The sequence below is a fragment of the Opisthocomus hoazin genome, chromosome 12, assembly GCF_030867145.1.
Source record: "Opisthocomus hoazin isolate bOpiHoa1 chromosome 12, bOpiHoa1.hap1, whole genome shotgun sequence".
In the NCBI taxonomy this organism is placed as follows: domain Eukaryota; kingdom Metazoa; phylum Chordata; class Aves; order Opisthocomiformes; family Opisthocomidae; genus Opisthocomus; species Opisthocomus hoazin.
In genome coordinates this window covers 529,551-601,639 of record NC_134425.1, presented here as the reverse complement: position 1 = coordinate 601,639, position 72,089 = coordinate 529,551, and positions in this window count along the sequence as shown.

Genomic DNA, 72,089 nt, shown 5'->3' with positions numbered 1-72,089 from the left:
AAGTGATTTAAATTGAAAATCAATAGCCTTTTGCAATTTAATCTCTCCCTCTTGATTTTTCATTTTTAATGTAATACTTGCAGTCTGTTTAGCAGTGAACGTCAATGTTCCAACAAATATTAACATGGGGCTTTCAACTAATGTTAACACTCCTCTCAGCAAGTCAAAGGAATGCTTTTCTCAGTTTCTGTGGTGATATATTTTGGTGACTCTCATGTAATCAGAATTTCAAGAAGTTGTGTCATCCTCCATCCTAATATTTTACCTGTTATATGATTTATCTTAATTAAACCTCCATAATCAATCCCTGTATTACCACTCAGTAAATCACATCTTTTATGCACAGAGAGCACGGGTGAGAAAATTTCCCACACAAAAGCTGCAGACATGTTGCTTGGGAAGGATTTCTTTGCTGTCTGCTGATAATAGCCACTGGAAGCTAGCGGAGGGGATGAGAGATGATATTAGCAAAACACAAACAGATAAGGAAAGAAAAATGGGATATGTTTATCATACCTGGCAGGGATTCAGTGTTCTGTTCTGTATGAGATGGTTCGGATTCCAGAAAAACTACTGCATAGGTGTAGATTGCCCTGAAAAAACAGACTTGACGTCTTTCATTTTGGTTTGCAAGTGTATCTAAAATATCAACTCCTTTTTCTTGCTACAGGTGAACTATCCAACAGGTGGTCCTGAAGCCAGTCGAGGCTTTGGTACTCACTATTCAAATTATAATTGCAAGCCTACGGGCACAGAAAAAAGACCTGCACACATCCACAATTAAATCAAGACGGAAAATTACTTTCATTCTATTATTCAGCTATTTTTATGTACCTATTTCATGTTGCTTAACTCTTGTGATCCTACTCATGGATTGGGAATTAGCCACTAGAAATGGTGCTAACACACAGCAGAAAAAGGTGACCCCCCAAGGAATTTTCTGAAGCTGCTGGTATGAAAAGAAGGGGTAAACATACCCATTTCTTCTGCTTACAAACTTGAAAGAGGCTTAAGCTACCACTGGCTTTCAGTAAAGAACTACTGTGCACTGAGATGTATTGGTCAGCTTTTCCTCAGTTGGAAGATTTAGAAGAAATTAAAATGGGATAATTGCTTTAGAAAATAGCTAGCACTCTTTATTTACAAATATTGCGTCAGGAATAAGGTTGATTTGATGGTGAATATACAGGGTAAGCTCCAATTCCCAATCATGTCAAGGACAAAAATAGTTACTTCAATGCAATGACAATTTCATGTCTGTGCAACTTGATTTTTTGGTATAAATTAGCCAGGAAAGTCTTTTGCTTAAATATCAGTTTGCTTTTGGCACAAATACCACCTGACTCGGGATTTCAGATTGTCTGCAAAAATGAAAGTGAAACTCAGCTGGGTGCACATGATTTCCTGTGATTTAGTGATCCAGGTCCAGTCTTCGGCACGCCTAGGACAGTTTGTTGGAAACTCAAAAATCTTTCTCATGAACCTTGGTTGACTTTTCTGTTTCAAAAAAAGCCCAAATCAGGGCAATTTTTACCTGGTTTCTAGTTTCATAGGTACAGCTGGTTGAAGTTTTTCAAATCAAAGATATCATAAACACTTGGCTTTTCTCCAAACATTCATATTTTTTAACACACAAAAAAATCATTTTTTGACTTCACTACTTTCTTTGGAAAAAATTCAAAAAAAATCTTCAAGATCAAAAGGGGAGAAAAATAAAGGCCTTCTCAGCGGCCTACAAAATACATCTTTTGTTTACTTCTTGGCATTTTTTGGTTTTATTTGGACAGCCACAGCAAGTGTTTTGACTGGTTACCTCAGATTGTTGTGTGCTTTAAATTTCCTTCCATTCATAGCTGAAACACTTTGGGTCTGATTTTCCAATGACAAAGCCAAAAATATTCTACTTCTGGTCATCATCTCTCAGGTTTTCTGGGGCAATAAAAAATGATTTATCATGAAACAAAACAGGCTGAAAAACATTATCACACTTGTAAATGTCCCAGTAAATCTTTAAAGCCTGATTTTCACCCTCTGCTTTTAAATAAAGTTTTTCTAAATATCAGTCAGGAAGGTCACAGCGTATCATTGTATGTAGCTTAGGCAAAGATTAGCTTCCATTTCTTGAAGAATTCACTTTAGATTATGTAACAGATTCTGCTGAAAATCCAAAATGTGCAATAAATCCCTCAGTCTGACCTCAAGAGAAAATAAGTTGAGTGACCGCAGATGGTGGAGTGACAGGTCCCCATGTTGCACTGCTCACCGACTCAAGCCTCACAGTGACTGCACATTGTCAGGAACAACCTTTCCTCCCATGAAGCTCTTCCTCCTCCTGCTACGAAGACTGCAATCTGCACATTTTACGAGCAAGTGCCTGGACCCCCCAGCATGGGACTTGATCTGTCCTTCAGCGTCTAGAAGGACTATTATTCAATTAATGGGTGCTTCGTAGATGGTTGACACCTTGGCAAGCGTGTTTGCTTGAGCTTCTTTCAGCCAGAGACACACAGCTTAAGCTTTTCAACAGCTGCTTTATCTCTACTTCTCACCCCTACCCCCACCCCAATTTTAGTTTAAGAGGAGCCTCCACCCCTGAAGCCCATGATATCTCACTCCAAAGTCCTGTCAGAGGTACAACCAAGGCTATAAATTTCCCAGCTGGGTCACAGTACTCCCTATTCATTTGCTGAAACATTATAAATGTGTCCAGGCTCCAAGCGAAACTTAATCCTGGCATTCCCCGCATGGTGATTCCTGCAACTGATGGCAGGGTCATCTGGAATTACCATCGCCTTATCTGATTGGAAACTCATCACCTGCGTTTCAACACTAAGGGCTCAGTAACGCCTCGTAAAATCGAGCCCTCTGCTATTTGGGGTCATCTGCTTTGGTACAGAGGAGGCATCGGCCATTCGAAGTTACACAGAGTGGTTGGTCCTGCCTGGCCAGGGAGAAACAGAGATGAGCTGGCAAAGAGTGATGCTCTCAAACACATCCAAGGATGGGTCATAAGAGGGAAAGGATGGGAAATATCCTCCCAAGACAAAGGACTGTTGCAGTTCAAATCTTGGCAAAGCCAGAGCTATCGAGGAACAAGACAATGTGTAGCTGTTGTGAAGCAGTATCATTTCACTGAGACAAATAATTTATGTCCTATTTTAGTTCGTATGGGACCCTCACCATGTCGTATCTGAACATCTTCTGGTAGTGGTTACATGACATCACGCAACATGTGGCTTTCCTTTCTCTCATCCAGTCCTTGAGGGAAATTGAATCTGAAGTGCAGTGGGTTTTTTTAGTTTGGCAGAAGAAAGGTTCAGATACAGTGTTTTTTAGGGTTTTACTTCCGTTTCTGCCAGGGAAAACAAAAAAGCCATCAGTAATCACACCTCAGACTTCACGGTCTAAGTACAAAGACCTGCAGGGCAGCCACATTTTGAACTGTTCAACATAAATCCAGATTTAAACACTTTAAATGTTTTAAACACCACCCTAGGCCCTGTGCAGGTGCAGAAATTAGCTCCAGGTAACAGCAGATTGAGCCGCATCCCTTTCGTCTTCCAGTGCAATGCTATCTGCGTTACTTCCATTCCTAGATATGAAACAGCAAGTGCCTCTGAGCTATATGCTAAATAAACACAGCCCAGGAAAAGCTCAAAGCAAAAAGCTTCACTTCCAGCCAACATTCCTTCCCCCATGCCAGCCATTCATTCCTGTAATATTTACTGGATTGCAAAGAGATTTTGGATTTCCTGTCAGGTTTCTGTCCTTCAGGGAGTTAATTATGACTTGGGATGTAAGGAATGGTCTCTGCTGTGGTGCCGCACTCATGCACGTGTTGCTGCTCTGATTTATCATTGTGCTCTTGCTTCTTGAAAGGGTCCTGTTCAAGTCTCTGAAGAAAAGCAGTGAATTTGCTGAGCTTGACTGATTGATTAGCGGACAGGAGGTTTGATAACTTGGTCTGGACCAAAGGACAATTCTTACACAGATACAGGGAAAAAGGAGGAGAGAATGCAAAAACGAGAGCTTTCAGTGCCCTTCAGTGCCTCCACCTCATATCCAGCTCCCATCACATAATTTGATGTTCTTGACCAGGGAGCAGGCAGGAGCAGGATGCAGCCACCACCAACCCCAGGGACACAAATCAGCTCCTGGGTCTGCCCCAGGCCCCCTGCATCGCCTTGCAAGAGTCATTCAAACCATTTCTACCCTGCAGGGAGTGCAAGTAGATGCACTTAAGCCTGTTTTCAATGAATTAACGTGGGTACTCCTGGCATTGACTGCCGAGCTACTTGCCCAAGTATTTACCCAGCTTCTCAGGTGGGTTTTACAGCCATGCTGAATTCCGTTCTACTCAGTGACTGCCATGAATACATACACTTAAGTCTCTCTGTGAGTAACTTCCCCAGCTGTAAAATAGGGACAGTGTATCTCTACGTTGCAGGAGTGAAAGGAAAATAAATACACTAAAGCTTCTAAGCGGCTTAGGTATTAAGAAAATGAGAGACATCTGTGGCTAAAATTTGTAGATAGACCGTTTGAATACTATCTGATTAGAGTTATCCCCTAGTAAAGCACTGTAATTTCTGAAAGTTCAAGAATGTCACTTCTGTCCCAGAGAAGCAAAAAATCCCTGCCAGTTCCTAGGCTTAGGCTGCGTCAGCTCCTGGGGAAACAGCCGAATGAAGCAGCTGATCCAGGGAGCCGCACACGCTCGTTTCCACCCACTCTCCTCCCCGTCCTCAGCCACCGGAGCCATTTCCCACACGCCAGGGTGGCAGCTCGCTGACGGCTTGCTGTGGGCAGGCAATAGATACTGGCTGTGGGTCGGGCATGGATTCACTGCAGCATTCCTGTCTCATTTCCCAGTTTATGCTGGATGAGTTCTTTGCAGGGTAGGACTGGCTTTTTAGATCTGGTACAGAAGAAAAGACAAAAAAACTTGTCTTTTGCTGTGTTGGTGAACCTAAGCTGCCATTGTACGGCCTGCAAAAAAATGTGGCATTTGTAACAGAGGCTAACACCACTGGGACAGGGTTATTCCAGCACCCAGAGGGCACCTGAGGGAGGCAGCCCTTTAGATAAAATTTATTGTCGATCAATCTTTCTGAAAATACCACTATTCACAACAGAAATGCCCTGTTCCCAAAGTTAGATTTTTCCTGGGTTCACTGCACAGTTAACCAAAGTCACATCCCAGACTAAATGAATACTCATCAGCCAGAATGATGGTGGACCTTTTCTTCTCCCTCTGACTTGCCATGGTCTCGCACTGTGGTGGCATCACTGATTCCCTGCTCCCACCTTCAATTTGATGTTTATTTAAGCTTCACATTTGAAAAATAAAAAATAAAAGAACAGCACTGAGGAAACCCTAACCACTTCCTCACTTGTCCACTCCAGATAGACCCCAATGGCTCCTTGCCAGTCTCTGCACCTCCCAAATTTCTACTCCACTTCTCAGCACATGCAGAGCCACCTCTGTCATCTTCTCTGCTGTAGTACCTGATATTAACCATGCCAAGATTTTGGGCTGTTTAATTGCCTTGTGCAACTCACTAGGGCAGTCAATCTGTGGAACCCCTGTAGGAGACATCAGCCAGGTACATAATGAATCTGTCTGCAGCTGGGGAGGTATTTCGTGCAAAACATGGCAGTTCGACTGAATCCTTTGGCCGTCTCCAGCATGCTGCTGTTTCCTTACACATAATCATTGTTATTAGCACTCAAACAGCACTTCCTAAAGCACTTCTGTCATCTAAAGGCTTTGACCTAGTTGAAAAGTTTATTGTGAATATTATTTTCAGGCCATTAACAAAGGAGTCTTGGTCTGTTTGGGGAAAACACGATGCATTAAAACAAGAAACTTAGCCAGGGCCACGAAGACACTCATTGTCAACACTGAGATTAAACTTCCAAAGTAGAAGACCACATCTTTTTCCATGAGGCCATGTAAAAACGACAGAAATGGTCTTTAGTTGGAAGTGGGTTTGTAAGCAGAGGCTGTACCTTTTTTTAGACAAGTTGTGTGTCCTTGGATCATTACAAGTACAGTAAAAGACCTCTGGAGAGGTAGACTTCAACAGCAGTAGCAGGAGGTTTGAGCTGTCTGTGACTAATCAACCTGAACTCCAAAAATAGTACAGTTCACAGGATTAGTCCTGAATTGCTTTGCCCTCAGACAAAAGTCAAAAGAATGCTGTTGTCTCAGTCAAAGTCTCAGGCTAATTGATTAACTTCATCAAGTTAAACTTGAAATTATTACTTTTGCCCAGAAATTAGCTTGAAATGTCTTGCTTAAGACCCAGAGATCTGGCCTGTCTGATGTATGCCTTTTCCAGCTACATCAGCCTGACTAAAAAGAATATATTGCCTCTTGCTAAAACTTTGTCTTGCTTTCATCTTTCTCCCACCACAGCAACAACAAAATGTTGAAAATTGGTGCATCACAAGATAAGCTCGTAATCCAGCTCCTTTGACACACTCCGCTTGAGAAGGTGTTTGAGCAGGTATAACAAGGGTCTGCTGATCTTCAGGTGTCCCTGATACACCCAGGCAGCGTGCAGCTACCTGCAAAAAGCAGCAGAAATTGCCATTTTACATGAAACTTCACAGGTAGAGAGATTTTCACAGTTCATTTTTTTATTTCCCTGCACTGTAACTCCTCCACAGCAAGGCCAGACAAGTGTCTCGGCCTGCCACTGTCCTTAGGAGCATCACAAGCACCTCTGCCATTGTGTTACCTGTGTTTGGACACATTTAATTCATTTGGGGGACAGCAGGGAAAGCTTTTCCCTGGAGAAGTCCAAAGGACTCAATTGGGTTTTCTCAGCACCAAAGGCTTCACCGAACTCCCACAGAGCTGAGCACGCCGTAAAGAAAGAATTTTTAGCAACGCTACATATAAAAATGGAGCAGGTGCTCTCAATAAAGAAAATTCTTAACCCTCCTCATATTTATTTCAGTTCCTCTCTGTCTGGGCATAAAGCCACCTTTTCAGTTTCAGGCTTTCCTGGCTCGCTGGAAAGGGTGAAGGATAAATTTTCCCCCCACAAGAAAATGTGGAAACAGATTTTAACATCAGCCTTGGAAGAAGGTTAGGTGATTTGCCAGCAATACTTCTGAAATGAACTACTAGGCCACCTAATTAAACAAACTCTTCCAATATTTTTTAAGCTTCTTTCACCCAGAGTGCACAAAAGACCAATTTTGTCCCTTTGGAGGGTGGCACGAAGAAGAGAACTCAAATAGCCTGATGCTGGTTGTATCCCAGATAGGGATTTATTTCAGAGATGAATACCACCTGCAGAAATTACCCCTGGATCCAGACTCCGACCGCAGAATCCAGACACTACATGTTTGAGCATACCCGTAAGTGGAGTTGGAGCCACTGGTGATGGAGAGAGCTTTCGCATTTGGGTTATACTGGGAAATGGCCATTTAATTTTGGGCAATTATTTTTCCTCTTTAAGCATGGGAGGTGGCCAGAGCCATGTGTCTAGGAATAAAAGCAGTTCCTTGTCCTCTACCTTTTCCCAAAGAAGAAATTTTGCAGTGAAGAAAAAACAAAAACCAATAAAGCGCCAGCACGCAGGGCACAAGTCAATGGAGCCACATTCACATTTTCATAATTCATGTGAGCTGCCATATCTGCTAAACTGCTCTGGGCCACTGGACAAGCGCAGGGTGAAAGAGGAAGGGAAAAATAAAATAAAGAAAAAAATGGGCTGCCAGGGGAGAGGGAGACAAACAGGCCATTCATAAAGGCATCACTGCAGTGCTTTATGGCATTTCACGCTTGAGGAGAGGAATCACCGGGAACACTGGAAGGAGGCTCCATGTTAACCACAGCATGGATATTGAACTCTCCTGCTGTTTAAAAATAGATGTCTGCCCCCTCCCCAAAGCCAGTCTCTTAGGGTGGACCTTGCTGAGAGGTGGGCATCGAAGAGGAAAGTTTTGCTTTACCCACTTTGCAGAAGTGCCCGGAGCATTTCTGGAGTCAAATAATGATGCTATTTTTATTATTTCTAACTCAATAGATAGAAAGATAAGGGCAAAAATAAAATAATTTCTATTGATTTGAGGCACTGCGTGTGAACACTGAACTTTCCTAGTGTATATTTTCTTACAGTTTCCACAGTCACTAGGTTGGGTGACTTGAAGGAAAATATTTCTTGCTTGAAATTATTATTTGAAAGATTTTGCAGGAATCTTTCTTTTCTCCCCCAGAATGGATGGGCAAGTGACCAAAGCAATACTATCAGCTGGGAAAGAGATGAATGTCATTTTAGACAAATTATTTAGTACAAGACATACTGTAAAATCTGCCAAAAGCATTGTCCTATGAATTTATTCAACAGACTCCCATCACTGGTGGATCTGATGGCAGTAAAAACACTGCAATGCTTTTTTCTGCCAGTGAAACAGATTTTAAGCAGTTGGTTATATGCTACTGAAAAATCAGAAATTGCTTGTCTGCATATATGAAACCTATGATTTGTAGCAGAACTAACTTATTGCTTAAAGAACCCCCCAAAAAACATTAAATATTGCTTAAAAAATTTGACAGAAGAAAGAATTAAGTACTGCCTCCTGAAAAAAGATGACAACCTGACACAATTAGATTCAAGTTTAAAGCAGAATTAGGAGTACAGCCTGTGTCTCTGAACTCCATCTTATATTCTTCTCATTGCATCATTCAGGCTTATAGAAGAGGTTTCTTTTCAGTAGTGGTACATGAATTAAATATAAAAAGTCCTTACTTATTAGGAAACTAAAGGGAACATTAAGTAAAGATACAGAAGTTTGGATAACAGTTGACTAACTCTAGAATTGTGAGGAGATCATTATTCAGAGAAGCAGAAAGGAAAGCAAATACTCTGAATTCAGATTTTAGTCACAAACATCCCATTAATTGCACTGATTACACAAGTGAACCTAGATTTTTTTTTCCCTTTTTTTTGTTAATCAGAAAGTGATGAACTACCAGCTAGAGAATCTATTTTACCTTTTCCATTCATTTATTGTTTTTTATCCTCAAATTCAGCCTCAGTAAGACTGCACTTTATTAAAATGATATTTAATAGTTATTTCATGCAAAGATTAGCTTGAAGGCCTACCCATAGTATCCAACATACAAACCACACTTTCAAGACAACAAATATTTTGCCCTTGATTTCTCCAGAGAAAAAAAACAAAACCCACTAAATCCATAAACATACAACTACCCCAACTACACCAATTTAAGAAAAAAAATTACCTCCCTAGATAGAACTACCAGCTTCTCAGTATTTGTCCTCCTAGTTAGGCTTCTTCACCTTCCTCATTAGCCAAAAATCTATGAAATTATGTCTTTTTGAATAGAAGCTACAATTCTGTGCTTGAGGAAAAATATGCCTCATTTTTTTACCCATATTACTGAAAACTCACTATACCCTTTGAATTTCACAGCCTAGCTCTTGATAACAACTGAAACCCCATTGCTACTAAGTGCTAGAGGACTTGCCTGCTTCCCTGGTGGGGGCAGCCTGGTCATCTATTTATAGCATCAAGATGAACATTTGCTGACATACACATGGAAACAATTGGGAATGCAAAGTGGCTCATGCTGGGTCACAGACTGACACACATTTGTTAATCCCCAGTTTTGCCTTCACCTGAAATTGGAAAGAAATGGTGATCACACTTGAAGCTAAACATCTCCAGCGAGCTTTTCAATTAGAGCTGATAAGACACTTGGCTTGTTTCAGTTAATTAGCAAAGGCACTGTAAAAAAACCTAATTAAGGTTAATTGTTGTGCAATGGTTTAATCAATGTGGTTGGTAATTAAGTGCAAATTATGCACATAATATATTACAGATGTGGAGCCTTACTTTTGAAACACAGATACTATTATGGGATGACAGGAGAAGTTGTAAGAAGGGGAAGAAATTTGTTGCTAAAGGTACAGTAGAGACCTTGGTTACCCAAGAGTGAAGTTATATATCTCTATATGTCATAGTAGCTTTAACATTAGAGCTTGTTCTATCAAGAACCTTCTTCGTTGTTAGGCTTTAAACCAGCAGAAAATGTAGAAAACTCAGGCCCTGAAATATGGGATGTTGGTAAGATTTGTGATGGTTACTAGTTTCCTCAGAACTTGAGTAATACTGTAAACACAATAAACTGAAGTTGGAAGAGTTGTTCCATTCTAACCCACTGTTTTTGTATTTTCCCATATAACTTTCTCAAAAAAAATTTCTGGCTGCAATATCTTATGTTTAGTTTGAACTTAGAGGTGACTTCTGTTTCTTTCAAAGCTGAAATAAAATTAGGTTGGCTACTACAAGGTTGAAGACATGAGGAATATAGTTGGAATGGACTATCTTGCTCTGTATGTGCTGCCGCCATCATATAAACAGCATTTTAAAAAAGGGGTAATGAATTTTTCCTTTATAATTCAGCCTGGAAAGAGCAAAAAACTATTTGGCATTCAGTATGCTACAGTGAGGAAAAAGGTTTTAGAAGCTCTGAAGAAGTTTGGTTAAAATCAAATTATTTCAGAGATCTGTTTTTGACTCTGCATCAAACATAACTCTGAAGAGAAGCATAGGACTGTGTGAGCATGCACAGAGCTCGCTCGTTTTGAATCAGTTACCTCTGGTTTATTTTCAGTGTTTCTGAATGTAGCATCATCCGTTGCATTGTAAGGAAAGGACTCTGAGTAGCAATGCAGTAGTACAATAAAAAGATAATCCTTTTTAGCAAAATGGATTGATATTCAATTTATTTGAAGAAAAATACAATTTTCTCTCTTACATTTGATCACCTGAAGCTTACCACTGACTACATGTTCACAACTCTTTGAGAAAGGGAAGTCTGATAAATCCCATTTTACAGGTGGGGAAACTGAGGCACAGGTGGAATAATTTTTCGGGGAGTGTATGACGGTCAGCCTGACTCACCAAACTTCTGCTGTCTGTTTACCCTCGAAATCTTTTTTCTTCTTGTATTATTTTCTCCTCTTTTTTACCTGAGCTAAGCCAACCGAAAAGCATACGTACAAAATACTAATTGCGTCATTGGGCATACTTGTGATTTTAAGCCTTCTGTCAAGCTCTATATGATTTTTTAGCTAGAATATGAGGTGAGAATAAAAAGACCTGTTAAAACAATTGGGGTCAGAACCTGCTCACTGGATACAAGAACTCCTGTGGACTTTAATGGGATTATTTGCATGAATAAAAAGAGCAGGGATACCCCATGGCTTCCTCATTTATTTCCAGCAAATGGAAACCTGGGGTTATATGACCAGAAGAAAATGAAAAAGAGGTGGCTGGAGTGTGGTGGTTCTCCAGTGATTTTTCTAAGCAACTAAAAAACCCTGAATTTCCACAGAAACATTTTTGTTTACTGACAAAAACCCCAGACTGACACTTTTTCAATTTTTAACAACTGTTCCTTAGTTATTTCTGGTTTCTGAAAATTAAAGCATGTTCAGATATATTCATGTTTTTTCCCTCTTTTGGTTTTCAACCACTCTTTCCTTACAGAATCCAGTAACTAAATCATCTTAGCAGAAATAGAAATTTTAGCCAAAAAATTCAGTTAGAAAAAAAGGCTCTTTTTTGTTCCAAAGAAATGCTGGAAGGCAGTTCGACTTGTGATAATGATTGTAATATCAGACAAAGGTTCAGGACGAAATGTCGCTGCAGCCCAACCCAGGTAGAACTGTGCACAGGTTGTCAGTAATGTACCCCAGCCTGGGTAGAGAAAGGTCAATGTGAAAGGTATCCCCATGCCCTTCTCGCTCTTTAGGACAATGAGGTCCATATGTTGCGTGCACTCCCAAGACCATTGCGGCTGGAAGGTCAGCAATGCAGAAATATGGGGAGGAAAGTGAAAAAGTGAGAAGAGGTTTACAAAGGCCAAAAAGCAAGGCTTTCATTTTATATTCAATTTATCTTTTCGCCTCTGAAAAGGGCACAGAGGTTGGAAATTATGATGGAGTTTTTTAATTTTATTAATGGCAGGCTTTGTGGTTGCTAGGGGAATTTGACCCAGCCAGGGAAAAAAAATGGCCCAATGCAGTATTATCAGGATTAATCTGCTGCCTTGAAATAGTTGGATCTCTCTCCATTGGCCTCACGAGTCCTTCCTGCTCTGCCTGTGTCTCCATGACCACCTTGTTGACATGAGCCTACCGCTTAATCCTTGGAAGGAAACCTAACCCTTGGCCTTGGAGAGATGTCCCCGAGAGAGGGTAACCAGAGTGCAGCCGTGCAGGAGGTGAACCCCACCGGAGCCAATGTTCAAACCTCCAGGCGGTTGCTCCCATCAGATAATAAAGCAGTGAGCACAAGCGAGATGCTAATTTAATGGGAGCCTTGATTACATTGCGATAGGGCGCTGCTGGTTGTTTACAACAGAGCTCTTCATAGTATTAGTATTTATTACACCCCATATTATAAGGCATGGGGATTTGCTTCTGTAGGTCAGTTTGGTTGAGCAATGAAACATAATGTTTCTTTTATTGCTCAATAAACACTGTTCTCTTTTTCACTGTCCAGCTTTTTCAAGCCTGTTAAGCCTCTGATACAATAATCTTGCAGCCCAGCCATGAGAGATCGCAGCTTCTAACCATTTTTAGTTCCTTCTGAGGCCTCCTAGAGCCAAGATTATTTTTTTTTGGAAAGGCTTTGGTCTGCTGGATGGAGAGGTTCAATGGGTTTTCCTCATTCCCCAGAAACGGAAAGGAAACCTAGTGATGATCTGAAGGACATGGCTGTAGAGCATCTGGTATTTTGTTTTCCTGTCCATGTATATCCACGTGTGGGTTTGTGTCCCATGATTTAACGTGCCTGGGCTGGGCTGGGCGAAGCGCTGACAACCAACCTACAGGCATCTTCCACACTTCTCTGCCAACAAACCTAAATCTTTTCCTGTGACTTGCCCACCTCCCAGCTGTTCCTGACCTGGCCTTCTCCTCTGAGGAGACCAGTGTTTGTAGCATATTAATTGCTAGTGTTATGAAGTGTTCGCCTGTCCCGCCACGGTCAAGAACATGATTTTCCAGTGTCAACTTTCCTTCTGCATTAGTTAATGTTTGGAAACTCGGTACATCAACACGCCTGCACCGGCCTCTCATCACCTTGTACGGCTCCTAATGTGCCAGTCGGTTATCCCTCGTACTGAAATGGGATACAGCGATCACAAATACACCTCCTTGCAATAATATTGCAAATGGGTAGCATTTACAGCAGTGAAACTGAGCCATTTTAGATACTTGTTGTGTAGGGCAAACAATTAAGGACTTAAAACCCACTATGTAACCTTTGAGGGCAAGACAAGGATGATAGTGATTACTGAAAACTTTTACAGGTTGCTTAGCTTAGAATTATGTTTCTAATTTCAATTTCACATTTTACTTTCAAAGTAGCATTCGGCTCCTTTTTTATTTTTTTTTCCTTTTTAAAGAACCACAGATCCTTGAGTTAGGTTGTGCTAAAATCTTGCATGAGGTTTGTGCTTACTATGATTTATCATGAATGGTGACAGGAGTGTGTGCCACTGGAAAATGGCTCTGTCTCTCAAGTTCGTCTTGAAACATTGTTTTTTCCTTCACATTGGGCAATTCTAATTCCCGCTGTCTCTATTTATTTTTTTCACCTTAAATAATTACTCTTAATCACTCTCACGTATTTGTAGATCACTTCAATGTCCCTATAGGTCAATGTCAAGTATGACTACAGTTAGTGGTTTTAATCTTTTATCTTGTTTCAGTCCACGCAGCTATCCCAGCAGGAATCTTATCCATATGATTATGTTTTATGATGCTGTCCAACTCTTCTGCTGAGTGACAGGCATTTTGTTTTAATTAAATACTGAAAATATAATGACAGAATTATTGTGCCATCTTCAATGAACATCATGGCATTTTTTTATACCTGCTATGATGCTGGCAGCTTGTTCTTTCCTGGAGATTATCAGAGTACTGGATTTCTCTTGAAACACACATACACACATATTTATCTAAAATACTACTGCCATGATTTGCTCTTTAAAATGATTTCTATAGTTTTATATATTTTAAGAAAGTTATATTGGAGGAAAACGTATACAATCAATGTGAGTGTAATTCAGGAAGAAGAGAGAAGGCTTAAGTTTCCAGTAATATGTTTTATGGCAAAAGTAACATGGTTTTAATTTTTAAATTTTTATTATAAATTAAGAAATATTAGTTGCTGTAGCAGCAGCTTCTCTGCTCGCTTCTAAAATGATTTAGTTCTGCATAGAAAATTTTGCCTTCATACTGTGCAGGTGGCCTCGCTCCTTTGCTAAATATTCCAGTGCCTCTTTAGGGGACGTTGTTCATTTACTCCTCTCTGTAATTAGAAATAGGGGTTAGAAACTCTTGATGGGTCTGATTCAAAACCCACAGAGGTCAGCTGGAAGATGTGCATTGATTTCCCTGGGTTCAGGTGGGTCCAGATTACCCTCTAGTTCTTCTTTTAGTTGAGGCAAGTGTAATGTGTTTAGTGCAAACCCCCAACCACTTTTATACATAAATGCAACCTCCTGGACCCAAGAGCAGCAGTGTCGCAAACACTCCTGCTCAGAGCGCTTCCCCCTTCAAAGAATCACACATCTCTATAAAACAATTTGTCCTGCTGGCAAGGGGTTAAAAAATATGCATTTTGAAAATAATCCCTTTGAATCATGGCATGAGAGGGAGCTCAAATATTCTCTCAATTGCGAGTTAGTGGAATTTTCTATAGATCTGGGGTGAAAGAAAAGTCTTCAGACAGTCTCAGAAGAAAGATCCTTTGAAATGGCCCGACTTCTGTTATGATAAGCAGTTCGATAAGCCCACCCATGGTAAAGTTATTAGGAATTCATATCATATGGATCCCATTAACCTAAAAGTTTGCTTTTAAAGTAAACTTCTCGGTACATGACTACCACTAAGTTCAAGCACTTCAGGTTTGAAGATTGTGTTTTTACAAATGAATTGAGGGTTATCCAATCAATTAGCTGAATTCCCTGTGTAATTGTGCCTTAAATTAATCAACTGGTACTAATGAGACTGTTTACCCATCAAAAAAAAAGAACAAAATACATCACTGCCTTTAAGGGAAACACGTTAAAATCTATGGAAAAAATATCACATTGTATATAGTTAATCTTTGGCACTCACTGCCTTGGGGTATAACCAAAGCAGGTAGATTTGAAAGATTAGGCAGAAGGATTTATGTCATATGGAAGTCAAAAATACCACTCGAGCTGTTTTTAATTAATTATTACAAGACCATCTGAAATCGTTATTGAGATTCAGGCCACATTATTTGGGTGAGAATAAAATAGGCTAAGAAAAAGTTGCAGCTTATTCTTCACAGGCAGGAAGCAGAGCAGTGCCGTTGAGATGACAGACAGAAGAGGAGGAAGGAACTGAGGCTTGCCGAGGCTGAACGACTAGTGCCAGTTACGCAGAAATGCAGTTTTCGAGCTTGGAAGAGAACCCAGTTATTTTAATCATCCAGCCTGCTACACTCTGTTGCACTTTGGAAGCGTTTAATACATAAACTTTTGCCATGAAATAATTTATCTCTGTGCTATACTATTGCAGAATTTAGACATATTATAGGCCTTATAGAAACACAAAGTATTCCAGGCTAAATGGGCTATTTGTCTGTCCCAGTCAGGCAACACTTAACTATCAGTGGTTTAGTGAAGGATTTTACCATTAACTGATATTGTGTTTCTAAATTAATTCAGCTGAGCAAAAAGAAAAAGAGAAAAAAAGCAATTAAGGCCATGCTATATATGGTGGAGTCCTCAGGCAGGAGGCTGCAGCAAATTATACGGAGCATACTTCTCCCAACCGCAACTTAATTGAAACAATTTACTGGATGTGTGCATTGAATGACAGTGGATCTGAATGACTGATGGGGGAGCAAGATCAGCCCTGCTTCCTCCCGCCCAGCAAACGCTTGATTCTCCTGTTGCGAAAGGGCAACGCTTTTTCCTGCTCTGCTTTGTAGTGGTGCAAACTGATCTCCTGCATCGGATCCAAAGGTGCCTCCAAATCACATATAAGTATATTGTTGAAGCTGTTGCTTGGGCTATCTTCTATATATTTGGAAGTCAGTGCCCTTCTGTGAACATGGAATTATTAGATATTCCCCTGGACAAAGAAAGAGACAATTACTCAGCAAAGTAAAAGAGGACACTTAGAAGTTGGCAAACCAGAGAATACTTTTGTTCTAATTTAGAGAAAGTTCTGATGCATGTAGCCAGGATTTCTGCCATGTGAAAAGAGTCTGATTGAATGTCTGCCTAACTGTTTTCAAGTGAAGTGGGAAAAAATGAGAAACATGCAAGAAGTACCTACTTTTGATCACCAAGGTGTTTTGATCTCATAAATTATGTCTGAAATTAGGCATGGACTGGAAAATGTGAGTGTATTTTCTCTCGGTCTGGGAGCTTCTGGTTTTGAGAGAAGGAGCACTGTTCATCTACCTTCAGAAAATACCTTTTTTTTTTCCACCTCTCTTTCTAACAAGTAGGTTTCTCTTGCCATTTATCAGAGGTGTCATGGGTATAGGACGGAGAAGCACCACATACCTCCCTCTCTTTCTCCTCTGGGACTTCCTTGGTCTAAAACTCAAGCTTAGATCCAAAGAGACCTGAAAATGTTCCAGTCTAAGGAGCAGGTTGACCTGCAGCCTAACCTCATCCCAACTGTCATAACACTGTGTTAGTCATGCACAGCTAATAAATCATAATAATGCTAGCTTAATGGACCGGGCTTTGACAGTGCCAGGATTAGAAGGGCATACAATAAACAAAGAGTTTCTGAGTAGAGAGGTACAGTAGAGCAGTGAAAAATCACCAAACTATTCAACAAATCTTCTGCTGGTATTTCCATGGGCCTCTGCTATAGGCGGTACTGGGGGAGCCCAGCTCCATCCCACTGTCCCTCTTCTCCTGCTTTTCTGCCAGACACAAAGACAAGGCATGAGAAGAAAAGGTTTGGTGTAGGAGCTCAGCCTGGTGTAACATGCAGCTGAAGAGACAGGACGGGCTGTCTGGAAGGGTGTGAGAGGAGGCTGGTGAATTGTCTTGCCTCAAGCAGAGATTTCCTCCTCTAGCAGCAGGGTTGCTCACCGGCAAGGCTGGCAGTTCGTGGCTTCATAAGGGAAGTGCAGTCCATCTAGCTGAGACAAAGCACTGCCCTAAGCATGCTGCCAGGTTCAATTCAAATAAAGATAACGAGGGAGGGAAAATCAGATCAGAAAAAGATGTCCCTTTGTTATAGGTTTCAGAATGTCTTACTGAATAGACCTGTGCCCAAAGAATTTTCCATGTAACTTCTACAACTTCTGAAGCAAATGCATGCATATGCAGAAAAGCTATGGAGAAACTTCTCTTTTTACTAGAACGCTTTTGGCACTGAATTGTGCATCTTGGATCCTGAAATACATTTTAACATTGTTTTCTTAACCTTGTCATGGGAAAAAGGGTGGATTTTTCAACCTTTATTAATGATGGACGAGCCTGAAGACTTCTGATAATTTACTTTACAATGGGTAAATACCCAAAGTAACCTTATCTGAACTAGCCAGGATCATTTGGTCTGAATAAAGAAGCTGAAAGTCTCACGAGAATGGGACTTCTTAGAAGATTTCTATTATTTCCTCTTTCCAGTAGGAAAAGTGACACAAAGAGGATATCCTATCTTTCTGTATTTCAGCACCCCTGCTTCTTCTAGGAGCTGGAACCAAGAAACTGCAGTCATGTGAAACCAGAGATTGGGAATCATTTAACTGACCATTTCGAAAACATTAGATGTGGCTGTAGGTTTATCTGCATAACCACATAGTGACAGAGAAATAACATTTCTTTGATGCATTTCTTCTGTTAAGTCTATTAATATCAGTGGTGTTATTTCTTCACTTACATATTTTGTTATCAGGTGAATCAGATTCCTCTTTATAACTTATTCTTTAACAATATTTTTGATGGTAGAACAGGGGCTTTTTAGCAGAGGAGAAATCTTAATTCATCTTGGAGTCACCCAGGGAGGTGAAAGAAAGATTTTAGGTTACAAGTTGAAAGACTAAATTGTCATCTCAGAGGAACGAATCTTAAGCCCTAGTGAGCAAAGTGTGGTTTATCTTTCAAATATGAACTTTTAGAATTGCTAGAAACATCCCTTTCCTGCAAATCCCTGGATTTCCAAGACAAAAACTAAAACAGTACGAGAGTTATTACTAATATGGGAACACACCGTTTGTAAGAGGTCTGAGCTAAAAGAATAGAGAACCTGACATTAATAAAAGTGTGCACCTCCATATAATAATGGGACCTTATGCTTTAAATTATGTGTATTCAGAAAGAAAAGAAGGAAAGCAAGAAAAAAAGAAAAGGAAAAGGAGGGCCGTGGTCAATGCTGATGCCTGCATTTTTGTTATTATTAGTGGCCCTGTCCCAGCCAGGAACATATCACATGCAGAAATCAAAACTAACTGTTGAGCAATACATTGGGGGCTGGAGGTTGAAATCTCCATCTTTGGGTTTGCTCCAAGACGAGCAGAATAGTGTGATTTGGATCCACCCACCATTCAGTGGCTCCAAAAAAGTCTGGTCACTGGGCTTTTGCTTAAGGCACAAGCCTGTGTGACCCAAAGCCCTTTGAAATGAGTAACTTTAAGTGACTTCCTTGGTCTTTGGCTCTTGCTCTTGAAAATATCTTTGACCTGTTCGTGCAAGGAGTCATGGTCAATGCAATGACTGCAAATATTTATTGGTTAAGGCAAATTGGTAAATGTCTTTTCTTAACTGATTCTTCAATTATTTTATAATGTGTGGAACTGCTAGAGGTTGAAGCCTTGAATTGCCTCAGAATGGGTGAGCTCTGGTAGCATCTACCTCTTCCTAGGTTGGAACAGATGTACAAATCGACTCTTAAACATCTGTGGGTGCTCTGTTTTCTTGCATACTAATTTCAGTGTGGGTGAAGAAAAACCTGAGTTAGCTCCATGCAGATCCAGACAGACTCCAGTTGGGCTTACTGCCCAGTACAGCTCTGCCTCCACCTAGAGACAACCAAGGCTCAGGCTGAACCCCAACTAATAAATCCCAAAGGCTTGTGCCCCTGCAGGTGAGGACCTGCCCATCTCCTGGTGGTGCCCTCTCTCATCCATCCGATGCTTGAGCACCTGTTGAGTTCAATGCCCATTTTATGAGCTATTGAGTGGACTGAACATGTGACTTACTGTAATTGAGTTTCAACTGCCAGAAAAATATCTCATTTCTATTTTGGTATTGAATTTCTTGGTTTCTCAAATTTTTATCAGTTTCTTTGTGCGTATATACTTTATAGATCTGATGACAAAGAAATGGGAGCGAATACTGTGAATTAGAAAGCATAAAAAGGAGGAAATGTAAAGCAGTGACTTTCTTTCCTTCTGTAAATAAATATTTATGACTCCATTAATAGGTTATCCTGCTTCAACCTTGTACAAACACTGTCTTCAGCAGAGATAATCTTCATTTTAAGCAATGTGCCCTCAGATGCAAATTCCTGATTCTCATTCCCCAGAATGTGAGCCAGTGCAACTCAGCTTCTCACTGTTTTAAGATTCTTTGATAGTTGAAATCTATGTGGTTGCTGTCACTGAAAATTTATCCAAGCTATTAAATGAATTGCTGCAATGTCTTTCAAATTCCTGGACTCTTGTTCCCTCAACACAGGTCTTTAAGAGGTCCTGTCCCTTCAGTCTCTTCCTCTCCCTTCCTTATGATGTTTCAGTGAAATGAAGACTATCCTCCTGACATTCTGACTTTTGTTGCAAAGAAAGATGTGTTTTCTGCGAGAGATGGAGTTTCCACAGGCAGCTAGCTGAGCTTGTTTATTCCCCAAGTGTTTAAAAACCCGCACTGTCCTGTTGGTCCATGTCACTAGGGTAGCTTTAGTGCCTGACAAAAGTGCAGAGGAAAACCCCCTTGAGCGCTGGATGTTACAACCTTCTGCAGAGGAGTGGCCAACCTCCTCAGCCTCCCAATGCTTGCCTGCCAGACCACGCAGCGCTAAGATGCTAAAATATGTTCTTTCCTGGCAGCACTCAAGAACGGTCAATTTAGTGGGAGAAGGAAGTTGGCAGAGCTCTGTCCGTAGAAGGCTTTGAAATATTATGATTTTTATCAGAAATGACAACAACAAAAAGAGTGTAAGCCAAGTGTGCTCCAAAAGCTACGCTTGTCTGCTGCCTCCCTCTACTCTCACCCACGTCATGGAGAGAATTTCCTTAGGTTTTCTCCAGGAGAAAAGTGAGACTGTATGTAAGAGTTTGACTCAGTTACTGCAAACTTTTTGGGTCTTTATGTTTCTAATGGGCAATGCGTGTTTTGAGTAAATTATTGACAAAGCAAAAGCGTGATGCTTCTGAGGTCATTTAAGTGCATGAGGCTACATTCTTTCTTGCAGAGCTGGTGAAAGTAAACAACATTATTATAGATTTTGGTCATGCCCTGGCATCAGTAAGTATAGTTTCTGTGTTTGCCATATGCTCGCATTGAACTGGAACAGCAATGCGTACACAGGGAAATTGTTTAAAAAGCCAGTTCAACCTCAGTACTCGCTGTCAAAATTATGATGTACACGATTCATTCTGCTAACCACAGAAGAGTTTTTGTTTGTCAAGTGAAATAATGTGTAATTTGGTATATCATTTAGGAACACTTTTTTTTTTTTTTCAATATCCCACCGCAGGCCTGGAGGCTGCAGCATCGGATTAGTGGCTAGCATCCTGCAGCTCCCTGGGAAGACAGCGCCTCGACGTGAGATAGGAGACAGAGGAGCCATAAGCCAAGACTTTAAAGTGTGATTGCAGAAGGCGGCTTGCTGAGCCAAATAAAGAGAAGAGGGAAAATTGACACCCCACAAGACATGGACAATTGTTGCCACCGGCTGGGAGGCCTTAAATTACAAACCCATTTTGTATTTCCAAAAGCTTACACTTTCTATTTATATATTGCACTTCTTCTGTGCACCAAAAGTTGGATTTGGCAAATGCAGCTATTCCCTGCAGGCACATGGGTGAGGTTTTCTGCAGAAAAAATAAACTTAATTGTTGAAAACCTGTGTTTGCAATTACTCTGAGTTTCAATATTCTGAGGTCAAAATAGATCCTTTAAAAAATCATAATGCTTTGAAACAGATTCATTTTCTTTCTGAAACAGTTACTAGATTAAAATGAAATATTGAAACACTTTTGGTAAGCAAGCCATAGCAAAACCTTTCAATAGAAATAATGAAAAGAAGAAGGAAGGAAGGAAGGAAGGAAGGAAGGAAGGAAGGAAGGAAGGAAGGAAGGAAGGAAGGAAGGAAGGAAGGAAGGAAGGAAGGAAGGAAGGAAGGAAGGAAGGAAGGAAGGAAGGAAGGAAGGAAGGAAGGAAGGAAGGAAGGAAAGAAAAAGGAATGCAAAGTCAAGAACTTGAGACAAAGTACTTCTGGGTTAAGGAAGACCATTTCTGTTAAAAATCATTACTTCTAAAAATGACAACCAGCTACATCAGTCAGTTCAGCTACACTGAACAGGCCAAACCAGGTTTCCAATACGTCTTTTGGGAGATTATTCTGTGGTTTGAAACATCTTTGCTTGGCAAAGGAGCAGTTATAAATACTAAGACACATTTTCTTCAAGGACATTGGTATACTGGATGAGAATCTTAGTTCATAAATACTGTCACAGAAAACTCTGTGACTGTCTTTGGACAAAAAGCCAGATTTTGCAGGGCTTTTAATGCGCCTTAATTTCCTTATGAGTGAGGAACACAGGCTGGCATTTAAAAATAAATGAAAGGTCCCAGCCAGGACTGAGCCAAGGAGGTCTCATAAGCCACGAATAATACTTTAATTCTAAAGCAATCACTCAAGGGGACAAACTATTTTTAATCGTCTACTTGCTATTTATATTTCATTGACATCTCCAGAGCATGCCAGCACAGCTTCCACCTTGGAATACCAGCCCGAGGTGAGTTTTTGTCTTTCCAGCAATGAAGGAAGAGTAAAAAATCAGAACTTCAGTAGCAGGAATAAAAAAAAGATCTAGAAAAAAATCTCTTATGTAACTATTTAGGTTCTTTAGGCATACCAGCACAGTGCAAAAGGGCTTCAATAGGACTGAGAGCCGGAGCCATTCTCCTCCACCTCAGACTTGAGCTACATCTGGCATTTCACCCTTGTAAGAAAACAGTGAGGGGCTTGTTCCAAGGAAGGTGCAAGGAGGGTAGCGACAGCCTGCTCTGCATGCTCTTTGCCTTGAAATATTCCTTCGCTGCATGCCCACTTGAAGGCCCCTTTATGCTAAGGAAACTTAGTGTAAATAGGAATCGGGCTCAAAGAGCCTGGAAAGCAAAAGTATGAGAGTTCAAACCTTTACAGTTCAAACTCTTTCAGATTAGAGCAGCAGTAAACCTCCATCCAGATTTTACCCTATGGCAGAAAGTTGCCTTGTGCTCGTTAGGTCTGGCTGATAAGCTCTGCTAATTACCTTCTGCTAGGGGCTGCCATGTTATGGACAGCAAGAACACCAAGGGTGTGTTTTTGGAGGACAGGAGGGGTAGTTCTTAGTTCTCTTCAATTTCTTTTTTTTTTTTTTTTACCTTAAAGTTTTTCGTGGTAGTGGAGGCCAGAATATAATTTCAGATAGTGTTACTCCACCTTGTGCAAGTGATTTCTCTTGACACTGCACTGACTACCCATGCACAAAAAGCCCTTTATGACTTACATGCCAAAGAGCCTGAAGTATTTTTTGCCTCTCTGAAAATGACATTTCATTCCACACCCCCCCCCCCTTTATTTTTTTATCACCTGAACGCTGGTCTTAAAACCACAGCACGCAAAGGCCCCATGTGAAGTAGGGAAAGGCATTCTGCATCTGCTTATATCCCCAAACTGAAGCACCAGTGTGCCTAAAAAAGCTTGTATTTAAAGGCATTGCAGCTGCATCAGCTCATATTTCATCCAGCCACCAATTTCCTTTTCCCCCTGACAAACAGGCCTCAGAAAGAACCCAGGCCAGAAATTCTCCACGTTAGCGAAACATTTCCTCTTTCCCGTTCTCCCTTCCATTAACATTATTATGCTGCTCCTGGGAAAAGATGACTTTTCCAATCCAGGCAGCATATTTCTCTCTTTTCTTCTCTTTCTGTCTGTTTTCTACCTATCCGGGCTAGTGGTAAGGAAAGAACAGGGGGAGAAGGAATATGGGGGTGAAAGGAAATACAGTGTTTCTTCAGGAAGGAGACCTTAAAATCTGCCTCCCTTTTTGCATGCAAAGGCAGAAGGGTAGAAACTCCTGGTTCTCCCCTCGGCTGGGTGTGGGATACAAAAAGGGAGAAAAACACAATGTTGGTGACAGCATCCATCAAGGGTCAGGTGTTCACTTTGGGATCAAGAGCTTCTTAAAGCCCATTTGACTGAGCCAGGGGTTAAACTCACCCCAGAGGTGACTGCAGCCAAATCTACCTATAGCTATTAATAAGTCAATACTGGCAGCCCTTGGGATATTATGTCTTTTTCTAGACGTCCAGCAGCCTTCATGATTTGTGCAATACCAGTTTGTGTATGTCCCACTTTGACTGAAGGTCTCCATCCTCTCACCTTGCAGGACCAACCCTATGGCAGCTTTAACTCACGCATCTTTACTGCCTGACACATAGCATGGCTGTAGCAAATACATTCAACCTACGCAAGACCAAAAGCAGTTCTGATACAAATATGAGTGATTATACTGGGTATCAGGAGAGTTGCAGTCATATCAAGTCTGATTTTACCTTGTTCATGTTCACTTCAGCCTGCTTTTATTTTTCTTCTCCTTCAAGAACTGGAAGGCAAAGTCCCAGAGGATGGAAAACATCTCACTGAAATTAGTGGCAAAAGACAGCCAGGTCATAATTCCTTGGTGCAGAGCAAACGTGTCATGACTGAACCATAAACTTTCTGTTATGTCTGTAAAAAAGGTGAACAGCAGCATCTGCTCACTCAGAATACCTTCTGGCACTGTTTTAAAGTCACTTTACCTTTTCCTAAGGTAACTAACTCGGGAAATCCATTCTTGAGGTGGCTCTTCTAAGTTCTAAGGGGAATTGTTTCTTCAACACTGGGCCTACAAGTCCTAAAGTACTTTGTGTTCGTCATACTTGTTTTCTTGAGAAGTCAACCCAAAGAGCAGGCAAATTTTCTGAAAAAGTGAATTATAAAGGGAGCAATTTTCCAGTAAAGAATAGACTTGGCAGAAAATTCCCTGCAGGTACTAGTTGCTTAATCATGTGTGTACTAGTGGTCGAATCAGGTACTTTTGGTCAATTAGATTTTACATAGTGTTTTAGCAATTCTTGGCAAGAAGTACAAAACATGGCTGTAGAAATGGGTGGAAAATCAAAGCTTAAAAAAGTCCAGCAATGGTTCATTTCAAGACTTCAGCCTGAGCAAATTTATTTTGCATTGTTCTATTCCACTTTGACTTTGTAATTTTGTTCTAAAAAAAAAATCTTTTGCCATCTTCAGTGAGAAAGGCAAGAATCACATTGAGCCAGACCCCTGAACTTTTTCCTTCAGGACCGTCAGAAAGGGGCAGTTTCTCTAACCGCTCTTTGTCCGTGTCATGTTGTGTGTGTCCCCCCCCCCCTTTTTTTTTTTTGTTTTCTTACTTGCTTTTCTGTTTTTGCTTTTCACTCTGAGTTGGGAGCTTTGTTCAGGCAGACCTTCCCTTGTGAATGGTTTCAGTTTCAACAAATTGCCATTCTGTGACACCCTGCCAAATAAGTACCTTGGAAAATTCCCAACCACCTCTAGTCTGTACGCTGGAGCGCATTTCATTTCCAAATCCTCGGCGAGCTATGGACCAAACCATCCCTGGGCTTAGCTCCCTTGACTCCAGGGCATCCCCTCTGCAAGGGAGCTTGGCCCCACATTACGGGGAGGCAATTTGTGTCAGAGGAGTGCAGTCATTTTGGAGGTGAGATATAGACTCAGTTTAAAGCTGGAGAGGGTGTTGTCCTGCAATTTTGACAGGAACAGAGTAATGCTGTTGTGTCTGGTTTTGATTTAGAGCTAGTTGCAATGTCACATTTTAAAAAATTAAAATTATTCCTTTTTTGTAGGGCTTGAGGAGATGGATTTTCTGGTTTTCAAGGTCAAATGAAGGCAATCCTCTCAACTTTATGGCTTTACCATCTTCAAATATCCTGCTATATTTAACAGTATTTGCAGAAATATGAAGTCATTAATTTTTTAAAAGAAAAATGAAAGTATTGATAATGTAACTTTGTATAAAAAAATGTCTTTTTCTAGAAAGGAGTGTTTTTCAATGATAACATGCTTACAGTGAAAAAGGTAAAATGAACTTACATACTTTTTTCACTAGATGCAAAACCAAACCTATAATTAAAGTGCAAAAGATACATAATGAGAAACAAAGGCGTTAGGTGCAGAAGGACTCAGACATATGCATCTCTTGATGACGGATTCTACTCAGATCCCCTGAACATGATCTTTGACTTAATTTTTTCTCTTCAAATGTACGCTGGAACGGCTTACATAAAAATTTTGAAACATGTTTTGACTGATTTTTTTTTTTTTTGTCTTACTTCACATGGTTTCTATGACCTATAAGAATAACAAAAACAATAAAAACTGTGTTAAAGCTGTGCTTGGAGAAGCTTTACTTCAGCAGTCCACCAAAGACAAAATACCTTTTTTAGCAGTCCTTATTCCCTGTCACACGGTTAAAGATTTTTGCTTCATGCCTTTCTGGTTAGAGATGTCTTGTTTGAGAATTTTATTTCATGCATGTCATAGAACAAGTATGTTTTTTATGACATTTATGAATGTGACCAGTCTGGGAACATGCTGTCTGGTCGGGTTTAAGCCAAAATTTAAGTCATTGTAACTAGAATTTCCAATTTTGGTGATAGCTGGTTTGTCAGCTGGGGTCAATAATTTGGCAAAGTCATCTTTTATAGTATGAAAAGGTAACTTGTCTTCTGCCTTATGAGAATTCTCAGGGTGAGATTGTAATTATCTGAGATATTAATCAGAAAGACTCCTTCTACCTTCTCCCGCCTTTCTTTTTCATTATGCTAGTCCTATAAAATTCATATTAACAACTGTAGGTTTAAAGCAAATAAATGTATCTAGATTCTGAATGCCTGTCACAGAAATCACTTCTGTCCTGAAGTACAAGAATCAAGCCTGTAACATCAAAATATCAAAGAATTATGGGTTTATGTCGTATTAAACCTGCCTGTCTTCTTTCAGCTATTCTAACACTCTGAAATACATGATTGAGAGCTGTTAACTCCCAACGATATGCTCCTGGCAAGCAGACTTGAGGTTTTTCTTAATATTTTATTTTAATTATTTTTAGTTTATAGCTCAGCAACTCAACTGACCCAGGGGAACACTTAAACTAAATTTGATAGATGTCAAGTTAGAAGAAATAAAGACAGCAGTGTTCTTTCTCTCTGCAATTACAAACATTTGCTGGAGAATTTTCTGACAGTATTAAGCATAGCAGAGACCTGGGGAGAGCAGAGGGACGTCGTACCCGTTCACTGAGGTCAGTTTGGCTGACATTCTCCAGAACCTGGAAGACGAGGAGGACCAGGACACCTACCAGTAGCAGTTTCTCGTAGCTCCAAATACAGTGGGTTTGTGGGGTTTTTTTTCACTTTTGCCCTGATGAGTCCTGATGTGTCTTGCATCAACTGGAGGAGCTAAAAAGAGAGTGCTTGTTTTTTCAGCTGACGTTTGGAGCTGTGGAGACCTGTGAGATATCCCATAGATGGGCTCAAAAAACCCCAACAAAAACAAAAAAATGGAGGTTAACGAGCTGCTAAGAAGTGAGAAAATGCTCCAGGAAACTATGAAAAAATCTGCTTTTGACAGTCTGCCTGAAAAACAAATATCAGAAACAACAACAACAACAACAAAGTAAATCTACTGTTTTTTAGTCCTTTTTTTTTCGCCTTGTAAACCAAAATATATGAAGATACTGTAAAATACACTGATGCAATGACTGAGAAAGAGAGAAAAAATAATTTTCACAAAGTTCCATAGGAATTATTCAGAGGGGAAAAATGTTGCATATCTCCAGTATAATATGCTGGCTAGCTGCATCAGGGAAAAGGAAAGGCCGTTCCAGTCTTTTGTCGTTAGATTGACTGGCTCAAATCTCTCCAAGGGATTTCATCCAAAACTCAGTGAAATCAGTGGGAGTCTCATTAGTCTGAATCGATACCCAGGTACGTAACAAGAAAGGATGAACAGAAATTATTATAAATAAATCTGAATTTTCCTATATTATTTTGGAAACGTTCAGAGCTTTCTTTCAACTGGAATAAAGGGAGAAATTTAATAAAAGTCTGATCTTTCAATTTTTCTTTTGAATATTTGTTTTTGGGTGATGTCTACTCCTGTAGATTTAATTCTTACATTTTATTACTGGAAAAGAAGGGGAGGCATGGGCTAGGAAAAAATCATCCACACACCCCAAAAATTAGGTTTAGTTTGAAAGTTGGAAACCACCCCTTTTTTGTTGCTTTTCTTTTTATAATAAAAAGCTCAGAATTTTATCTATAGGAGTGGACCATTTTTCCCACGAAAGAAAAGGCTGAATAATGCTGCACAAACTGATACCATATGAAGCTGTTCCATGGTTCAAGTGAATTCATGTGATGCTGGCCCAATTTGGTGAATTATCTGAGTGAGATTGTTTTCCAGAGGGGTGCCCACAGCACAACGCTCAGCGTCAAAAATGCCCTGAATCCTACATGTTTCGAAGCATTAAACCTGAACTACATTCTCCTGCTGGAAATGTCCTTTCCAGAGTGGGAACCAAGGGTGGAACTACACTTGTTCATGAATAAGTGTTTTCATTATCTATTTTCCAGTATTAGTAATTAATTTTAAAGTAAGTCCCTTATGAATGGACAGGTATTTTTATAACACTTTGGAGAACATATACTTAAAGTGAAATACAAGCTATAACCATAGAGGGCAAAACTATTCCCTCCGTATTTTTCTTCCCAGCTTTCAGACAAATAAATCAACACACACACATATATCTATATATATTTTTACAATACTTAGTAACAAAAAAATGTTGAAGTCATCTGAATTATTTCATAACCAGGCAGGTAAAGTGGCTTAGCAGATTACGAAACCACGCCACTGCCAAATTGTTCCATGATGATAATTATTTGCCTCTGTTCTTTAATTCTGGGTGGGCAACACAGCTTTTCCTCTGTCCGCTGGAAAAAAAAGCAGGATGGCTCTCCCTATGGCTTTTGGCTTAACTGCATACATCTGGGTTTTGTATCAAAAGAAATAAATATCAGACTTAATTAATCCTCCGAGGCTGCTTGGTACTGACTCCTGAGCAACACTGACTTTAATTACGGTTTCAACCAGGCATAGTGATGGAGTCAGTTGTAGAAGGCTGACAGTTGATTTAATGCAGTATTTCATGTCTAGAAATATCTGGAACAACACTGATTTACATCAGCTGAATATTTGGCTCATTTGAGACTCTCTAGGGAAGTACAGGGGGGATACCTACGTACACACACCCCTTAATTCGTTCATATGCAGTGTGTAGCAAACTGTATTGTAAAATCAGGGTAACTTTACATAAACCCAGTTTGCTGAGACAAAAATGTTGAAATTGCTTAATTGGGAAAAAATAATGTGATTACATATTCTTCCCAGAAAAAATAAACTACTTGATTTACAAGTCCTTTGTGAAAGGTTATTTATAACTGATAACACATGTAATGATTCTACCAGAAGATAAAGTTCCTATATTTCAGACAAAGGAGTATCTAGATGGCAGTATTCTGATTAGTTTTACGTCTTTTCTAATTCAGCTAATTTAAAGATAGACTTGAGGGATTTAGTTGAACAGCAGTAAAACTTTTCAGGAATGGGGTCTGTTATATGTTTTATAATACAAAAGCTGTCTCTCTGTCTTTCTTTTACTGTCCCCCTCCTTTTTTTTTTTTTCAGACTTTTAAACCATTTTGATTGCAAATATATGAGTGAATTCAGAGCAAATGAAAGTAAAGAGACTGTTAACACTGGCCTCAGTACAGCTAGGCTTTGTACAAACTTCCCCTCCCTGCCAACGCACTTGAAGTCTAGTTTGCAGTAACCCTTGTTATTCTAGCCCTGGATTTATCTAGCGAAGGGCTGCCAACGGTACCAAATCATGTGGTCATTATTTGTAATGAGGACTAATGAGACCACCATACTAATTTTACCTCCCAACCGGAGCCTGACCTGGAACCAGCATCCCCAGAGGTGTAAACCTAGTGTATTAATCCCCTTCAGAAGTCCTCCTGCCTCCTCGCCATACCATCTGAAGTCATACCCATGAATCTAGGCTGGTTTTGTTGTGCTAGGCAGCAGTGTGTTTACATGACTATCCATCTATTACAGGATATTATTTTTCCAGTGGAGAATATTTCAAATATTTCCAATGAATATTTTTTTTCCTGCTTTTTTACTGGCATTATTAAAAATAAAAAAAGAAAGGCATAAAATCATACCACAAAAATCTATGGTAAAATATTAAAGCAGGGAAAATTGAGAATTTAAAGATTAAGCTGATGCTGATACTTGCTCCACTACAAGATGGCCCTGGTTGATGCACAGATCCTAGTCAGAAATCTTTAATTATGTGCAACATTTTCTAAAATTCCTTGTATGCACCTTAATTTCACACTCTTTTACATACATATGTCATGTGAAGACAAAGAAAGAGAATTCTCTAAATAAATAAACAATTAAAATCATGATAGTTAATGTCAGTGTACAGTGTTGCTTTCTGAAAGAATTTCATAAACACGAAGGGCCTGATTCCTTGGTGTAAAGGCGGGAAATCAATGACATAAAGAACTCATTCATCTATAGAGATCTTCCGGAATCACTGCTTTCTCGTATCCAGTCTGTATGCGTCCTTTACGGACAATCCAAGATCTGTCACTGGCTCTGATTTAAGTTTTTAAAATCTTCCAATGAAAGGAAGAAGTAAAATCACACTTATCTAAATTATAGTCCCTGCTATTCTTCGGCTACCAAGGTCCTTATGATAGAAAAGCAATGGCTGCAGAAAGGTCATTACCAGGAAGCACACGAAGGCCATCAATCCTCCTCTATCGGTCCTTTCCGGCTGATAAGACTCTCTTTAGACCCTTAAGTCAAGTTCCTTTTACCCTGATATCTTCAAGTGGTCACTGACATGCTTCTGTTCTTCACAACTGTCTGTAGGGTTACATTTCCCTCCCGGTTTTTCTTTTACTTTAGAAACTCTGGAAACAGGAGAGTGTGGCCTCATCTCCATTTAAAGTGAATATTCTACAACAACGACCAAGAAGAACTTTTTAATATGAGTGTGAAAAACCCATATTTGTATTTAAATGGTCATTCTACATTAATCAATGATACAGAAGTGTCTGGTTTTGGCATGTACAGAGACTACGAAATTATCTCCTGACTGCCTTTCTCCATGAATGGCACCATTAATTGCAAATTAACTCTACTTACATCTAAAAACTCCAAGGTATAAATGTGTGTTTGGGCACTAGGGCAAAAGAGTGGAATACTTTATTTGAGATTTTTCTTCTTGCTTATTTATTTGTCCAGCTATTTGTGGGATCAAGCAATCCGGGATGAAAATTTCAATAATACGGATCCTGCAGTAGCTTATTCCACCTACTCTCCATCCTTTTGCTGAGCTAAATGAAAACCTGTTATACTAATGAATAACTGGTTTTGGATTCTTTCTAGCTCCCCATTACAGTAATATCTGAATACCTCGTTAGTTCTGAACATGTAAATACCTAACAAGAGCAATGAAATGACCTTATTTCACAGGTGAAGAACTGGGACGCTAGAAGCTAACAGAAAGGTAATTCAGCTCAAACATCTACTTGTAAATGGAATATCAGTACACAGCACAAATACTGTTGCTTCCGGAACCACAACCAAAATACCTTGTTTTATCACCCCCCAAAAAACCACCGCCAAATAATGGCGTAGTCAGAAAGCACGTTTCTCTCAGTACCAGGTTTTAACTGCAGATTCCTGCTTCCTTTTATACAATATGCCATGTTCTAGAACTATTCCACACGGTTCAGAGGTTGGTACACAGGGAGGGACAAGTGATATGAATAAAAACACAGAAACTAGTTCATGAATTCACCTATCTTCAAAATTAATTTTGAACCTCTGTTATCATTTTCTCTTTATCTTTCAGAACAACACAGAAAAGAGAAAGCAAAGTTTTGAGCACTTTCATGTAATAAAGGAACGATGCAAGTTTGACTTACATAGGGACAAGTTGTTAAGTGCAGTGAAATACTCATCAGAGACTTTGCATTTCTCAGAGCTGTTTAAATAGCTCAGAAAACCCATCAGATCAGGCACTGTGCAAATAAAAAAAAATCTTGTTTGTTAAAATAGGTTTTAAATGTTAGATTATAGATTTTGACTCAATCAAATACAAATAAATAGCTGGCTGCATACTTGGAACAAATTCTTTTTTATTGTGCAATTAATATTGTTGAGATTGCGTTTTAAAATGTGAAGGAATTTGTCTTTCTGGTTTGTGATGGTGAGGGCAGAGCCAAAAACATTTGCTGGGAAGTAATTTTGGCAGAGGGCAAAACTTGGGATGCAAGAGGCTGGTTGAATACCCCTGCACCCTTGGAACCAGTCTTAGGGCACTGAAAGCGCTCGATTCTGCCAGCAGACATGACCGTCGGTCCAATTTCATCCTATTTATTCAGCTAGCAAATATGTAGTTAAGGTGGGACTGACTGTGATCTAATTCTTCTAAGAGAGACTTGCAAAACTATTGCCAAAAGAAGCAGCGAGAGGCATTGTTACCATTAAGAGCTGGTAAGTCCTTTGTCGGTTGTGCAAAGATCATCTTCTTGAAGGAACGTACAAGTCAGGAGGATGCTTCCCCCCAAGGTCCTGTTTTAACAACACCCAGGCACGTATCTGAAGCTCAAAGACAGGTTTAACTGTTTGCTTGTAGTTAAACATGTCCTTAAATAATTTTCTGCATGAAGATAGCTTGCTGAATTGGAGGTCAAAAAAAAAAGTCAGGCTGTACTTCCAGTGTGTTTCTGGAGAAATTATGCAGGAAATTAATTGATATCTATTTTGTAAACTGCAGTAAATAATTGCAGCTGATGTAAATCAGCATTGCTCCATTGGTTTTGAGGATGGAGAATTTGGCTTAGTCTTTCAACTAGTTTATCCACCAGGGATAATTAAGAACAAAATGGCAAAGCTGTTGGATTGCTCATGTGTGAACATGCAGTTGCTTTAGACTATGCCATGTTACCACAGGGACTTTTATATGTCATGATGCAACTGCATAATAAAGTTTAGAACAAATATAGTCTTTCATAATTTCATTGTATTATCCATATAGAAATTCATCTCAACCAGACGTAATTTAGAAGGTGGAGGAGGGTTTCATGGTTATTGGTTACATCATCCAAATCCACTTGAGAAACTGTTCACGAATATCAGATTTTGGCACAGATTTTGAAAATTTCATATCCCTTTGGCAGAGGAAACGGACTAGAAATATTCAGTGATCAGATTTTCAAAGATGTTGAACCTCTGCAGCTCTTCATATTTCCATAGCAGTGTTCCAGGGTTTGACACGGCTGAGAATCTGTTCGTTATCAACTATATGTTTCTTTTATGACGTCCCTGGAAAAAATGAATCTCTGCAAAATGCATCTTCCGAGAAGACAAGATGTCCAGCTTAGGCTGTGTGCTTTAGGAGTACACACAACTTAAATCTGTGCTAATGGCAGCCTATACATACTGACAGCCCCAAACCACTGCGTGACTTCACAGCCTGTACCAGCCTGAAACTTGCAGGTTTTTCTACTGTCTTGTTTACACAGATATTTCTATAAGCACGTAGTTTTATGAGAAAAAATAAGGATTTGTACTGTGAGCTGAATTGCTTGCCGTGGGGATTTGCGTATGATTTCTACAGCATGGACATCCACTCCAGCTTTCCCTTCAAGGAGGACATTATACCAGATTTCTGCCTCTAATTATTTTTACGAAACATGTAGGAAGTTAATATTTCAGGAGGCTTTGGCTCATTGATCAAATTTGACAGACGGATACGCAGATACAACACAGACGCAATGATTGCATAAGCCTTAAATCCCTAAGGAGACCAGCTAAAATACACTTTGCGAGGAGCAGACTCGCTTACAAGCAGTGGCAGAATTGCAGGTGGGATTTCAGATGGACTACATAGCTTTGGCTTCAGCCAGGAGTGGCTTTTCTGCATAAATGAAAAACAAAATAGACATCAAAAATGTGTGAAATGGGAAAATCAGAGCTTTCAGTAGTTTATAATTAGGCCAGAAGAGATGATTGCACACATCTAATCTGCCTGCTCAGTATGCTACATGCTCCTATTTGTCTGGGATGTATGTTTTGAAAGAAACACCCAATAATATTTACAAATGTCCACTGATAACCTTACCTTTTTCTATGTCAATTTTTTTTTCTTTTTCATCATAATCAATTCTTTCTTTTCTATTATGAATAGATTATAGATATGGCATTTTGGCCATAGGCGACAGAATCACTCTGGGCCAGATGTGCTGGCTGCTTATGAAGGGCTTGGCCATAGGATGTTAGTGGTTTAAAGTAACAGGAAACCTGAGGAATATCATAAATCAGGCTTTTCTGACTAGGTTTTTGTACAGAGTATAACAAAATGTATTGAATAACCTAAGTATGTGTGAGCCTCCTGCCTACCAAATTACGGGGGTCTGCCAGTGGAAAGCACAGTAATTTGATGTTGGCCTCAAACAGAAAATTGTTAAACAAAAATTAGGTTTCAGCATTTTAACAAAAAATCAACTTGGAATTCTCTGTTAACAGGAGCCCAAGGATTTAACTAACTGTAATGAAAATAAAGAGAGACAAAATTCTCGACTCTCTAAGCCCCACTCCTGAGAAAAGTTTTCTACTCCTGGATCCCAATACAGCAGGAGGGACAAAGCGTGTACCAAAAGGTGGGTTTTCTTTCTGTACTCTCTACTGCCATGGATTTCATAAGGTCATAGGTTGACATTTTGTACTTCTCCACACTTCTATTGACTTATATGAACAATAAACAGAAGATACTGGGCCAAAGTCTTCGAATCCGTGACAGAGTGTTTTAAAATATTAAGCCTCCCACATGCAAGGACGTCAGAAGGGACTGGGCTCGGAGTTCCTCTCACCTGATGTCTTGGCTCTGCCCTGGCCAGTGCAGGACACTTAAAGAGAGGTACAAGAACCACATCCGAGCTATTTTCTGTTGGGGAGCTGTTTCCAAGCCTGGCTGATGTAAGCAATCACATTTTAGTGATACGCCTGGAGATAAACCTGTCTACAGCTCCTGCAACTCCTGGTCTAACTGGCCACAATCAGTTGTTGCAAGTTGGTTCATCCAAGGCCCTCATTAAAGGTGATCTATTCTTACAATCCAATTAAAGGTCTTAAAAGGTTGCCTATTTGTCTCCCATCTCTTCTGTAGTTAAATAAAGGAAGTACAAGAAGCTGAATGCCTTTTTTTCCAACTTACGGCCATTCTTTTTTTGGGAAGAAGTAACTTTAAACTTCCTTCAGTACCCTCCTTTTGACCATTTTGTGGAAACACTCATGACATGCCGATACATTCTTGTTCCCTGTACTACGGGTCCCACATCAGTGCCGTTGCATCTACACCTTCTCAGATGCCCATGTTCTCACTTTCAGAAACCACTGCAAAGTCACTTTTAAACTCATTAAGTTAATAGAGTTACAGTGAAATGGCCCAGGTTTTACAATTTGCTCCATAGTGTGGATGGTTTTTGGTCAATCTGAGGTGCTTTCTTTCCTGCCCTTCCTCTCTCTTTCTCCATGGTGTCACTACATGTTATACATGCACATGGACCTCCTCCTATACCAACTTCTTATGACTGTGAGGGCAGTTAATACATTAAATATTAGAGAGCATTCCTACTTGAAATGCGCCCACAAACCTTAGTGCTGGGCCATATTTCTTATACTTTTTTTTAATATACATTTTGGTTTCTGGCAGAGGCACAGTGTGGTGTGCAGCGTACAGCGTTTCCCAGACTGTGTAGCTTGGCACCAGAAAATAATTTCTTCAGAGTTCAAAACCTGTCAGGATGCTCTCTCGAAACTGCTCCACATTTAGAACGTGTAACACTAAAATGTCACTTTTGGAGCCCAAAGCGGAGTGCCTTCTGTGTTCTGATTGGCAGAAAACTGACGGTTAAGCTCCAGGGAATTTCTACTACAGCTGTAAACTTTCAAAAATACTTTGGTGCTGCAAAAACTATAGAGTGTGGTTTAAATGAACAATATGCCCTCTTCATACCTCATAACCAGAAAGAACACGCTTTCGACTTCAGCATGAACAACCCATGGTTTGATTTTTTTTTTACCCATACGAAACAGGTTAAGCAGTTTTTAGCTCATTTTCTACCTGTCACACAAAAAGGACTGTATTCCAGACCTCTCTTGGAGGAGGAAGAGATGATACAGATGCTTGTGCAGATGTTTGGATCCTGTTCTCTTAACACTCAATGCAGGACAAATTTAAGCTCCTTACATGCCTTGCAGAAGACTAGATCGCGGCTCTATTCCATCCCTAGGATCTCAGAGAAAGCCAAGTCTCTAGCTAACATGTTTATGTGACTTTCCGAGCTTGGCTCTCCTCCGTCCTTGTGGGCCAAATCCTAATACGACCCAGTGCTCTCTCACATCAACTGGAATTTTGCCTGAATAAAGTATAAGTCAAAACTGAGCAATGCCTCCATGTTTCAGTCCAGCGATTTCATTTCACAAAAACTCATTGTGTTGTAAAAAGATACATTGGCTTCAGCCCACTGCAGAGTGGTTGGTTTGGGGGGCTTTTTGTGGGGGTTGTTTTTGGTGATGAATTTTTAAAATCTGAAGCAGGAGAAGGCAGGTCTTCTTCTCCTACTTCTGGGGCTACACCCTTCCCTGAACAAGCCTATGCTCAGCAGGACCTGAATCCTTCCTGAACCAGTTACATCTCCAAGGGCCAGAGCTGGTTGGCACCCTGCCCTATTGCAGTCCATAGAAAGATGTCTCCTGAGGTTGCTAGGGGCTGGGTCAGGCCTTCTTTACTTACAAATAAACTCCAGCTTTTATTCCAGTCCTCTTTTAACATTTACTCTGGTATTGTCTCCCTGCACTACATTCAAACGCAAGGAATGACTAATGGTTTTGTAGGAACAATCCTGACGAGCAAAGTAGGAAGAGCTAAACAGTCTTGGAGAAGGAGATGACAGCTCTCCAGCTGAAGAAAGGCTACTGGAAAATGCTCAGGCTTGGGGAAAAGCCTGAAGCACTGATTCCTAGTAAGGGCTGCATGCCTTGGGTTTACCTGTAACTTTCACAGTGTCCACACTTGTACAGGCAGTTCTGGCCATATGTCTCATGGTTCCTAATGTTGAGGCTCTCTGGACACCTGGGGCTGCTGTGGGACATCTGGCCTGTTCCTTGCAGGGAACTGTGAGGAAATTTGCTGGAGGACTCTGCCCTTGCACAATACATCAATCCCACTCCAAGTTAGTAGGGAACCCAAGCTTGAACCCACTGGCTGGACGAGATGCTTTTGGTTGTAAGGGGTAAAAGCCTGAGACAGCAACACCTTTTTGGATAGACCATGGGTGTGTAGGCCAGAAAATGTTATGTGTGTGGAGATATCCTTGGCATGTTGGGCATAGTCCAGCTATATGGGTTCTGTGTGGGAAGATGAGCCCCATTGCATCGCGATCAGCTTCCCCTGAGCTTCGACGGGGCACAGCTTTGTTGCTTTCTGAGCTCTCTCACCAGCAATACTTGAAATAACTATGAGCCCAGTGAAGACAAAAAGCCAGCCAAATTAATTTTTGATGTCAATCTCTTGTACATGTATTTTGGAGGTGCCGTTGAGTCTCTAATCACAGTGCTTCAGTGCTTTAATTGCGCCTTCTGCTTTTGAAACACACTACAGCCAAATGACTGAGTAATCATCACAATCCCGTGAATGAGCAGGATAAGTAAGATTGCGCATGGAGAAACTGAGAGAGAAAAAGAGACCACACAGCAAGTAGTGTGAGCCATGGGATTAGAATTTGGGATTTCTTTTTCTCTATGCACAATCCACGAGGCCATGCTACCCCATACGATCTCATGAAAGAAGTATATTTTCCATCTGCAAGTAACTCTTAACAGTATCAGCTAAGTGCAAATTAGTATGATCATTAGCCACTCTTTGAATGAGACAGCTGCCAGGAAGCCTGTGTGTATGTTTGAGGAAGAATTCCTAATGTCTGTGTGTCTGGAGGAGTATAAATTCTTCTATTCCCTTCCAGTAGCCTAATTAGATTTTACTCTGTTTATTAGAAGAGTTCAGTTGCTAGCTTAACATGAAATAAAATCCACATGATTAAGTGGTCGTGAGCTTACAGTATGCTGTTAGAAATTTTCCTTTCCTATCAGCAACGATGAAATCCTGCCATGCTAAATAAAGTGAAGGCAGGACTGTGTTTAGATCCAGCAGTCAGGATCAAAACAGAGTGTCAGGGATGGAGGGAGGGTGGGAAGGGGGTACCACGCCATTCAAGTGGTACTTGACATGTGAGAATTACTGGAAAAATCGCATTTTTAACCACATAGCAGACTTGAGGAAGCATCCTTCTTTACGGATCTTCACTGTAAAACAAGGTTAGGAAGGATGCTCTTCCAGCTGAAAATATATTCTTCAGCTACCCATACCTCCTTCCATAGACAGACCAGTATCAGAAAAGTGAAGGGTCATAAGAAGATGGAGTAACATCTAGGTCTAAGTCTATTTGAATAACTTCAGTAGATGTCCAGATCTAAGCCTGGCAGGGTTTGATGGCCTTAGTGATGTAAAATAGCCTCCAGGAGTATCTATATCCATTAGACTTTAATTTTTCTAAAGTGACACCTGGTCTTCATCCTGGAGTAAAATCCATTGAAGGCAATAAGATGTTTGAGGTAAGATCAGATCCTTGAATGAAAAATGCAGAGGTCTGTGATAAGCAGTGAATAACAACCAGGATTTCTGAAGCTCAGACTTTGCCTCCCAGTTTCCAAATTTGTGGTGGCATTGAAATCCAGGCATGCATCCCTCAAGACCTTCATGTAACATTTTAGGTACTGAAGACTGGGGAACCAGAAAAGAATACAGATACTCTGTTGCCACTGACTTTGTTGGGAAGAGCTGGAAGAGTGTTATGCACAAAGTCATTGGCAACCTGCAATAAGGAATTTTCAAAATTATCTTTGAGTTGATGACCCCAAAATCCTACTCAGAAAATGCCTCTGTATTCAATTACCTGTGGAAAGAAAAATATAGACAGTTTTTTCTTTCCCCGAATAGTCTGAGAAAGTAGCTGTAATTGCAAGGTAGGTAGAGGACCTCCATTAGAAGAAGTAGCCACGTCTAGTGTGGGTTTGCACCAGTGCTGGGGTGCATCCACAACCTCTCAGTCCACGCTCTCCTGCTGGTGGTGGTAACCTGACATATAGCCACAGACACGAGGAAACCCTACTTCTCGTGGACAGTTTAGAAAGAGTTTAGAGTCAGGGTGCAAATCTGAGGACAAGGTAGGAAGCGTAGGTGTAGAAAGCAAATTCTGGAGGCTGAACAAGAAAAGAGCAAGCTCACAGGAGAAGGATAGGAGTAAGGGAAGAAGGACACTTGAAACCTAAATCTTTCCCAAAAAATCAAATGGATTTGTGTAACCCAAGGGACTAAAAGTACGTTTTAGTCCGTGGTCTGGTTTTCCTCCGCACGTGCCCAGCCACAAAAGTCCATGTGGTTCTTCTGTTTTCCCAGGTCTTTTGAAATATAGATGCAAGAGTCTCGCCTCCCTGCACATCTCTGCGTTCCTCAAGAAACTGGCCCACCAAGTAGTTGTAATTCAGGATACCACCATACACCCACGTGCAAGATTCCTTAACAACTATGCACATTTTTAGGCTCAAATATTTTAGAATTGTTTTCACTGTGCCTGAGCTGTAATTGGCTCAGCTTCCCAGGTGTTGGATCATCTAACTAGAGTGATTTTTGACTCAGAGCCCAGGCACTATATCAAAACATTTATCAATTAATCATAAAAAGTAACTAACATTGTTGTCCACCCAAGAAAAACTGTCACTTACAGACTCATGTTTGTTATTCCTTATGAAAGAGCTGCTATATAGAAGTTGATTTCCTGCACAGACCAGGTGGAAAATCTGCTAAAGGCAGAGGTCAAATCCAGTTTAATTTTATACCCTTTGTTAAGAATGTTCTATCTCTCTCTAAAAAAAAAAAAAACAACCCACCAAGAAAAAAAACCACCCTTGTGTTCCTTTCCAAGTTTTTGAAAGTTAATTCGTGTGGAAGAAAAAAAGATTAGGATAAAATTTCAAATACTAAATTCAAATGCAGGATTAATGAGTTTTATTTCAAAGCCCCAGAGGTTGTCTGGAATTTAGGACATTTTTTTAGTAGCAGACATGAGACATAGCCAGATGCAGTTGTGTTTTGGACCTGCTCAGCACAAATTTAGCACCTTGAAGGAGAAATTATATGTCTGTTTCATAAAGCAAACATTTCAACTTTTCCAAAATCCATTGTCCACAAGATATTACTGTTGCATTGGATGAAAGAATGGATTTAAAATAATGCTGACTTGTTGCTTTAGCACATAGTAATTGCCACACCTGTTGCCGTCACTATAGGTGATGTAGGTCCTCTGCATCATGCAATACCTGCACATGATTCTTTATTTTTTTTTTTTTTAGTAATGTGAAGCAACCTAGATAAAAAAAAGAATTACAACTTCTCCTGAAACCAAATTCAAGACAGTCCTTGCAACACTCTGCAGGAAAGAGCTTTTTGCAATTTGGTTTCTTAAAGACCAGCAGGGAACAGCTTGGCAGATGTACAAACACAATTCTTCTCACGCCCTTACAGATAGCATGGCAAACCCATGGATGATGAGCTGCTTCACTTCACACCCGGTCCCTAAGGCAAAGGAGCTGTAGGCCAAACCCATCCCTTCATTAAAAGATTTTTTTATCATCAAAACTGACAGCATTCAACGTCCTTCCCAAGCAGGGTTGCTCCCAAGAAACACCAAATATCAGTCTTCCAGGTCATCATTGCTAGTTTGTCAACCAAGACAGAAATTCTTGTTTTCAGTCAAGACTGCACTTTCCTGATGACTCAAGAAAGTCCAGTAACACCTCCAAAGCATAGCCTGCAGATCCAGAGCAGGTTATCTGGACCATGGTATCTTTTGGACAGCCAAAAGTGTTTAGCATTGGCCTGACTCTGCTCTGCCTGAAATCAAAGAATAAAGTCCCTGTTCAGTTCAATGGAAGAAGAGGTGGCCAGCATCGAGTTTAATGCTTTATACATCAGCACTGAAAACCAGATCATAAAGGACCAAAGCTTGCAATGAACACCCTCAAACATTGGAATCTTGTCTTGAAAGTTTTCCATTATTGCAAGAAGAAAACACTGGAGTTTCAGTTTCAAATTTTGGCTTTTCTTCAAATTGACATACCACAGTCTGTAAATAGAACCAGAACTGAAAAATCATTCTGTTTAAATTCCTTCATTGCCTTAGAAGTCCACCTCACCTATGGAGAATCAATGTAATTAGCTGTAATACGAACAGGTAATTAGGATCTGGTGACAGGCAAGCTTCAGATGAACTATTCCATTTAGAAAAGCAATCATAAATGTTTTTTTTCTGATTTCTTTTTGAGCTGGAAATCCTACAAGAACAGGTTTCTCTGTCCTGTCCCCCCCCCGATCCTTCCCCACTACAGAACAAAAATAGTCCATGGAAATGGCCTCGTCTTACAATATTTTCATCAAAATCAGTAAATGTGATGACACACAAAAATATTCTGTAAGTAACAAAGGTGTGTCAAAAGCTCTTTAAAAGTTTTGTTTGAGTTGCAACTAAATTTTTTGGTCAACCACAATTTTACCCCATTCAGGTGCTCAGAATCACATCCCTTTTTAACAGTGATGGAAGTTTGGATTTGGAGTTCATTTTCAAATGGATTTCTTTCATCCGTTTGATTTGGGACAGGATGGGAGAAGATGCGCTTAATTGTCAGGAATTTTAGCTTGTAACAGCCTTGAGCTATTTTGGATGGAATGCTGAATCATCACCAAAGGAAGGGAAAAGCTGGGCATGGCAATGGCAGCTGCACTAACTATAACCAGATTTCACTTACTTCAGTAATGCCTCCTTTTGGTCTTTCTCATCTCTGAACTCTAGGCCTGACATTTTCTCAGCATTTTCAGCTGAAAAATATCTTTAAGGTCAAAAATTTTCCCCAAATTCAGGGAAGATTTTGTGTCTTGCCTAGTTTAATGGACAAAGCCATACTATGTGTTATCAGTGGCGCAGGCCAATGTTTCGCTTTCGATATATTAAGAAATATTTTATTCCTAGACACTGCTTTGCACATATACAATCGGTATCAATACTGTACAGTTTGATCTAAAACACTTGTGTCCAAAAGTTGCCCCCAAATCAGTTGCGTCACTGTGACTTATTGTCCAAAGGCAGCTAAGCTGGAGACTAAGTCAAGGGAAATGCTGTCCAAAGGAGGACAGCAATAGCTGAAACGTATCTGCTGCACCAACAGGATGTGAACCCTGCACAACATCTTCCTTTTTTGAGAATGCACACTCCTAACACAATAGAAATATTGGGCTGTGCTCCCACCTGGACTGCGCGAGTACCTCATAAGGCTGCTTAGCTGAATAGATTTGAAGGTTTTCCTTACTTGGCCTGGACTTTGGTGTGAAATATTCCCACGGGCAGATGCTCTTTTACACAGCGAACAAAGAGTGAAGCATCCCAGTGACCACAAAACAGACACACACGAGCCAAACCTAGGACAAGGTGGAAGCCTGCCTGGTGACCAGTTGCTCCACACCTGCCTCGGGGGCTTGGGGATTTTGTACATGGTGCCGTGAAATTTTATGGGCACTCCATCTATCATTGCATTGAGAAAAAAAAAAAAAAAAGAAAAAACACAGCAAAAAGAATAAAATGAAGATTTTTATGGGCCTAGGAGGAGCTAACCTGGAAATGTCATTGGCACAAATAGAGCTGTTCAGCAAACAATAGCACTCTGATATTGCCACAAGTTTGTTTACCCAAACGTGGCCATCCACATTGTGAGTTCCACACCCTCCTGGTCCCCAGCCTGGTGAGCCTCCCCACTGCCCTCGGGCTGGTGGAACAAAAGGGCCTCTGTGATTGCCATGCTAACAGCTTTATTGCCTCCCTGACCTTGCTATTTTTAAAGAAACAGGTTATCTCAGTGATGTAAACAGGTCTTCCTCATGCAGTTTGTCATCCCACTGCAGGGAGCTGGAGCCTTTGGTCCTCACTCACTTATACTGTTAAGTCAGCTGTTTCAGGTGCTCAGGAGCTTATGGCATTGGTTTCACTGAAAGCTGCCTAGATGAAGCAATATTGTCTTCCCAAATCACTCAGAAAATAGAGTTTTAGAACTTTTTTTCAAACTTAGTTTACCAAAATTGCTAGAAAGAGTTAAAATACGCAGATTCTGAGAGCCAAAACTTAAAAGAATGTCAGTACATCCTGGCTGCATGAGGGGAGATGCTTACGTGACATGCTGGATAGAGCAGGGATCAGTTAAATGTGTACTCTTGTTAGAAGTGAGAAATTGCAAGTAGAAGTTCTAGTGCATGAATGATTCTCTGGAATAAGCACAATAAATAGGTAAATGACAAAAATGGCATTGTTCTCCTGCTTTGCAGGTGCTCATTGTAAAATGAGAGTGGACAGAATGACTAGGCACTTAGCTAGGGAATATTTCGGTTGGCTGAGTGCTACAGGTTTATTAAAGACTTAATGTCTAGATTATGTCTTCTGGAAGAGAGATGGATATGGTTTCAGAAAACGTTAAAAGTTTGGGTTAAATAAGAAAAGTACTTCATAATTTAGTAACTACCAAAGATTATCTGTACGTAAACTACTCGCTCAGAAGGATACGAATAAAATGGAAAAAGCCGCAGTCTTTCTCTAATTCTAAAATTCCTGCCTCCAGTCCTAATGCCATAAGCAAAGAAGTGCCCACAGCAAAGGCTAGACCAGCTCTGTCAGGAAGCCTTTCTTCAGCTCCCATGAAAACAGAACATCTTTTTCAGTCTCAGCTGGAATGAGGAAATGAAAGGGAAAAAAAAAATCTAATTCCTCTTGATCTAATGCAGTCCAAACGTGGCCAAAGGTATCTAAGCTGTTCCAAATCTTTTCATGAATCTCTATTCTTGTTGATCCCAGTGTTAAGTAGGTTGTGAGACCCTAACACAAAACTGCCTGGAAGATTTTCTTGATGCCTCTAAGACTGCAGGGAAAACTTGGGGGACATACGTTAAAGGAAGCAGTGTTCTCCCCTGCTCCACTACTACTGCGTAACCCTTGGGAATGGGAAGAGGGGCCTACGGGTCACTAAACACCTACGTTCCCTTTACAGGTGATGGAGATAGGTGCATCTGAGGCCTCCAGGGAGGAGCCGGTGGGTGTAAGCTGCACAGTGACAGTTTCCGTAACGTCAAAGCAAGAAGCGGTGGGTTAGAATGAAAATGCAGTTCAGTTGCTCTCCACTCCCCCTCCTATTCTGAAGAATTTCAGATAAGCAAATTTAAAATGATGTCATGGCTCCCACAGGACACTGCAGTGCATTGCCATTTGTCCAGCCAGAGTACAACTCTTATTAGTATGATATAACGCAGTAGCTGGGAACTCAATAGAAAAAAACAAAGCTGGAATTTAATAAAAAAAGACCTATAGCTTTTAACTTGTTGCCCTTAACATGCAGAGCTACTGTAAACGAGTGCCTTAACATGAAAACTCTGAAGACCAAAGAATTAAAGTAAATGCAATCAGCAGATTACTAAATACTGATGGGAAATTCAGAGCTATAGAGCAAAATCCCAGAGCATTAAAGGATTTACCACTTGGCATTGATGAGAAGCAAATCTTTGGATTTCCATTTCTATCCTTAATTAGTAACTGAGGTTTATTTTAGTCTAAACTAAGTCACAAAAGATAACACACCCTAAAAGAAAATAGAAAGCAGTAAAATAAACTTCATAAAGTATCTTATTAAAAACTAATAAGAAAAAAATAATAGATTCAAATGGAAAATCAATTTCCAGCACTTCCATTTCCTTTTGTTTTCTTGTCTTCCCACCCATACTCAGCTCTTTTCTAATAACATTCAGCTCTTTGCTAGAGAGGTTACCGAGGGTGGTAACAAAGATAGCATTTTAAACCCAGAAGGGAGGCTCCTTCTTAGAAGGGACATTTTAGAAGTGTTCTTACTCCTTCACAGCTTGGTTTTTGAAAGTTTGCTGTCTCCCTGCCCAGTTCCCAGGGCCCCTCACTGGAAGTAGGACCTAAAATGCATGATCCATGCTTCCACACAGCTTCAGCTCTGAAAAATACAGCTGTGTCAAATGGAGCATTTCTATAGAGATGCTTTGGGACAGGGCAAAGATAAGGTTCTTCTGGTTAACCAGAAGATCCCTAGCTTGGTTATCTGATGTCCCCATCTGCCGTTTGCATGACTGGTGATGTACTCCGGGGAGCTGGCTCACCATGGCACCCCAGTATGCTGGCAGCAGCCTGGCTGGGCTGGAGCATGCCCAGCCGCCGAGATGCACCAGGGATTTGGTGTCTGATTCCCTGAACTGTGATACAGACTCCTACTGCAGCATTTCGAGCACTGCTTTTGCCCTGGCTTCAAGTAAAGCTGTGAAATATAAGCAGCTTGCTTCAGGACTGGAAAACAAAAAGAGCCCATGAGTAAAATCTGGAGAAGTACATAATAATGAGCCCAGCCCCAAATAAACCACGCGCTTCAGCAAGAAAGAAGCTAAAGTACCACCTCTGAAGTTTCCTCCCTTCCTCAGTGAACCCTAGAATACATTTGGTCCCCACAAAAATTTACTATAGAGTGGGCTTGCATGTGATTCCTGGGCTGAGGCTGGAAAGCGATGCCCAGGCATGACGGAGTAATGAAAGGGTGGCACGTTAGTGATTCTAAGGCAGGGAAAGTAGAACCATTTAAGGAGCAAGGTTTTAGTAAGATGTCCTGGCTGCACAGGTATGGGCTCAGTGTATGCCTAGAGTACCAAGGGAGGCAGCAAGACACATCTGAGTTGTTTGTTTCTTTGCCTTCCACGGCCGAAGGAAAGCAGGACATAGGACTGGAAGGGATCCCTTGAATCATCTGATATAACTCCTTCTATGGCAGGTACTAGGTCAAATAATTCCCAGAATATACCCCCTTTAAAAACAGTGATTCAGTCCTTTGCCCTGTTTTTACCCACTGCAGCTGCACCAGAGCCTCATTTCAGCATATTCTACTGCGTTCTGCTCACCTGTGGAGACCATTAGGAAAGATGGTAGAGACACAAGAGGATCTTAGATACAAGGATTAAATACTTGCAGCACAAAAGCCAAGGTCAGCAAGCTTTGTCCAAGAGTTAAAATACTCACAACAGCCTCATATGTGCAACAACATAACCTCTTGATTTCTCTGTTTAGCTCGGGATGTACCACACCAAATGGCAGTGGGGTCACTTCTGTGATAAGCTCAGTAGATAAAAGATTATCTTTTACATGAACGCAGCCTATTTAGCTCTGTTCAATTGCATGTGCTGGCTTCTTACCTTGGTCCTAAGCTGTCTGGAGCCCACAATGGACCACAGCCTAACTGCAGTCATGGTTTTGAGTTCCTTTGTCTGTATTTGGAAGCTGAGGTGGAACTACGTGCTCTCACCTGCCCGTGTCTTCCTTTCTGTCTCCCGTTCTTCTCCTCTGCAGTTTCTTTCTGAAAGAAAGAGCAATGCTGGCTCCATCTGGGAATTCACCTCTTTGGTCCTGGGTTGAGCCAGAATTCAAATAGTATTTCTAGAGGTCTTACCTAGAATTCAACTTCACCTTGCCAAACACTGCCGTAAATTTCCCTCTGCTGCCCTTCTCCTATGTCACAGTGTGGACTGAGCTTGCCCAAACTGAAAATGTTGAGGCCAGAGGCAGGGACAAGGCTCCACTGTCCCTAGTGCAAACTTGCTGGTAGGGCCAGCAAAACTGGGCCCACCTCATGCGTTTGCCAGTTAGCCAGGACCTAGCGGACATGTGCAGTGCCTCATATGGTCCGTGGGCTTTTGGCTTCTGAGGACTCCAAGGTCCAGATCTACAGATCTGTCTCTCCAGCAGCCCAGTTACACGTTGTGTCACAGTCAGGGCTTTGAGTCAAATCCAGCCCCAGCACCAAACAGGCCCTCTAAGTTTATGAATCATCTAATGAGCAACACTGCATTAAGTACAGCCAATGCTAGAAGTTTCAAAGTTGGTATTTAGGACTCAAAAATTATTGTATGGCTTAAAAATGATGACTTTATAAAAAACCTACTTAAAGTTTATTTTATTCATCTTGTAGTTCCCAGTCCCTTGGGTTGACAACTAGACACTTGATGCACATTGTCAAAGTATTCATTATGAGCTAAAAGAATTAGAGATATGCATCTGAAAATGAACAGAGTACAGTCACATGACTGCAGGAGCTAAGCCTTAAGATAACAGAAAGATATTTAATTTATTATTTATTTATATAAAGATAAAATACCATTCAAAGTAACATCACAAGTAAGCTCCCGTTCAACTAGTTCATTCATGAAAACAAAACAAAACAAAAGCAAAACCTAAACAAAAGAAAAGACAAGACCCACAACTTGTTTAACAAATTAATTAACAGGCAGTGATATTTCAATTTATAGTCATTCATTGGATCCTTATTCTCAAGGTGTGCTCGTTTCGAGGCATTGATGGATATCTGCCCATCTGAGTTAGCTTATCTCAGCGCTTGAGCAGCTCACAGTCTTTAATGTATTTTGGTTTTGTGACACTTCTGCTGTTGCCAGGAGGAAGACTGCCACGGGGGAACGTGATGGGCGAGTGTGCAGAGCCATGAACTGGGACTACATCTCCCTTCTTATGGGGTGCCCTGTGCTAGCTCAGAGAGAAAGCAACTCCCTCTCTGTTTTTCTAATCTGTAAAAATAATAGCTCCATATTCCCAGGGGCAAATGTCAGGAATAATTGCATGCAAATTGCACTGGAGCCATGCTAACGCACCCATTGCCACCCAAGGGCTCCTGAAGGGTTAATATAGAGGGCTCGCTGGAGTTCAGTTAATTTACAACTGGAGACCTTTATCATCTCACACTGACACTGAGGGCTCACATTTCGCACTTAATTACTTGTTCAGCAATCACGCCTGGAAGAGATAGATGTGTTTCTGTGTTTAGCCCATGCAGCTGTGAATTGTTTATTTACTTATCGTCAGGCTGGGAATGGCTGTAATTTAAAGGTTCAGATCTCTGCTACCCTGAGCGGTTCAGGTCTTCCTTTAAACACTTCCATATTGCCGCAGTGGAATTTTGCTGGAGATGCCCGTCTTCTTCTCCTGTTCCGGGTAGTGGGCCAGCAGGTGTTACTGGTTATCGGTGACTGTGATTATTTATGCTAAACAATGGCTGCCAAGTTCACAATCGTAATGCAGGATCCACGGAGATAAACTTGGGAAGGTAAAAAGCAAGCCAAGGAGATGAAGCGAGAGGAATCCCAGTAACTCAGCTGCTGGGGAATGACTCGATCCCTATCTCAGCGCTGGAATGGCTGAATCACCTCAGCTTCAAACAGTGGCTCACAGCAATTCATAGGCCAAACGGTGTAATTACAATTTAAGCTGTCAAATGGTGACCAGATGGCCTTATCTTTCACACCAGAGGCCTAAGAAGTTGGTAGGTGTGACCTTTCAACATACCAATCCACCTGCGCAGCGCATGAGGTCTGCGAAAGCCCGTGTTCCGGGCGCACCCAGCCGTGTGCACTGATGCCTGTTCTTGGCTTTGACAACTTCTGAGCAAAGCTGTGTAAAATCAACAGCATCCATTTTCACAGGGCTCCCATGTTGCACCACCCTTAAATGCCAAGACAGCAGCCACCATCGCTGGACTACTTCCCCACACACGGATGCAGAGGGTTACTGGAGTGCAAAGCAGGGGTGAAGCCCCCCTGTTATTCCCTTGGGGCACATACAGACCTCCCATCTATGTAGGAGTTGTGCAGGGCAAGAGAACCTCAGTTCAATAGCTGGCTGAGAAAATATGTCTCAGATGGAAAATTGGTGAAACTCCCTTCCAAGAGGGAGTAGCCACAACGGTATGTCCGTCCAGGCATTGCCAATTCATGTGGAGGCAGAGCTGCAATGCAAGAATGCCATCTTGCAGCTGTCCTTGTGATGTACTTGATGGAGGAGAAGATGTGGGAGGAAGCAGGCTGGACACGTCACCTAAAAAAGCCTAAGGTAGTTCCTGGAGAGCTGTCCTGGACAAACCCCAGTCCAGATTCCCGGCAGAGACCAGCTCCTGAGGTTAGGAGCTTGCTGGGGAGAATATCCTCCTAACCTGTCCCATCGCCAGAGGCAGCTCTCTCCAGCTGCCGGTAAAACCCAGCCTGGTCCCACACTGGCCAGACCCTGCAGGACAGCACACAGGTTTGCAGCAGGTCTCAGATTAGAGCAGTATTAAAAATAAGGACTTTGGGTTTGATGTTAACCCCAGTGAATTATGCCTGTGGGTAGGTGGAAGGGCTGACATCTATCATCAGCAGCAGAGCTGTCACCTCAAGACTCTTGCAGAAGCCAACTGCTTTCGGTTTGAAGAAAAGCCTTTCCTGTCCCATGTTCTTGTGAGAAACACGCATTTCTCCCAGTCCCAAGGTTATTTCCATCTCACAGATGAGGAGCAGGGGGTGCAAGATGACAGGGAACATGGCAAGGAAGGCAATTACAAAGAGGTGGTGCTTCCTAACATTTCTTTCTATTATCATCACCACTGGTGCTGTAACAAATTACTGATGTCTGAAGATGGAACATCATTAAAATGGTTTAATAGCAATTCATTACAAAGAACAGACCTGAACTTTCTGATTTTGAAGAAGTGTAAAAAGTAGTATTGGGCATACACAAACAAAGAAAAATGCAGATAATTCCAGGGTGATATGAGTTCTCTCAGAAACAAAAATACAATTTTATGTGTCACTTCAGTAAAGCCAAAGAAAGAAGAAAACAACCTAGATAGCTATAATTGAATTACACAAAATCCTGGAATTTGATGAGAGATAAAGTTACCACTAATTCTCTTAAAAAAAAAAAGAAGAAAGAGAGAAGATGAAATTAAAATGTCAAAAGAGCAGTGAGCTGCTTAATTGAAGATTTGGTTTTTGGGTGCGTTCACGGTTGTGTTGGCAGTGCGTCTCTGTACGCACTGAAGTAAAAACACTGCAAAACAGAAAACCTCCAAAACGCAACTTTTACAAAAGACTGAAATGAGCAGCTCAGAAATGCTGCAGGATTTACAACAGAGTATTACAAGGCAGAAACAATCACAAGCAAAGCCTGACCCAGTAACAGCCCTGTACGTTCAGGCGTGCCGGGGCTGGGAAGAGCTCTGCAGGCTGGATCCTAGCGGGTGGCACGAGCGGGTCGGACCCAGCCAGCTCCCAGGGTGGCCACCTCCACAGCCACCCGCTGACATGGAGAACAGAGAGAAATATTTGCCTCTTTCAATGTTTTGCTATTTTTCCTCCTTTTTTAACTTTCGCTTCTCTGACTGCTGGTCTGACGGTTAGCTGCAGCACAGGTCTGCGGGATCACAGCCTCAGCTCAGGTAAATGGGGATTTCCAGTGAACTATGAAAATTTAACTCAGATGAATCTCACCCCGATTTAACAGACACGGAATGACAGAAGGTAACTATTTGCTATAAAGAAAATTCCCAGGTCATAAGGGGAATTATTGCCAAGCTGCAAATAACCTGCAAGCACGGAAATTAAAAGCAATGGGTGCAACGAGCTATTTTAAATGCAAGTGCAGAGGAAAAAGGGAGAGCAACCCTTCTGCCGGCTCTCCAGCACCGCCACTTCAGTCGGGCTTTCCCACACTTACTGGAAATCAAAACAGTTTGCTGAGAGCCTAAGGGGATCCGAGAAGGCAAGGTGGACTGGGAAGCATGTGTGAGGGTCCTGCTGGGTGCTGTAGGATGCTGGCCCAGATGTAAAAAATACAGGGAGAGAGGGAGGACCGTACATCGCTGTGACATCGGTATTATTTTTGTCCTGAACCCACACAGCACTGGCTATTGTAACGAACTGACTCAGTAATAGTACTTTTCTCTAATGCATTTTTTGCACCAGGCGTTTGTAGCAGAGCGCCGGAGAAGATGTACTTCTGCAGGCGATGCCTCTTCGGCTCTGGGACCCGAGGGCAGAGGGGGGATCACATACTCTGACAGTTGCTCATCATCATCCCGCCTTTCAAAGAGAATTTATTTGCCTGGCATGGAATATTTCCCAAACTGTTTGTATTGAGCAGCTTTTGATGCCAGCGATGAATATTACTATATAACTGAAAGGAATCAAAAGCTAAAGTGCCTGCATGTACATTTAATCTATCCAAACAGAAAATGTTTCTTAAAAAATTACGGCACTATTTTTATAACAAACCTCAGCCAAACTCAAAACTGAATAAATATAATATGTTCTTTTAAAACCAATTTATTTTTTTAATCAAGGCTAAAAATACTTTCCTTGCTTTCATTCATGAGCTAATACTTCCCCCCCTCACACTCGTGCTGGCTGCACATGGGAGCCCCGGGCTTTGCCTGTGCCGGGGTTTCTGCTGCGGAGGCTTTGGGGCTGAAACACCTCCCGAGGCTGGTGGGAAGGCGGATGCGAGCACATTAAGTTAGCATCATGACCAGTCTGTGGTTTGTACCTCTTTTTAGCAAAACCGTGAATAAGGCAAGAAAATGCCTCAAAGGGGCCAACAGTGATGGGAAAGGCAGCCACCCGAAAGCCCTGATCCACCAAGAGCCTAAATAAAGGCAGAGCCACGTGTATTTCTGCAGGATTATGCAAAGGTACCTATTCCTACTCGCACGCTGTTAAGGCAAGAATACAGAGTAGTCGTCTTCATGTTGCTAAAAACTGACCTGTATAGTTATTGCTACAACATAGTTTTCACTTTGTGTAGCTTATAGCAGAGTTTGGTCCTTCCACATTGTTTTTAATTATTATTATTATTATTACTATTTTATTTTAAATAGAAGGATGGTGCTGAACTTTTCCTGGGGTTGTTAAGCATTTATTTAGACTTGCATCATTGCCCAAGACCACAATTTGAATCTCTCAAGCCTCATCCCACGATCCTTTACTCCCCCCTAAACGCTGCGCATATTTGATTGCCTCATTAGGAGGAGGCTAACCAAACAATTTGCAGCATGCAAGTACCCTAAAACGTAGTTAAAAATTACTAGAGGAGACGGCACTTGGTGATGAATAGGCAAGCAGGGTGAACTGACCCCTGAGAGCTTACACATCCCCTTTTTGTTTGTTTGTGTGTTCTGTTGGACTTTCCAGGAGTTTCAGCTGCAATCAAACCCAGGGCCTTATTGTGTAGAAAAAAAGTGAAAATTCTTCAAATACTATATCCACGTTGACCATTTGCATATGTATTTTTTAAGAGGGGATGATTCTCGCTGCAAGCTATTATAAAAAAATATATTTCTATTTCTTCCACCTAATTTTCTTGTATGAAAGAGAAACTGTGTCTCGGTGCTGTGCCATTCCCCCTGCATTTGCGCGCTGCTTATTCGGCTGCCCTGCTGAAGGTCAAAAGCAGGTAATGTGTGTTGAAATTTCCACAGACCGAGGTAAGCTCTAAGGCTGTTGACTTTGATATCAGTTTTCTTCCACCCGAGGGGAAAAAAAAAAAAAAAAATCATTCCAGCTCCTCATTGATTTTTCATGGAAGTCCACCATTTTCTCCTAGTTTAAGATCTGGTCTCTGATTTCTCTCTGATTATCATATCCCTCTGCCCCCCAAATGAAACCCTGCTTTGTTTCAGCGCAGGATGATGATATCACTATTACTGCACTAAGCACAGGGCAAAAATTCCAGTTCGCTAGATGAATGACAGAGGTTTCTTCAGAAAAAAAACAAACAAAAACCCCCAGTAAATGCGTCTTCATAAAAAGGATAAATAACGAAAGAGAAAGTTACGCGAGGCTTGAAATGGGAATGTAACGTGCCTGTGCCTTTGTGCAGAAGATGCTAATGAGCTCAGTGTTGCTGAAATAAGCACTGTCATGACTTTGAACGTTCCTTTTGGAAATCACACTTTGCTCTGGCTGTGTTTGTTTTGTTTTAGCTGACTGTCACTCTCTTCCCTGGCTTCAGCCCTTCTGCTCTTAGCTGCACACTGATACAAGGGAAAAAAATAGTTTGCATTTCTACAACTTCAGATGATACAACACGAATTGCTGGAATGAGCCACATATCTTTATGGTCCCCCCCCGACTCAAAAATGACCTTTAAACAAATAAAATCTTGGTCATCAACATGCTTAATTGGTGCAGAACCAGATTAGGACATTCCCATTGGGCTCCCGAGCGTTAAAGCCACTTTTCTTCAGATATATCAATATAGATCATGGTATTAATTCACCCTCTTGGGCTCTTGCAGATGTTACAGGGAAAGCATTTAAAACATGAAGGCTCAATTAACTACTGTTGGAGTCTAGAAATCTAAGGTATTAGAGTTAAAGTCATAACTTCTTTTCGTTGACTCGCATATTCAAATAGAGGTGCCATTCTGTGCCCACTACATTAAAAAAAGGGAAAAAAAAACACTTTTGAAAACTTCTGTTGTCAAAATAGCCAGAATATTCCCTTCTGTGAGAGCACAGGAAAGCCATATGGGTTATTAAAAGAAGCCAAACAAATCAGACTTTTAACATTTACTCAGATTATTAACCCAGGGAAAGAAAGGTGGTATCAGGAAGACAAAAGAGGAAAATTATTTGTAGTATGAGAAACTTTCATAGCCTTAAGATAAAAAACATTTTTTTCTAGCTAAAAGAAAACAAATACTTTACAATCTATTTAGCTATTATTATTCACAGATATTTCATCACACACATATATATAGCAAGCTAAGATTTCCGATACAGCTTACAAGTCATGCCTTTGACAAAATCTACAGTTCAGTCTTTGTGAATCAGGATGTTTTAAAGCCATTCAGGGAAACTTCTTTAAACTCTGTGGCTTGAGAGTAAAATACAGATTTGATTCTTTAGAACAGTTTTCCCTAACGAGTATAAATGTGAAGTCTGCCCTTTAAATTAAATGACAGCAAGAAGTCAGGGGGAAAAAAAACCAAACCAAACAAACAATAGCAAACAGTTTGAGACTGATTCTGCTCTTGCGAACCTTATGGTAAATAAGGGACCAGCTCTAATTTAGTTAATGAGTTTCCACCGGTGTAAATTAAATTAGACTAATTATTTAATGATTTAAACAGTCTCTGTCTTTGCAAACCAAATGGGGGGGGTGTTTAAGAGTTAAAGGATTTTTTCACATTTAGAAAAAATGCTGGCATGAGATATAAAAGCAGAACTCCAACAGACAGAATGTTACTGTGAGTAGAAAAAATATTTTTCTTAATTGATTTATAATTAATTGTCTTTTTTGAATTTTAATTATTTTATTGTTTAAAACTGCATCTATAACCTCTCAGATCAATAACAACTTGTGCTATATACATTTTAAAAGCGTTTTTTTATTGTCATCATATCTGTGCACAGCATGTGGCGTACCCACAGTTTGCATGCGTGTGAAATTCATTTGCCAACGCGCTCAGCTACCTCGCAAGATAAGGGCTGAATTACCAGGTGTCTGAACGTTTAGAAAACAGGAAAGCGTCGCCTATAATCTGTTACGCATTAGGTTTGATTGTTATGGTTTTTAAGTGCTGTAGAGTAGCCAGTTATTTTTATAACGCCTCTAATTGCGTTAAAGGCAGACACAACGTGCGCAGTTCGGAGCAAGCAGAGTATTGATTTTCCTTCTTGGACACAGAAACCTACCCGATAGAATTATTAGCCTGTGGGCTGATAAGGCGAATGGCACTGCGAGGGTGTAACAAGTGCTGACAAGATCGATACGCGCGGGCGGTGGGAGCTGCCCCGCGCCCTCCCGCACTGCCAAACCCGCAATGCCACCTAATGGAGAGCCCGCACCTCGCACCAGCCCAGCACGCCGCTCTCCTGACACCAACCCCGGCTTAGCTTTAACAGCTTTTTTTTTTTTTTAAAAAAAGCAATAGTTTCGATGGAAGAATAACAAAATCCCGTAGCAAAGGCTGGACAAATATTTGGATTGCCTTGTTAGATGTCAACACTTGGAATGAGCAGCGTCGTCTCGACCCGTCCCTATCTCACGGGCAGATGCACGTGGCCCCGAAAGTGTGAGTCTCGGTTTTATATGGGGTGCACAGCTGACGCGGTAGCTTAGATTTATTATCTTGGTAGAAATCCCCCATTCCTGTTAGGCAGAAAACTTGGAGCCGTGACCCGCTTGCAAAGCGATGTGAAAATACGCTCCGATGCGCTACTCCCTGCTCCCCGAAGCTGGTGATGACATGCCTTCATCTTCCCCATCGCTCACACCACCGTGCCCCAGCTCACGCACCCGGATACGCACAAGCACACACGTACACGGCTGCTCGCACGCGGCCGTTTGCAGAGAGACGCACATGGAGAGAGCAGGGCGCAGAGACACAGAGTAAATACGCCCTTGCCGCAAACTGCCCTGCGCACGCTGTACCTGCTTTCTGCGGCCTGACAAACGTGGGGTGTGCATGCACCTTCCCAGGAACGTTTACGCACACGTTCCCAGGCGGGCATGCACCAGCGCTGGCAAACACGTGCAAGGTTATTTATACACAGGTATGTAAGGAAAGGGGGCACTTTGGGCACTGACCAGATCCACTCAACTGCCCAAACCCAGGGGAAACCCTGTCCAATCCAAGCGAATTACACTGTGTTTTCAGTGGTGCAGCTAACAGTTTGACCAGCTTTTAGGGCTGACTCCCAAACCAGGCCCTAATTTGACGATGATTTAAGATTACCACCCTAGTTAAATACCCTTGGACATAAGACTATCAGCAAGCAGTTTGGATTTTGCTCTCCCCTTTCCCTGTTGCAGCTGAACAAAGCACCGTTCTCTCTGACTCGTACATGTTTTCCTTTACACTGTACCCAGGATTTTCTTCTAATTTATTTCTGTAAGGCCTGATCCAAAGCTCCTGCTGATTTCAGGACGTCTGGGATAGGGCCCTGCGTGTCCTCAGCTCCTGACCCGCTGCAGACGAGTCTGAAGTCTGTGCTCATTTGGATGATGAGCATCAGGCCACAGAAAAATAATTTAGAAGGTGGCGCTGGGAGGGAAAAGACAGTCTTTTTCTATAAAGTGTGCTATACTCATGTCAAGGTTTACACCCCCACCCCCACCTATTTCAAGCATATTCTAGTCTGGTAACGTTAGGGATAAAAATCAACTATAAGAAAAAAGCAACAGAACGAAAGGCAGGAGTTAAAGCTAGCAGAGCTAGTAAAAAAAAAAAAAACAACAGTGCAAAGGGTAGCACTGCCCTCAAAAAAAGAGAAAAAAATCGAAATAATAGTAAAATAAACTCAGATGAGCCCAACAACAGAAAACCCAGAGCAAATAAAAGCGAGTGGAACAGATTTCCGTGTTTACTTTTCTTTCTGCAGTTGGATCCCTTGCCGTAGCCACAAGAACTGCAAGGATAGGATGCAAAATGGGAAATAAAAGACAGGAAAAAGAAAGAAAAAAGAATTTTTTTAAAGCAATTTAAGGGCAAGGAAGCAAATGGAGAGGCTCCAGCCCGGGCCGGGGAGGGGCAGCGGCTCTGCAGAGCCGGTACCGCTCCCCCTGCCCGGGCTCCCTCCCAGGAGCTCGGCGCGTTTCTGCGAGGCAGAAGCTCGGAGCGGGGAAAGGGATGGTGCAAACCCCGGGCTCGGAGGGGAGGAAGAGGAAGAGGAGGAGGGTTTCGGGACGGGGAGAAGGAAGAGAAAAATTCCGGTACATACAGCTCGGCGAGTCCACCAGCCCCCAGCCTCCGCTTCTCTCTCTCTCTCCCTCTTAAGTCAAAAAGGAAATGCGGTTCTTTTTTTGCAGAATCAGAAAATGAACCATCAGGAAGTTGGCAAACTCTCTAACCAAACAATCAATCGAGGAAACGCAACAAATTCGCGCGGGCCGTGCGCTTTGGGCAGGGAGGGGAGCGAGGGCCGACGGGCGGCCCCGCGCAGTCCCGCGCAGGGCAACGCGCACCGCGGGCAGTGCTCCGACCCGCAACACGCTCTCGTTGCTGTATTTTTACCCTGCTGAAACTCATCCTCCGGGGACAGGTACGCGGCCGCGGACCCCCAGCATCTCCCGCGGCTGCGGCCGCCCGGTTTTGCTTATTCGGATGGCTGCGGCAGCGCGCAGGGCAGGGGCGAGGGGTGCCGGCCGGGCTCGTCCCCCCCACCCCGGGAGCTGCCTGCCCAGCGGAAATAGCGGCATCGGCCCATCTGTCCACAGAACGAGCTAAAAGGCAGCTCCCCGTAGACCCGCGCAGGGTGCGCAGCCCTCTCCGGGGAATCATCTCCCCTTCCCACGGGCTGGGATGAGCAGGGTGGAGAAATGAGCAGGTTCCTTGCTGGTATTTCTGTTTCCTCTAAAACTGCATTTCGCATAAGGATGAGTGTAGCAAGGAGAGGCTTTAGTGTTTTGGTTTTTTGTTGTTGGGTTTTTTTTTTTCCATTTTCCTTTTTTTTTTTTTCCCCCAACAGCTATCGCCCCGGCTTTTCCTAAGTTTTCCACAATTCACCCGTTCCTCCCCCTTTTCGTCCTTTTCGAAATGATGATCACCGCCTGCTGATACGGACCTAAAGGCTCCCCCCCCGATCCCCCCCTCCTTACGTAAAACAAGCAAATACACGAGTAAATAAAAGCTGCTTGACGGAGCAGCCTGCCTGCCGCAGCGCAGCTCTCCGCGGGGGGGGGGGGGGGGGGGACACGGGGGGGACACTCCGCGGGCAGCGGCAGCCGCTCCTTGCCGGGGGTGGGCTGGCTCCCCGGGCTCCCGTCTGGGCGAGGGTAACCCACCGAATCCCAGCAAGGGGTTTTCTCCGAGGGGCAGGGGCTCCCCAGGAGGCTGAAGAACACACCCCGTCCCTTGCTGCCCCCCCGGGGGGCCGGCACGGGAGGAGCCCTGGGCAAGGGGAGCTGCTCTCCCCCCCCAAGAATGTGGAACACGCTCCGGGGTCGCCGCTGAAAGCACACAACCCGTATTTTTTAGTGAAGAGCGTTCTCTGGCGAGCTGCCTGCCTGCCACCCCCCGCGGATGAGCGGGCTCTGCAACCGCAGATCTGGGCAGCAGATCGACACGGCACTTACAGCCTCACGCAGAGACCCGCGCCCTAGGAAAGCTTTTGCCGCTGCTCATCTGCGGGCTCCAAAATCGCCCTTTTGTTTCGGGGGTGACGACCCCCTCCTGGCCCCGCCGTCCTCAGCTCAGAGCCCCCGGCCTGTCCCGGCCCCGCTCCATCCCCCGGAGCCGCCGAGGCTCGGGGGCTGCCGCGCAGCAGAAAGGAGTGGCTGCAAAAATCCGGCACAGGTTTTTTTTTTATTTATTATTATTATTTTTTTCTCTTTATGGGTGATGTCTTTACTTTGGCAGCCGAGAATAGCTCGTAACAAGTGACAGAGGGAGCGGCCAGCAAGGTTTTCCAGCAGACACCGGCCTTGCTCGCAGGAGCTCCGCTGGCGACCGCTGAAGTGTTGGGAGGGGAGGAAAGCAGCGCTGCTGCGGGTGGGAGTGCGGGCAGCTCGTTAGCGAAGCTTCAGTTCAGAGGCACCGCTCTGCAGCGACGTGAACTGAGCTCTGCGCTTGCCAAGAGGCGGGGGAGAGCTGGCGGTGGCGGCTTCGCTTGCCCGGAATCACACACACACGCAGCCCCCGCAGTCCCCGCACGGACTCGGTGCGGAATGGGGCGGGGGGGGGCTGCTTGGTGCTTTTCGCTTTGGTTAAAATGTCATCAGACTGGGGGAGGAATGAAGAGCAAATCAGGGGAAGAGCACTGGGGGAAGAGCCGAGCGGAGCCGGGCGACAGCGCCGGGAGCAGCCGGCGGACCCACCGCAGCCCACCTCCTTCCCTCGCTGCCACCCGTCTGAGCGCCGAGCGCAGCCCCCAGAACGAGCATCTAGAGAGCAGAAAATATGTGGAAATAAGAACCGGGGGGGGGGGGGGGGGAAGAAAAGAAAAAAAAAGAAAAAGAAAAAAAGGAAGAAAAGTGCGAGAGTAAAAAAGTTCACCTTCATCCCCTCACAAACAAGACCTTCACACAGTGAAATGTTTCCTCGGGTAAGGATGTACCCCGATACGGTTTTATCCTCTCGACCCCTTTTGGTAAATCCCTGTAACGCACGATACTTTCGGGGTTCCCCCCCCGCCTCGTTTGCCCTGTCCTGTCCCAGTAATGCTGGCATGAGCTCGCCTGAGGATGACGGTTTGACTTGATTTGAACACAAACCCTATGACAGCAAGACTGGGGCATTCAAAAACGATATAAAATCGGGAGAAAATAGCAGATCGAAGTTGGAGTACCCGAAAAACCGTCAGACAAAACACACTGTAGCCAGGATGGGCTTTACCTTTATGAGACGCTACAAATTGCGGCTATGGACACCTTGGAGACCTTTGAAATCCCTTCATTAGCTATTTGATGCTTTTGACATCCGAGCTCATTGTACCCTCGAGGCGCCCAAAACATTGAAAACCAGGTTTTATTAACCTAATAAAACGCACGCACACAAAATTCAGGAAAAATTCAAGAATCAGAAAGGCAAAAAAAGACCTCTGATGAGTTTCCGGAGGTTTTTCAAGGTTGGATTAAATGTGGAGAAGACGAACTCTTTATTGTTCGCAGTAGGGTTTTTTTTAAACTTAGACGATTAGCTTCACATCGAAATTCCTTTAAAAAAGAAATCGAGCATTCTTTTACTTTTATAACTGACAAGCTGTCTTCGTTTCCATCTTTATGATACATTTTCCCGCTTCCTTGATTCCTGCATTATGCAATAACTCAGTCATTTTTATGAACAAAGAGGAAATATAAAGAGAAACGTTACAGCAGCAGTGTGTGTTTTCTGCCCACAAGCAGAGTGGTTCGCATGTAATATATTTTGTTTCCAGCCAAAACTAACGATCTTAACGTCTTACATGACTGGAAAGGACGGATTTACAGCATGGCCATTGTACACCGGGATATTGGGATTTTTCTGTGCCATAAACATCACCTGGGCGGGGGTCCTTCCGCTTCCCACCCCTTTGCGGACAGCATCCCTCCTCTGGCAGCATCAGGGAGAAGAGGTCCAGATGTTTTCCCCCATTCTTTCCCACCCGCTTTTCTAGTCCGCAAAGAGAATTGTTCACAAAAAAAAAAAAAAAAAAAAAAAAAAAAATCAATAACGACTCAGGATAAGAAAATAATGATAAAAAAAAATCACCTTTGTGATTGCTTTGACCCAAGAAATCTAAACAAGCTCCGGGCTGTCAAACCCAGCCGGAAGGCAGCTGCAGCCACCCCTCTCCCCTGCACAGTGCTTTTGATGCCCAGGGCACTCGTTGCTTGCTTAAAGCCGCATGAGAAAACTTCCTTTTTATATCAGATCCCCCTAAAGCGCTTTTTTTCCACCAAAAAGTCCCATGTGGGGCTCTGCAAGGCACGGCTGGTGCCGCAGATCCCCAGGGCTCTTCGCACCGTAACTGGGGCACAAGCGCCGTCAGCCCGGTGGCCGTTAGCGACTGGTGAAGAAGTGTGCGGACTGTAAAGCTAAGTGTTGTGTCCTTTAGATACGGGCTTATCTATATAGCCGTTAAACCCACACTTGCCTCGTCAGCATGCAGAGAGGCGGAGGTTGTCTATTCCTATAGGAGAATATTTATCTGGTGCCTTTGGGGCAGGAGGCTTTAATCCAGTCGGACTTGACTTGCCAGGAGAAACCCCTTCCTTGTTTTTGTTTGGTGGGTTGTAATGCTGTGGATTAAAATCCTTAAAAGCTTGCTGTTTACCCACAAAACAAAGACAATCTAGGTGGAGTGACAGGAGTCTTAATGTATGATGTCTTTTCTGTCATTCCTTCTTGGAAAAGTTCATCATCAGACCATACACACAGGCTGTTGGCGAAAGCAAGCTTTATATACATTCCAGAAAAAGAATAAAAAGGAAAATAGCACCCAATCCTGCCAGCTGTCACTGAGGCTGGAGCACGCAGGGTCAGGTCCGTGTGGTCCAGCTGAGCTAAAAGTAAAGCCAGCAGCAAGTCTCCATTGGATCGGACCATCACCCGGATCGGGCCCTGGAGATGGACACAGCAAGGAAGCAGCTGGGGTAAATCTCTGGACTGGCACTGGTGTACACCGCTTGTCTGATCCGTGTTATTCAGTCGGCTTGGAAAGTGTTGTGGTGCGAGCTGCAGGGATTAAATAGAATTAATAAGATTTAGGTCCTGATCCTGCACCCCCAGTCTTTCTCCTTAGCAGAGTGTTATCTGCTTAAGGATGCTCTCCTGTGGTATGGACAGCTTCAGGGTGCTAGACACCTCAAATACCAGACTTTTATTAATGCAAGAGCAACAAAAACTAGTCTAGGAGGTAACTAGAAGGATGTTCTGTTATTTTTCCTAGTTCTTTCACCATTCCTGTAAATTTCAAAGTTTGATACAAAGATTAGCAGCATTTCTTTTCATTTTTATAGGCAAGGAAACTGAGGCACCAGGAAAAACAGCAGTTTATCCAAGGTGCAATTTCAGTGGTAAAGTGCAAGATTAAACCACAGGTTATTTGCATCCTGGTCTGGTGTGTATATACCACAGCCACACTGACTTTCAGATAAAAGCCTCTGCCTGGTTCTTACTGAAGTCGGTGGAAATTTTAGCACCGCTTTCAAAGAAAAGGCTGAGGAGCCTGGTAAATGGTCACTTGCTATCGATCCTTTCTGAACAGCTCTGTGCTTTTCTTTTTTTTAACATAAGCAAATCTCCCAGCCCCATTTGGGGCCCAGCATTTGGAGTGGGGAGGGGGGCTGTAGAAAAATGGGACCATTGGTATGCTTTGGTCCAGAAGGAAGTAAAATAATCAGTCTTCCAAGCAGCATTTTCAAACAGGGGACAGCTGCAATCCAAACCCTTTCTCTCAGTTGCAACTGTACATTTTTAGAAGGGCACACTTTTTGATCTGTCTATAAAATCCTAAAATATGGTGATTTTGCTGGCAGCAGAATGCATAACAGCAGCAGACTGAATTATTCATGTGAAAGCCAAGTCATAACTTTCTGTGACACAGCACACACAGAATTCAGGGCTTTGCCATGAGTAGAAGTTTCACACGCCTTAACTTAATCCCAGTATAATAGAGCCAGATTACAAGAAAGGAGATTTTTCTCAGTAGCTGTCAGCTTTGAGGGTAAGGCTGTGGATATTATCTCACTATCAGCCTATCACCATGATTAAAATAAAATCCAGAGCTCCAGAAAACAGAGAGGAATTTTGCCACTGAGTTAAGTGAGAATAGATGAATTCTTTTGATAAAATAACAATATTCCATTACGGTTGGTTTTGGACAATTACTGTCCTGTGTTTCACAGAATCACAGAATAGTAGGGGTTGGAAGGGACCTCTGTGGGTCATCTAGTCCAACCCTCCTGCCGAGATTGTTTGCAATCTGCCTTGCTTCAGCAATGGTCATTTGGGTGCAGGAGTCTCACCGGCTTCATTTAGCAAAGCCACGTGAGCCAGAATTGCAGCATCACGGCTTCCTCCTACCCTACTCATGGCAGTGAGATTTGAAGGCACTGTGTTCTGTGCAAAAAGAGCATTTTTTGGCCAAACCTTCAAAGGCATCCTCTGACAGCTATGGGAAATTATATGCCTAAAGGAGGTGGACACAGCCATGTGGGTCTTGTCCTCCTCTGCCTACATTTGCCAGTTGTTAATGTGCATTTTGCTGAGCCTTCCATGGGGTCCCATCTGGTATCTCACCGTGTTTACCTAGCGCTCTCATTGCAATGATGGATGATTGACTGCTAGGCTTGAACTACTATAGGTTTTTCTTACCCAAAATGTTATTCCTGAGGGTCTCTGACAGCTCCCTTCTGTGATTCCTTAAAAGCCACCCTCCCTTCTGGTCCTCTCCTGCATTTGGTCTTAGAAAAGATGCTAAAAAAGAAACGAATGGGCCAATAAGCAGTTTATTGCCTCAGTCATTTGGGATCCACAATGACCCTGAGTACCCCCTGCCTTGTAATCACATTAGGTTGTGTTAGCCCTCAGCCTGCCACAGAAAGTTCTATGTCATATATTTCTGCACTTTCAAAAAAAAAAAAAAACACAAGTGCCGAAGTAAGACATCAATTTTCCTGCCACTCAATATTTCAGGCTATAATTGCTGACTTGTTGAGTGCAACACAAGCCAGCAGTAATTCCAAAGGCTCCAGATGATTTTATGCTTTTTCTTTTTTTCCCCTGGTTTGTAAGAAAAGTGCTCGAAACTAAAACAAATCTAGGTCTTCATAGCTGAAGTTTTAAAAGACTAGAGGATTTTCTAACCAGCCGAAGGAAAGAGCAGGAAGAAGAAATGAGAACAGCCAGAGGGAGCAGATGTTACGGTTCCTGTGAATGCCCTTTTTCCAAGAGTATCTAATCAATACGAATCAAAGAGCAAGTGAACCCTTTATAATGATCCATTTTTCATTAGGATATATTTCCCAACTTCCTCCAGCCGCAGGTGGTTTCTGACCTGGAGATGGGGGTCCAGGCTCCGCTCCACCTGCCAAGCCGAGTGAGGCAGTCCGGCCGCGGTCACCGCACACCAGGCTGCGCGTCTCCGAGCTGCGCGTCTCCGAGCTGTACCCTCTAGTGGGCTCCGTGTGCATTTTATTTCGGGAAAAAAACCTGGGAGAAGAGTTTTATGTGCAATTTCCATTTTCAAGGAGTGTACTGCTGAAAAGCTCTGCAACACCTTCCTTGCTGTGCTGGAGGAATATCCTTGTTGTTTCAATATTTTAAGCACTGAATAGGCTCTAGCCCAACATTTTTAAAAGGGGATCTAAAAAACACAGCGCAAGGAAGAAGCCCTCTGAAGAAAACACCTTTTTCCCTCGCGGGAAGAAAGCTGAACGTCTTTTTGTTTTTCCAGGCATGAAAGAGCAGAGGGAATTCCAGGCTAAAGTAAAGGACTAAAGAAGTGTTAACATATTTTGATTATATTTTATAACTGCATGGATCTCATTAAAAGTAACCTTTCTAAAATAATTCCCAGGCTGAGCACTCGTTTTGTGGGGGAATATATAATGACAAAATGGTCTTGTGAACAGATCCACTTCCATTATTCAGGCATTTGAAATTTAAACAATGAATGAAAAAAAGGTCAAAAAATGCTTCCAGTTTGCTCTTTACCATCATCACACTGACTTTTAAGCCAGTCACACTTACAAAAAAAGTATATCAAGAAAATTCTGCCCAGCTTTAAAACAATGACAGTGACAGCACTTAGTTATAAAAAGGAAATCCAGCATTGAGGGAAACGTCTATATTATGCATTAATATTTCAAACCACTGGTTTTTTATCCAGAATTGCCTTGGATTTGACTTTCCTTTAAATAGCGTAAACTATACATATGACAAATGTCGGAAGAACAGTCCAGAGCTGAGCACTTAATAATGTACTGTGGGGAGAAGGAGAGAGGAAGACAGTGATAGCTTATACCTAGATTTAAAAAAACACACAAACTAGTGTTATCACCTCTTCATCGATCCCCAGTCAGAAGAAAGCTGTAATTTCCTCATCTCTTGGGTATATCTAGGTAGCTCCGCTCCACAGCCAACCCAAAGTGGTGACAGCTCAAGAAAGTGTCACTGTCGGATTCCTCCAGGTCAGAAACACCCAAGAAGATTCAGACCAGATTCAGATGCTGATATGATTTTCCTGGGACTTTGCAAGTACCAAGATCAGCATGTGCCCGTGTGTGGGGCTGGGAATTTTTAATTTTTTTTTTTCCTTTTTATTTGTCTTTTAATGTCAGATTTGTGGCCTGCAGACAAGACGCGGCATGTGCATGGGCAGGCATGACGGGTGGCACTCTGCCCATGGTACCACCCGCGGGGCCACCCGCAGCCTCCCCCCACCACAGCCACCCACCCCTGCTGCGAGCACATGGCCTTAATTCCACCCCCCAGCCCTCACGAGGCACGAAATATCACTTTTGTTGCAGCTTTGCTGGAGGTGTCCCACCAAGAGCCAGCATGGGCCAGACCATATGGAATGACAGCCAAGAGCTGATAACCCAACTCTCCTCCTCACCATCTCTTTGACCTGCTGAGCTAGGGAAGGAAGGAGGCTAGGCCGGAGCAGCTCACCCCCTTTCCCAGCTCCCCGGTGCTGCCTGGCAGCTATAACTTGAGGGATGCTATCAGAACAGTTGAATGCATCAAGCTTGGAAGTTAGAGGACAGTAGTGGCAGAAACAATTGTATTATAACCATGTCGCCTTGTGTTTTCAAAGGTCTCTAGCCCAAAGCAGCTCTCTTTCTGCAGGTTTTTTGCATTAAAAATTCATATTAATGTTCTGCTTTGTTTATTTCATTGTAGGAGGAGAAAACCAACACATTTCTCCATTATCAGAGGAGAAGGAACAGTGGCAGGAAATTAGGTCAGTGAAATTGCCCTGCTGTGTGGAGAAGGGGCTTTGTTCCTTAAGAAATTTCCACTGGAGAAAACAAGTATCCCATGCAGCAGAGCTGTCTCCTTTGCTTCGTCTCAGGCCCCCTTCCCAGCTCTTTGCCATGGATCCAATTACCCTTCCCTGGGAACAAGATGTGGCTCTAAATTAAATCAAACCATTTATTTGTCTGGGGCAGCTTGGCTAAGCTGCATCATGTGGTTTTCAGAGAAGCCGCTGCCATCTGAACGTACGTCTTTGCAGTTGTCACTCCTCGTCAAGAAAAGGAGAGCCATGGGTGCCTGTGTCAGACTGGCATTTCTATTTGTGGACATTTTTGTTTCCCTCGAGGGAAATGCTCCCACCCAGGATGGGTCTTCTTTTCTTTATTCGTGCTCTTTTCCTGTCTCCCTTCACAGTCTTCTTTTCAAAAATACATTTTTCTATACTGGAGACATGCAAATCTCCAGGTACCCCAAAACATCTGCTTCCCAAAGTCTGATTTCTTTCAGGCCTCTCAAAACAAATTCTATGCAGGTAAAGACCTAAGATGCCTGTTCTAGCGAAGAATCCTCTGAATTCCCCTGTGTTTTTTTCCAGTCTGCAAGGAAGGAGGGAGATTTCTATCCACTTTGCGATGGAAATAAGCCAGCATTCTGCATTTTTGCATGTATCTCCTAGATGCTTTGCTCAGGTCCCTGTGCAGCAGCTTCAACAGGGCTGCTTTATCTCACATTCCCACAGGAAGAAAAATACCTGTATCTTTGGTATCTGACCCGAAATTACAGGTGAGAGGAACCTGGAAGGGTGTCACTGATATTCTTCCCAACTCACTCTTGCTGTTCAGTCCCTCCGTGCCTGTCCAGCCTTTCTCCTGCAAGATCTCCTCACCAGGGAGATGCCCCAAAACCACATCAGAAGGCTCTTTGGGGACTTTAAAACTTCCACTTTTTTCTATGTACGCTCATTTTTCAATGGGAACTCATCCATAGGAGTGTTTGGGACTCATATGATGGGATTCTCTCCCCTTTCATGGTCTGGAATGGTTTTGATTTCTTTCATATATACAAGACACTTGTGACACTGAGCTGCTGGAACAGCCATGGTAGCCTTTGGTCCCAGGGACACAGAAAGGAGCTCATCAGACCCTCCTAAGAAGACTGTGGCTACAGAAATTCAGAAATGGTAGATAAGGGAAGTATTTGAAGTTTGTACAAGGAAAAGAATTTATTAAGGAATGAGATGCAAGGAAGTAGTGCAAGTTACTGAGGATGTGTTAAAAGCACTTCTTATGTCACCAAATGAGCAGTCATACATAGAGACCTTCAAAAGAATTTCCATTCTTGAGCACTGTAGTGTTTCCTGTGATCTGTTGAAAAAAGCAAGTGCCTCCAGGACAGATGGAGAGAGGAGGTCCAGGCAGCGACTTTCTGTTAAGCCTGAACCATCCTGAAGGCAAACAGATAAATCTGAACACAACAGAGCCTTACAGCTGAAAGGACTGGCACCTTAGGAGGCAATTGCCCTTCTGGGCAATAGGCCAAATGTTGGCAGGACACAACATCCAGGTTTGCATTTACATCGGTGATTTTCCCCAGCCCTAATCCAGACTTCTGCAGAAATGGTTCCGCAATGGGACCCCCCTCGCAGCGGGTCCTTGCCATAGCCCCTGCTTTACACACGATCCATTGTACCGCTGTAAACACTGAGTGATGGTGAATTAGAGACACATTTTGGAAATAGGCTCCTGCTTCTGTGTTAGGTTAATTGGTGGTTTGCTAGTATGTTAACTGATCTGCACATTGACCTCAGGCTTGGTTTGTCTCTAATGAACAAAAGCAGTTCTCCAGCAACAGGTAACCACTGATTTCTCAGGGACTATAACTTAACTAACAAGCATTGAGTTACTGAGTCTCCCATCTGGCCAAGAAGTGAGAAAATCCTTCTTAGGAAATTCACCCTCTCTGTCCCCTAAGGAAAGAGGTTATTAGAAAGATCTCGAGTCTATTTAAAACCCAAAGCCGGGGATTGTTTGAAACCTTTCTTGTTTCTTTTCAATAAACTGCCCCAAAGCTGAAGTGACTTTTTGGACCATAGTCTGACGGCTACCAATTTTATTTCTATGGTAAAGTTCATCAAGAAAGAATTCACCTTTTGTAGAAAACCTCTTTTTGATCAGGAAATGTATTTTTGCCAATATTAAGTCCAGCTAGACAGGCTCTTGTCAGGAAGTAGGATAGGGCCAGGCTGAAAATCCAAGACTTTTTCCCTTTCCTGTTAGGATGTCCTTGCATTGACAGGTTATAAAGCTGAAATATGCTCTGAAAAAAAACCCCAGACCCCAACAACAGCTCGCAGAGATGGCTCTTGGGTGACCCAGTGGCCTGGCTCCTATTTTTTTCCACGGGATATAGGAAGAATTGCAAAGGCTGCAAACCTTTGCAAAAGAAATGCTGCAAGTTGAAAGCCATGCTGACTGCATTGGCTGCCAGGAGTTTCGAGATGATCCCTGGAAACACATTTGGTTTTAATCAGGCCCCTGCACTGTGGAACATCCTGTTTGTCTACACTTATTATTACTGACAAATTATGCTTCTCCAAATCTCAGGGAGCATTCACTTTATCCTCACATTAAACCTGATTGGAAACAGTAGGTTTAATTGGACTCAGCATGAGGCCCAGTCGTAAACTGCACCAGTTCCTTGTTTTATTGTGGCATTCACTAGATGTGTGAAAATTCTATATTTCATATACAGACCCCAATTTGCTACTGCGAGGGCTGTTAAAGACAATGCCCAGATGCCCTGTGCTACATGAGCAACCTCTGCCCGCTCTCCGCACACCCGTGGCTGGGAGAAGTTTGCTGTTCTCAGCAGTTTGTGTACATAGTAAGTTGTTAGAAAGGAAAAGTTCTAGCCCCCAAAATCTGAGTGTTGCCTGCCATTCCTAACTGAGCCCCGCAGTTTGCAGGACTGCAAGGGTCTGCTCTGCTTCAGTTGAGTTTGCGAGAGATGGAGAAGGCGGTGCAGGGTGTAGAGGATTGTCGTCTTGTTGGTCTTGCTGAGAAACATGAGCACCATCTTTCTCTCATCAGCTGGAGACTGTCTCCTAGGAAAAGCCTATTGTACTAAGCACACCTGAGAGACTAGAGGTGTATAACTTTAAGATATTCTGCACTTGTGTGGATGGTTGATTATACAGAGGAAGAGTTGAAACTCTTATGTCTGATGGAGCCTGCCGTTGTTGGACCTGCACGATGACTGAGGGTAGGGTTGCATATTTGGCCAATGCTCTTAGATCTTTCCAACATCTCTGATTCTCCCTTGCATGGGTTGATCCTCCAGCAGTTGTGCCTCATCCAGGTGTGTGTTGCAGGGAGAGTCAGGTGTTTCCAAATCAGTGAGAAAGTCCAGTGAGGTGTCATGTAGTGGGAATCTTGGGTGGAAGCCCAGAAACTGAGCTCATGTTCCACATCATGGAGAGTGGCTGGCAGGAGCCAAGGTATTAAGTAACCTCTTTCCAATGTCCTGGGTGTGGAAAAGCATGAGACAGCACGATCTGTCTGGGATTCGGAGGAAGAGGAAAAAACAAACCAGCAGAAGGCAAACAGAGAACCCAGCCTCTTTGCTATTCATGTTTACTTAACTTGGGATTATTCATTAGGATCCAAAGGTGGCAAGGGGTGTGATCCGCTGAAATGAAGCTTTTCATGTCAGTAGGGTCTCTCCTAAGTGGGTAAAATAATACCGTTCAGGGGATTATCTTGGGTTATATACTATTTTAAACTGAATTTAAATAGCATTTACATGTGCCATGCCTTAATACACGATGCTCTGGAAGCTTATCTAGGGTGCTTTTGGTGTGTTTCCAGTTTGTAAGCTGTTTGTCCCTGTGTTTTGTCAAAAACCTCTTGGAAATGATAAAAACGTCACATGGGTTGTTGATTAAGGCTCCCTACCAGAAAAACAAGTAGAAAAGGAATTGCAAAGGTAATGAATATGCATAAGATGGAGACTTGTCCCAAACCATGCCAGAGCACAACTCAAATCTTTCTCCAAAACTGTCTTCGACAAAATCCATACCTCTTGTTGTCTGGCAGATAGTGTCACTGTAATGCTCCTTCTAGTGACACAAAAACTTTAACTGTCTGTCTTGACAATTAGCTTTGTACTTTAGGTTGCTTCCTTGATCAGCTGGTGCCTGCATTTAGAGACTGATATTTGTTTAGGGGAACCTTTAAAAAGGTCACAGCAGCAGGCTTGCTTGTAGGTGGCTGTGATGTTGAGCAAGCTTAGCACATCTGAAAATGATGCCCATCTGCTCTGCTATTAAATATCGGCCCTGTAAAGGTACTAAGCAGATGTGTTTCCTTGGAGTAGTAAATCCTCAGTGCTTTTCTGGAGGCCTCAAAGATGTAGCTGTGTAGCTGGTCCCTGCTGTCCCTTGGATCCTTCTGTGGTGTGGACAGGAGATGTGCAACCAGGGCCATACCACTCACATCCCACCAAAGCAGGGTCAGCAAACCAAACATGCAGACTTTTGCCCCCTCTGCTTCTCATAACCTGGAGTATTAATGTCTACCACATCATTTTTGGGTGCTCTCTTCTTTGTGCACCTCATTTTCTTTGGCTTGATTTCTGAGGTACTCAACCAGCATGTGTTACTTCGGGATGTTTTTTAAATAGACAAATCTACAAGTGAGTTACGGCTGAGATACCAGCGTATGTCACAGAGTCAAGGGACCTGTCTCTGGTTGAAAATTGCTTATATCTTTCTCGATGCAATATGTTTCCTCTATGATATTTTGAAAGAAAACACACTGCAGTGGTTAGAAGAGATGTGGGGCTTCTTACCAGATGGAGGTGGCCTGACAGCTTGTAAAAAACCCTTTGCAAACAGTTAGCAGTAACGACAACTGACCTCAATTACTGAAGCCTTTCATTTCTCCATCTGGGAAGCGCACTTACGATTGCGCGATGCTGGGGTGACAAACAGGCTGGAAGGCATACAGAAACGGTCTATATAAAACCATAGTGCTTTTGAAAGCATATCCCACAAACAAATCCTTTCTCATGCTGTATTTTTCCCCCAGTTCAGCTTTGGTACTGAACTTTCCATTTTCAACTGACCAACATAAATTAAAGCCAAACATTGGCATAGAGAGGAAAGATGGAGAAAGTTGACCGTTTCCCTCAGGAGGTCAGCCACAAATTCCTGCTGTTGTCTGAGAAATGATGAGCTACTCTTTGGAGACATGACTTAGATCGTTTAGTGTCACCGGGAAACTTCTCAGGCGGTTCAACAAGGGTTGAAATATGTCATCTTTTTTTTTTTCCTTCCCCTTTTTTATAAATATAGTTTTAGACTATGTGTGTTCTTTTTTTTTTTCTTTTAATATAGTCTTCTATACAAAAAGCCAGTTGTGCCTGGTGCTATTTCCTTTGGGCAATCTTACAAGAAATGTTCCCAGCTCGCTTCATGCCACTACAAATATCTCTTTACCTCGGAGAAAAGGGCACATCACTCACTTTGCAGGCCTAAATAAATTTGACTGCTTACAGCTCTAACAGCTCCGGCTGACAAAGTGCACCAAGGCAAAAATGTCATTCCCCTTTCACCATTAGTCTCACTTGTGTTCTTCTTAAATATAGGATACTAATCCATTGCTGGTAGAAGGGCTGTCATGGGAGACAGGCTAGCTGGTGATTGCCTCCCACCCACTCTGCTGAGTTTCAAGATGAATTTCCAATCAAATGGAGACTTGAAGTGCTAAAGATGGAGGATTTAGAAGATCTTGTAGGTGAGATTTCCAGACAGAAGGAAAACAAGCTTTCCATTTCACCTAAAATGATAAATAAGGAGAAACGGTTTCGAACCTTCAGCAGAGGCTTTTCTAGTTTTCACATTTACTGTGGCTCGTTGCTGACTGACTTAACAGATGCAACCTGTATTTAATAGGGATGAGTAAAATGGTTCAAGACGCCGTAAATGTTCATCAAAAACTCACACGAAGTCTGAAATGAGCTTTCTGCTGATTTTCTCAAAGCTGACTTTTTTATTTCCTCTTCGTCATGTAATGGCTCTGGCCCCACTTTCATCCCTGGATTTCATCCAGGGAAAGAAGTCAAAGAAATTTCTTCTGCTGAGATATTTATTGCACTTGCTGTTCTAGGAAGTATTTGTAACTTGTTCAAAGTTCAAAAAATCACCTCAAATCTTTCAGACTGACCTATGAACCTGTTGCAGATTCATTTCTGAGGGCGTAAAATACAGGTTTGAAGCTTTTACAGTTATTTGGGGGAGGGAAGAAAAGTATAAATAAGTGCTCTTACCACTAATTCTCTAATTTTTTATGAATGTCTAAAAACAAGTAACTCCCCCAGGGCACTGATCTTATGCTGTTCTTTAGCTAAATAAAATGAAATCTTTCTGTTCACAGTCTCTTGTAACTACAATGGGCTTCCACTTGACACAAGGGATCTGGATGCCAGTTGGAATCACTTTATTTTTTTCTCTGCTGGTGGACTATGGTAAATCCCACTAGTAGGATACTGGTGGATTAACTAATAACAGTGGCATGGTTTTTAAGGCATATAAGCCTTGACTTAAATAATGATTTCCAAAGCAGGTGGTGTAGAGTTTTCCTTTCTCCTTGTTTGCCATTACAGATTTACACTTCATGCCTCAATTTTTTAGATTATCCACCCCCAGTGTAATTTAATGGTATGTAAACCCACCAGCAGGTTTAGAAGCTGCAGATCATTTAATTGGAAGAAGCGTCTGGGGACAAGTGGAAAATCCCTCCATGAACTGCCAGGCCCTACTTCCCTCTGTACCACATCCATCGAGACGCAAATGAGAGGTGCTGAAATAAGGAAGAAAGTGTCAGAGGAAGGTCTCCAAGCACCGCGCAGGGTGGCAGACCACCCCGTGAGCATCCAGAGGTCAGTGATTCAGCCTAAAAAATGAAAGCAGACCTGAGCACATTCCCAAGCAGCGAGTACCAGCAAGGACTGTGTTTTACCTGATTAAGACCACCTCTGTAACATGCTTTTTTTCCTTCCTTTCTGGGAGAAAAAAAAGGCCTGTCATTGTATTTAAACTGTAGGCACCTTATTAGCAATGGTAAGAGCATCATCAATGTTAATTGTGGTCACACATGACGTACTGGCTTGTGGCTCCCCCAAAGTGCTGTTT